The following is a 72,089-nucleotide window of genomic DNA, read 5'->3' on the forward strand; positions in this document are numbered from 1 at the left end:
TCAGTTACATCAGAGTTCAAAATCACAGGAAATATCTAAAACATTACACGACAGTCTCAACTAAATAAATAAAGCATCTAAGCTATACATTATTATATTCCTATCTGAATCTAAAAGAGTTACTATGCCCTAAAACATACAGCAAGGCAAGTGCAGAAGGTGATAAGTGGATGTTTCTAAGTCAGACAAGATACACAATGCACAGTCTCTCTCTGAGAGAGTTCTTTAACTAATATCAAATATTAGCTTGGATGTCATCACTTTTTGTCACCTGACTTTAGTTCTCCAAGCTAAACTCCCAGTGTAGCATTTGACATCTCCTTGTTTAAAATACATATCTCTCAGATGTTTGCAGATCCTGGAAGTCATAAAACAATCAAACACTTCTACGTCTCACACATAGTAATGACTTTTCTTTAAAGACAATACAAAAAATGCCTAGCTCTAGACATTGTGTCTGCTACTGCACTCAAACTGAGAGATAACACATAGCACAATCATAAAACAATTTAATTTCAACTATTTTGTTGAAGTTTTGCAAATTAACTCTGCATGTTCTAGTTTCTATTGTTAAAAGATATACATTTGCACAGGTATATAGTTTATATGCATTTCTCGTCTTTTCCAGTAGGGTACATTGTGGACACATCCTTTAAGCTACTGTGCAAGCCCTGTTCAACACACATGTCTATACCTGTAGTTTAATATACACATAACCTATAGTTCTAATACATTTGTAAGACAAGCATATGAATTATGTTGATATTCGCAAATGACATATGATTACTTACAAAATTCCAGATAGCTGGGCTTGCAGTATTGCCCTATGTCACACCATTAAGTACTAATTTGGAACAAACCAGAGTTTTGCCATAGAGGTTTCTGATGTAACAGAAGAAGGCTTTGAGTTTTCCCTTTGTTTTAGAGGCTAGTTGTGATTCATAATTGGATTTGGACATTTTCACTAGTGATTTAATTTGCTTGTTGAGGCTAAGAAGGGAGTTTTTCCCATTTGGAATTGATTCTTTTTTACCCTTGGACAACAGTTCCTTCCTTTTGTTGTAAAGCCTGTTGATAGAGAATGTCCACCAGACAGGTTTGTGTTTCCATGAGGAGCGGGTTTTAGTTCTGCTGTGTATGGCTGAGTCCATGCAGTTGTACAGGTGCTTGTATACTGCACTGGTGTACTGTTCAGCATAGTTGTCTACATCCTCTGAGGGGACAGTGGTGTGAAGCTACTAATACCCTCCTTTAGGTTGTAATCATCTTTTGAGAAGTTTTTTAGCCTGGTTACAGCTGGGGTGGGCTGGGTAGGACAGAAACTTTGAATGAGACAGACCTATTATCTGATCTCTCCAGGGAAGAACATACTATGGGAGTGGTGCAGCAGTCATGTTTATATCACGCTATTGAAAGATGAAAATAGCGAATGCTATTTCATCGTACCTAAAATATTTAAACCACATAATATTGAACATTCAGAACAGCAATTTTTTTCCTTGGGGAAAAATTCACTATTCCGAAACACATACCCACAACGCAAGCACACCTAAAAAACATCAATCCACACACATACACTTATAATCCTACAACTAACCCTACACTAAACTGTACATACACTACTATCTATCCACTTACCTTAACCCAGACCCTAACCCTAAGGTCCGTCACTATCCCACACTCACCTAACCCGCGCCCTAACCCTAACTCACATAACCCATGCCCTAACCCTAACTACCACACAATCGCACACTTACCTGAACCCAACCCGTAACTTTCCACCACAGTGCCAAAAATAGCAAAGCCACAGAACCGACCAACCAAATTCTTTCCCTAGGAAAGAATTCAGTGTTCTGCAGCTTTGCTATTTTTAGTGTTTGCTCAAAATGGGTCGATATTAGAAAATTCGAAGTTTTAAAACTTCGATGTTCTGATATAGACCCCAGCAGTCACCCATGTTGGTGAGAACCAAGTCCAGAAGGTATCTCCTCTTGTGGGGGATGAGATGAGCTAGTCTAGTGTGTTAAAACTGATGAAGTAAAGGAATCATTGGGTGATCACATTAGTGCAGGAATAGTTCACCTAGTCTATGGTGGGGTAGTTAAAGTCAGCAAGGATCAGGGTGTTAGGGGATACCTTGATGTAGTCAATTAATTTTAGGTAGGAAGAGTGGGTGTCCTGAGTCATGGAGGGGGTTCTATAGCTGGCTATAACTTGGATTGGTGTCTTGCCAACTGTCAGTTGCACCTGGAGTAGTTCCAGTGCTTCATGCTGGCAAACCAGTCTGGAGGTGTCCCTGTCCTTAATGAAGATAGAGACTTTACCACCCTTAGTCACCCCGACCTCATTTTGGGTTGGAATGTGTGGAATGAGGTATTGCCTAGTAAGTCAGGAATGCTCTCCGCAGCCCTGAACCAAGTTTCAATGACCGCACAGATGTTGGCATCTTCTAGTGTGAGGAAAGCCTCCAGTGAGTGCATTTTCAGGTTAAGACTTCTATCATTAAGCAGCATGACCAATAATTTGCTTTTTGACTGATATTTTATGTTGGAAGATTTGTCTTTGGGGCATTGCCTAAAAAAGCCACATGGGGAGGAAAGAGACAGGTGACAGGTGAAGGCCATCTCTGACAAAGCATCGAGACCTGTCAACCACATCATCCCAGGCAGACAGATACTGGATCCCCTTGGATTGACACCAGAAACTAAGCTTATTGTTGAAGTCAATTATTTTTTGTCCGTATTGTGGTATCATTCTTGGTGAAGGTAGGATGCTGCCTAGGGCTAGGGTCATACCTGTCTGGCACACATATTCTGAGAACTCAATGATGTCTCTCTTTATATACTCCAGGGAGGTACATCTCAAGTCATTCACACCAACATGGACAATGCAGAGTCATACTTGTACCTGTTGTGGAGAGAGTTAAGTACGTGCATGATGTGATGGATTCTGGCACCTGACACACAACTGACCATGACCTTCTCCTTGTCGAGCCTGGTGAGGAGGACATTGGTGTGTCTCACAATTGAGTCACCAATGACTAGTATGCTTGGTTTACTGTTATGCCTTATGGGCGGTGTTTGTGAGACACTGGTGTGTTGTCTGCTGTGTGTGTGTGATGTGTTTGGTGTTGTGTGTGGAATGCTTGTGAGTGTGTTTTGAAGGTCTCTGCTGTTCAGGTAATTTTTATTGAGGACCTCTACATAGGTGGGTGTGTGCCATGCTTGGCTATGTCATGTGAGTGGTGTGGTGTTTGTGCTGGCAATCTCCTTTTTGTCAGGAGTACTGATTGTAGTGTGAGAGAGCATGGATACCAGATTATTGATGTAGTTGCTTTTCTCACAAGTAGAAGAATTATCTGCTAGGAGAAGAGGGCTGTCAGTGAACATGAGGCAGTTGCTATACTATCTCAGTATGCCCATGTCAACCAGGCTGGTAGGAGAAAGTGATGGGGACTGTCCAGATATAGTGCTCTGAATAACTGGGCAGACATATGGAGGCAGGGTTTTGATAAGGGTTTGTCCACAAGACTGTTCACCACAAAAACCTTCTTAAATGTAAAGTAATTGGCCTGAAGAACAAGTGCTAAAACCAAAACTAAGATGCTTAGAATAACAGATGAATTTAATCAGGGTACTAACAAACAATAATAAATTCAGCAGAATTAAAGCACTTGAACACTTAAGAGCACACAACAAAGCAAGGTGGTGCTGTGGTAGCGTTGTCGCCTCATAGCAAGACATTGTCCCATTCGATTCTCAGTTAGAGCGTCTTCTGTGTGGAGGCATACGTGAATGGGGCGTGCCTTCTTTGAAGGTTGTGCATCAGGGCTGGTAACCTGGTACATAAAAATCCACTACCAATCATTAGCGGACCGGAGTTCCGCTGTGGCTACCCCGAACCGGGAAAAAAGCCGAAAGACACAAAGAGTAGGAAGAACACAATTACAGTAAAAGCAGTAGAGTAAAGTGTATTTTTTTAAGTGGAGAAGGAAGAAACAGAAAATAATTTAAGATTAAAAGACCAAGGGGAGGTTGCCTTCCTAAATGCTCTCTCTGTACTCAGCTGAGTGAGCAAATGAGATGGGACTGGGAGGAGTGTCCAAAATCAAATTTACAGCAGGGGCATGCAATTCCAAGTTACTAAGTTTAAGAATACAACACCAGGTCAGGAAGGTGGGACAAACAAACAAAATACAGACAGAGACAAGCAAAATTCAATGAAGCAAATAAAAAAGCAGTACTGTTTTGTTAACTATCGCTTAAATAGATCAAGTGCAAAAAAATATACTTATATCAGCTTAGTATATCCAGATGGTTATAGAATCAACCACAGCCAGATAATTAGATCTGCAACTGAGCACAATTTCACAGAAATGTAACTCTTTATTGCAGTAGTATAAAAGACAAGATAGACCCTCAGGCAATCAGATAAACAAAAAGAGATGTTGACCAGTAGCTTACACCTTAGATGGGCTGACTTCACAGAATGTACAGCAACCCACACTGTGAAACCAGTGGGGTTAGAGCTCAAGTGCTGTACTAACCCTGAGAAACAAAAATGCAGTTAGAGACCAGCAAAATTCGATGAAGCAAATAAAAAATTCAGTACAGTTTTGTTAACAAAATGCAGACAGAGACCAGCAAAGTTCAATGAAGCAAATAAAAAAATGCTGTACAGTTTTGTTAACTATCACTAAACCAGATCAAGTGCAAAAAAGTATACTTATATCAGCTTGGTATATCCAGATGGTTATAGAATCAACCACAGCCAGCTAATCAGCTGTGCAACTGAGCTTAACCTTGTACGACTAACTAATATGCAAAGCTATTGAACAAATTACCATGGAAATCATCAACAAGTACGTTGTCAGCCTACAGTCACTGGTCCCATCCCATTTTGGCTTTGTTAAGGGAAGATCTTACCTAGTCATCCTTGTAGACTTCTTTAAGAGTCACCAAGGCTATAGATGAGGGAAAAATGGTGCATACCTCCTAACTTAATCAGGCCAAGGCATTCAATACAATACCCCACTCAGGTATTGTTAACAAACTCTCAAAGCTAGGTATAAATCCATATATAATTCACTGAATTGCTGGCTGTCTCTCAGATATGACCCAAGAAGTCAGGAGACTGGAGACCTGTCACCAGTGGAGTACCCCAGGGCTCTGTGTTGGGCCCACTTTTGTTTGGCATCTATTTCTTGGAAGTCAAGGCTAATTTCAATGGCCTCTAGCTCACCATGTTCACAGATGACTGTAAATTGGGAGCTATCATAGATTACCCCATGACACCAACATCTTACAAGGCAGTCTAACACAAACAAATGACTAATGTAAAAGCCACGGATTTAAATTCAATGAGAAGAAATGTATTATGGTGACCTTTGGAAATTGCCCACCCAAGCTATTTACTCCACTGATAAAACAGCCCTAAGAGTTGACCCAATAGTTAGGAATCTGGTAACATATGTAGATAGTAATCTGGCCTTCAACCAACACATATCCAAGATAATAAGTAAATCATCCTATGTCACCCAACTCATAAGCAGAGGTATAGTGTCCAGGTCCAAGGAAGTTATAATAGCACTGTACTCAACCCTTATCAGACCCATCACTGAGTACAATGCCCCCTTAGGCATGTATCTAACCAGACACTTGCAACAATTAGCACATCTTCAAAGGTTCCTCACCAGGAGAAGCCAGGGAGTGAATACTCTGTCCTACACAGATCAGCTTAAGGCTCTATCTCTTTACTAAGTCTCCTGCGTGTTACTAGAAGAGATCTATGCCTGGCATATAAGATATCCTCAGGTCCAGCTCTGATAGAGCTCTTGCACATCAGCCAAACAAACACCAGAAATATTAGATCCAAGGACCTGGAATTTGCCTGCAACATAAATAGAACATGCTTGAGAGACCAATATGTGTCTCAAAGTATCCCTGCTCTATGGAATAAGGTTCATTATCTACATGAAGCAGAGTTCATCCCTGACCATATTTGAATGAAAACTTGATCAGTGGATGGGAAATCACAAATTCATCCCAAAGTCTGCCCCTATGTCTCTGATGGGCAGAGGTCGACAGTAGGTACCTTAATATCCAACTAACATATATCCCCCCACTACCACATATCACTTAGCTACCTCCTTACTAACAAACTTTACCATATAGCCATCCAAGGAACTCAGGGACAAAACTGGATTAGGTTGCACAGCTAGACTGGTAAATAACCTGGTGGTCATTACCCTAGTATAAACCTCTGAATCTATGAACATTATTCTTCTCTTTCTTTCTTTTCTGTCTCTTCCTGAGCAGTCTGTCCTCCTCCTTTCATACTTTCATATTCTAGGAGCAGTCACCTAGTCACTTGGGTAGATATTTCTTATGTATGTGCATTTAGGCCCTTCTTAACTCATCTGTACCTTTGTGTGACCTACAAAGCAAATTCTAAGCAAGTGTAAAGTTAATGTGTAATTAAGAGTAACAAATATTCATAAATTAATTTTCATGATCAACACAGAATGACAATGTGTACACCAGCAGTTCAAGCCTATGGTTAAGTCATAGGCTTTGAGAAAGCAACCCGTTTACATCTAATTCTGTTCAGTTACTACAAACAACACACAGAAAATAATATTTTTCCTTAAGTCTGTCACAATCTTAAGTAGGTCACAAGAAGTTTAAAAATTAATAAAAATGAGAGTGAGTTTAGTTAATTTAAAAGGAAAGATAAATGTAAATAGTCATTTTGACATTCCCAAGGTACGCCTAAAAGAATAGTGAGTTTAGTTTCCCACAGAAAAAGATGGTAGGCTTAGATAAGATAGGACTTTTGTTTTCAAATAATACACTAACTATAAATCAGAAAGTAAACCAACAAAACCTACAAATCTAAACCTTTTTTTAAAGAGAAGCAAAACACCAAAGATTTGAACTTTAAGTCAGCAGCTGTAAACAGCTAGATATTAGCAAACTGAAATCATGTTTTTAGACAGTTGTAAGCATCTGGAAGGCAAACTAAGTTTAAACTGGAAACCCATCAAGAACATTTGTGGATTATTTTTATGGTAATAAGTTCAAAATATAACAAACATAAATCAATAGCAACCCAATTTAACTTAAAAAGACCAAGAGCAAAAAAAACAAACAAAAAAAAAAAACAAATGAGTCTCATTGGACCTGAAGCCAGCCCATAGCTTTTTCACTTATCCGTTCTAACCATATTAACTCTAAATTAGAAAATAAATCCACATATTCTACATATCATTATACAGTGAATGATTAAGGGATACCTGGTATAAGAAGTGTAAACCAAAAGTTCCAAACAGCTGTAAATCAACAAATGGAAAACCACAAAGGTCTTTCATATCTGCCAGCTGCTGTAAAGTAAACCAACATTTAAACTGTAAACTACCAACACGACCCCACATACTGTCTTTTGGCTTTTCCCGGTTAGGAACTTCAGTCCGCTAATGATTGGCAGTGAATTTTTATCGTGTCAGTTTGCTAGCCCGGCACCCAATCTTCAAAGAAGGAACACCCAGTCATGCTCACACCCATCTGCATGTCTTTAAATTCACTTGACTGTGGGGAGGACATGCAGACTCAACACACAGAAGGCGCACAAGCCGAGAATCAAACTGGAGAGCCTCTTGCTGTGAGGTGACAACACCAACCGCTGCGCCACCATGGCCTACCAACACAACCCCATATAATTAATTAAAAGTTAGAAGACTTTGGGTGGTATTTATAGTCATCACAATCACATATAGGCAGTTGGCACTCTTTGCAAATATGCACAGCAAATGCACAATTCATAGAGGTCATTTATGGTAATCCTTTGTGGCTGCAAATAAACTGAAGCAGATTAGCTAATAATGAGATACTAATGAGAAATTATGTGAAACTTTGCATTTTTTGAGATTCATAATCATATTTTGATGCATTTCCTCACCATGTACAGATTCATTAAATAAGGAGGAATCCCAGCTTTTCTGCCTTGCAATTGGAGGAAATGCTTTCCCTTGCTGCTTGCTTTGCTATTTCCCAGTGTGGGCTGCTTGTCCTGGCCAAGCCAAAACCACTTATGCCCAACAGAGCTCTCTGACTAGAAGAGTTAGACAGAGAATTACACATTATAATTTTGATAATCAGGAAATTCTTGAACCATTTCAAGTGCACGGGGATATTGTAAGTGAGCGTGTATGGTCCGCACATGGATACTGGGGGTATGCTTTGTCTTCTTATACTTGTGGATACTAAAGTATGTATAGCCTTCACCATACTTGCCACAGAGACCATCCAGAGACAGACTGTGGCCACGCTGAGTATTTATCAGACTTCTGTCTCAAGGATTCTACAGCAGTTCCTACACATTCTCTTGGGATGTGTGGATCAGTGCATCTATTTCCTGGAGTCACCCAGGACTGAGCCAGGGCTATGTCTGCCTTTTATGGGCTGACACATTTCAATATATTGCAGCCATGTTTTAATTATCCACTGGAACAGCAGTACCACAATAGGGAGGGCTACTATTCCATCAGCTGCAAGGTGGTGGTTGATGCATGGGGGTGCATCACCAACATATTTGCCCAGTAACCTGGCAGTGTACATGATTCCTGTATCTGGCACACTAGCTCACTCTACCACCTCATTGTAGAATGCCCAGTGGTCATCTTGTTGGTAAGTGGATTTTTTTTTTTTTTTTTATCATTAAAGTTTTTAATCATAGTAAAATGTATTGCTTAATACTAAACCACTTTTTTTATTTGCTCTCCCCTTTTCTTTCTATCTTTTTTTCTTTTTCAGGTGATGATGTATATTCACTGGAGCCATGGCTCATGACACCAGTGAGAAATCCAAGTGAAGTTGTGGAACATAATTTTAATACAACCCTATCCCAGACTCTTACTGGGTATTCAGCATGCAGAAAAGCTATTTAAGATGCCTGGATGACTCTGAAGGTGCCTTTCTGTATGATCCAGCTACTGCATATAGGTCGTTTACTGTATGCTGCAATCTGCACAACATGGTCATGCACCATTCTGCTGGTGAAATGACCCATGATGTCAATGCAGTTCTAGTCCTATTATGACTAATGATGACAAGTCAGTGGTAGTAGTGAGAGACCCCATGCAGCAGGCTTATACGCACCATACAGCTGAATAGGCAAAGAGGAAAAATATGGTCCAGAAATATTGACCATGACATTCAGATTAGTGTTTAATTTCTTGTAGAAAGCATATAAGGCCTGACTCTTAAAGACTTGCTCTCAATGTATGTGACCTGCCATTAAACCTTTTTGTGCCGCTTTCCTTAGGCTGTCGTATACATATAACTGTACTATCATCATTAACATCAGCCATTCCACTTCTGCTATCCTCCAAATTTACTGATATAGTTGAACAGCTTGTTTCTGTTGCTGACCCCCTAAATAATTAATTCAATACATTACTTTTCAGGAAATGGAGTACAGTACTGTGTGCTGTGTAAAGAGTATGCTGCACACTCTCTTCAATGCCATTGTGTGCAGAAGCGGAGAGTTTGCCTGTTAACCATAATTTTCATGTGTTACATGTAATCATTCCTCTTAAGCACTCATTTCCACTACATAAATATGTTATAGCAGTTAAACCAACATTCTTGAGAAGATGTCTGTTGATACTGTAGGTGTAAGTTACAGCCAGCATGCACACCACCCCTGATTTTTATATTGCCATTGTCATCTGTTTCATACTCATCACCCTAAATAGAGAGGCACTATTCCTCATTAGGTGTTAAAGGAATTAGTGTCTGAGCCTCCCCGCCCCCCAGTAGTGCTAAGGCAATTGCTTTCTGCCTTTCCTTTGCTCTAACATGTCCAATTATATTCTTCTTCTTTCACTGTGTTAATGTGTGGTTCCTTATACCAACAGCATTAATATCCATAACCACTTGGTTCCAGGTCTCTGTCATCTTAGCTTGTTTGGATCCCTCTTTTCCAAAAAACACATTTGCCATATGCCCTAAGGGCAGCCATAAGGATGCAGTTCACCTTTTTCTTTCTGGATCCCCATTGCTGTATCATTTATTTTCCTTAAACAACATGCAAAAGTAATATACTGAAACTTGATCCACTCATCAGCCAAAGAACACAGCAACAAATGCCTGCTTTCATCACCTGTAAAGTAAATATTAGTACAAAACTATTTCTGGTGACACAACATCCATATCCATATTCATATATTACAAGTCCAACTTCAGTCAGTTTGTTGTATTAACCTGTACAGTATCATCTACAAATGCAGAACAGTACTTTAAGCACTTGAGTTTGATTATAGTGATGTCACATCCCAGAAAGTGTGGTTCCACACCTGTGAATCACAACCCTGCACTTACATACTTAACTGTGGTCCTGGTACTTTGAAATATGGCAGCACATGTGAAGGCATGAGGCCAAGCTCCAAGTTGGATTGATAAGGAAACCAAATCATGGCCTACCACTTAAGGTAGTCTTACCTGGAAAAACCTGAGTCATCTGTACATAGTACAGAATGGAAAAAATTGATATCTGGGAAACGTTGGGTAAGCACGTGTCATCCTTTACAGGGATCTACCTTACAAAAGCATAGGCCTAACCAGCTGGCTGAGAGGGTAAACCATGTGATGACAAAAAGGTCAGATGTCTATAGTGAGCATTTTTACATTTTATAAACCTTAACAAAAATATATATTTAAAGAACATGCTATATAAATATTACAAAAATGCATCCCTATGTAACCCAAAGGTATGAGTAAACATAAACATATCTGTAACCAGAACTACATCTGTATACAAATATGGCATGCTTATGTGCAGATATGTTTTTTTATAAATACAAATGTATATGTATGAGTAAGAAATATATGTAAGTATATATATATATATATATATATATATATATATATATATATATATATATTAAATTGTAAAATGCATATATAAAAGTGAAAGTTTACAGAAGTAGTCATATACCTATAAATATATATACATGTATATAAATATATGGGTCTACTTCAAAATGACAAAATACCATAAAACCAAATTCCATATAATTGAGATGACAACACTGACTTGTATTTTCATGACCATTCGCATCACCAACAATTTTACCAGGGAAAGAGGCAGTCAGCCAACATAAACAAAAAAAGACAAACCGGTGCAAATCAAACTCACCTGAGTGGGGGGTTTCATCCCCCACACTCCCCAATGTGGGGGCTGCGCCCCCCACATTACCCTAACTAAATATACCAGTTCCAAGATTGCACTATAATGGGGAAAAGATGAAACTCCCAAATGCTGGCCGACTGCCTTCTTTCCCTGGTGAAACTATCAGTGTAGTGTTTGTTTAAATGCAAGTTAGTTTTTTCATCTCAATCATGTAAAATTCAGTTAAGTGGCATTTTGATTATATGAAGTAGATCCATATATATTTGTATTTATATACAAAGAGAAAATAACATATTTGCTTTATCACATAATTTCATAATCTGTTGGTTTTAGCTTAATAATTAGTTGCACTACAGTCAGACAATTTAAAAAAATATTTAGCTTGTATAAGCCACAGAATATTTTAATATGATAATTTTACAAGACATTCATTTCTTACAAAATAATAAATGTATGTACAAGATGGCTGAACTCAGTTATCCCTCACATCCTAGGCAGAGTGGATGTAGGTTTGGGGTTTGGGTTAAAGTAGCTGGTGAGTACCCAGCACAAAGGATACTGAAAAGTGCACTGTTTGATTATTTTGCAGAAATTACTACTTAATCCAATTATATACTTATATTTATTAAGACAATTATTAAAGCACACATAGCCATGAAATATTTTTAGTACATCCATCTGGATATGTTTTTTGTAATGCATGTTGAGCTGGAAGGATGTCATAACATCCTCTCAACTGTTACATTTTTATATGTGTACGTGTGTGTGTGTGTGTGTGTGTGTGTGTGTGTGTGTGTGTGTGTGTGTGTGTGTGTGTGTGTGTGTGTGTGTGAGTGAGTGTCTGAGACGAAAGTAAAGTGTGTTGTTTGTAGCAAATTCACGTTACTGAAAACTGAAAGTAAAGTATGCAAGGCTTAAAAGAAAGCAAAAACTATAATGTTGCAAAAATTACAAAAAGTACTCATCCCCCAAAGAGTCAAAGCTGTACATAGACATAAAAATGTAACAACTAGAAGTCATGTTGTCCTTATACTTCAACATGAAGTGAAAAAGAAATAGTTATAGCACATATGAATTAGATGCAATGAATGTATGAAACTATGTGCTTTGTTGTTTTCCTACTTAATAAAGAATATAGCCAGATTCAGTAGAAATTTGTGCAGAAATTAGTATACAAATTAAGGAAGTACAGGAATAACGTCAGCAGCTCTCTGGTTAGTAAACATAATCATGTCAGAGAGATTTAAACACACATCTGATATAGTTAAGCAATCATGTTCTAGATGTTCTCCATGCAGCAGAAGCGGAGATATCTTGTCAGTATGTAAAAAAAATGATGAAGTTTAAATGCAGACATAATTTATGCCTAAAGATAATAAAAGAAGTAAAGTGCTTTCAGTACACAATTGCAACACAATCCATATCAGCCAGAAATGGCAAATGTATTACCATTTCTTCTGCTATACTAGCATATCTCATTAGTATCAGTAGACTGAAAATGCAAAACTCACCACCACTTCAGAGCAGTTTATTGCTTCCATGTTTATAGTTATCATTTCCCAAAATTGTTAATAAATTTTCAATGAAAAAAGGACTCACTGTTAATAAAATTCACAAATACATTATGAGTCTATTTACTGCATCAGTTTCTTATTTGTCTCTCTACCATCTGCCTTTCTTTTTCAGATTTTAATTTCTTTCCTATTTATGTTAATTTTTCTACAGGTCCAGTATCCCCAGGAGAAGCCCAACCATGTTCCTCCTAGGTCAAGGAGTGTTCACCCTTTGTTCATCCATGGACATCCTTACAGGGTCAGGGCAGAAGAATCAGTCCTGTAGGCACCTTGGCATGAGGCAGCCTGGCAAGCCTTACAGACTGCTGGATTCAGGACTTGGTTGAGACTGTGGTGCAGAAGGTAGTGGAGAGAAATCTTCAACCAGGCCAGGATGTTTTTCAGTGAGTTCAAGACTCATTGCCCTGGTCAGAACTGACCACTGTGTCATCACAGGTCTCTGTCTCCTCAACATCAGGGTCCTTCATTACACCATCGGGCAGTGAAAATGCTTGTTGTTCTCTGGACTGGGTGTTCTCCTGAGCTCAACTCCTCTTCACCCCCATCCTTTACTTTTTCAGGATGAATAACCTGCAATGACTGAATTTGCACATAGGTGTAAATAATGCTCTGCATGAATAACCATTATGAAAGTACGAACCTCAGGTCAATAATTGCTACTGCAGTATCCTTAGCCATATGAGTTATATCTTGCACAGAATATAACAATCAGATAGCTTCTAAACGCAAGTGTGTCCAACCCGCAGCCCGCGGGCCGCATGCGGCCCTCAGAGCTCTTCCATGCGGCCCGCGACCCGTTAAGTACCCGTTAAGTATAAATTAAACTTTTTTTCCGTGTGTTTTCATGTCCACGTCCTTTAGCCTTTATGCGCATGCGCCACATTACTTGTTTCCCTTTTTTTTGGATGCCAGCGTCTTTCAGCTGGTTACCGCACGCGCCAAAGTACCGTCATGTCGTTTTTTTACGTTGCTAGACACATTCGTGATTAACAGGTGAAGGAAGAGGTTTGCAATCACGGCGAGGGGGATTGTAATATTTATTTTACATACACTGACTATACTACACATCTCCTGCAGTAACAGGTAAGTCGTTAGATTAATTTAATTAAACGGTTGAGGCAATGTCAGTTACTTTTTTTTTTTTCTTACCTGTATGAGCTGGAAGAAGACAAGCCTCCACGGCAGGAGAGTAATTTTCTCATCCTGATGACTGCTGTGCTGTGTATGTACTGATCCTGTGTCCAGGTGTCCATCCTGATCCTCCTGGCATGGATCTGGGACAGCATGGGAATGGAATTCCTGAACTTCTTGGAGTTGCAGGCAGCAGACTCTGGGCAGTTGTGTACCAGTCCGGGATTCTTGACTCTGCACATAACTTGAACTTGCACTGCAGCAGCAGCCAGCAGCACTTCAGGCAGAAGGTAGTTAACTTACTTGTCTTTACTAATTATTATTAATTAGTAAAAGCAAACAGGCTCAGCTTTACAGCTTCTGCCCACTGTGCTTGCTAATGTTATGTGTGTGCTGCTGTGCTGATGCAAACGAATTTCGTTCAATCAAATGAATGTACAAGTGACTAGCAGTGAGTACAAATGAACACAAATACAAAAAAAAAGCTAAACAAACTTCACAGACAGTCTGAGCCCTATTCCGATGGCTGGCAGTGGCAGTCTCCTTTCTTAAACTGACATAATCTTGCACACGCTGCACATGATGATGTCAGTGAAATTGAAACTTTAAAAAAAAAATAAATAAAAAATATTCAGAAAAAAGAAACAGGAATTAAAGGGGCTACACGGAAATTCATGGCACCCCATTATTTGTACCTCAAAGCCAGTAAATACCGAGGAATTTGTTATAGTTAAGAGGTATGATCCAGAATTCTGGGTATTGAACTTAATAACAGCATGATATTAGGTGTTAACAAATATTCTTTTTCAGATGGTGCAGTGAATCTTGGTCCTAACCAATATTTTTTTCTTTTGTTGATATCACTGAAGCCTTTAGCAGGGATCTCTTCAACAAATACTGGGCACCCATTTCAGTAAGGGCTTTTAACTTACATTTTGTTTTTCAGTCAGTTCCTGTGAGATTCAGTAGTGTTAATGCAGCTTTGGATTGTATGTACATTATTTATTACACTGATACATGCATTCTATGTTCAGGTTTATATTCACAGTTGAGAGGTTTCATTGCTAGATCAGGGCTGTCTGGTCCCAATTACCTTTCAAGCACTTACCCAGCATTCTAGATTAGGTCATTTATGGCAATATATATTTTTTACCAAAGAAGTGGGTGAATAATTAAATATAGTAGTACTGTTGGCTGGCTTAGTGGCATAGAGTGGTAAAGCCCTGAGTATGATGAAGAAGAGCTCAGGTGCTGAGTAGTTGAAATGGAAGGGACTGGACTACATAGATATAGCTACTCAGTCCAGAATGGTATTTTTCTGCTGAGAGGGTGAATTCAGAGCTTGCTGTGGCATTTCATTGCAACTAGCTTCCTGGCTGAATGTTGACATCATATTTCTGTTTTGTTTATTAGACATTTTTTCTGTGCATGCTTTTTTTCTGTTCTCTGTCTACTCTACGGGACACTTACAATAGCAGATTTGCATCTGGTGGTCTAGTAGTGAATTTCTTTTAAAGATCAGCAATGCTGCAGTTTTTAAATTCAGATTTTCAGATGCTGGAGACAAAGCAAACATTGGTGATGTCTTGATTCCTGAAGACCAACCACAAAGTAGACAGAATTCTGATTATTTTGTGATTCTGTGACTCTGCTGTGACACTATATCTACTTTACTGTTTGTTCTGCGTGGGTAGCTGTGAATGCTTTGCATGAGTTATGTTAATCTTCATAGGCATTTTAAAGCAGAAAGATAGAGAAAGATAAAAATATATTGCAGTGATGAGACAGAAGTTTTAGTGACATATAAATAACTACATAAAATGTTAATAATGAATTTACATAGATTGAAGCTATTACTTTTTGTCGCATCAGTCAGCCAGTATACTCTTTTGTAACATGACTGAGGAATGAATGGCAGAACAGAAGTAGGAATAAGTCCTTTATAGGAGTAACGTGTATATAAGAACTGCTTTGTGTTACTCCACTAAGCAACATTTGTGGCTTGAGTTATGCAAGTTAATGAATGGCAGCTGGCAATAGGTGCTGAATATGTTGTTGTTGTGTCTTTAGGCTTATCCCGGTTAGGGGTCACCACAGCGGAACTCCGGTCCGCTAATATAACAATTTAAAAATGTTCATTCTTGCTGTATTTGTAGTTCTGATGGCTGCTAACTGTTAGCTATGGCAGCCAATTAGTTTTCAACTAGCTAACTAGCTGTTTTCAGAGGCACATATGCATGCCATTATGAAAAGGAGGAATATGTTGTACTTGTATCATTGTATTACTGCATACTTTTTTTTTTGCTCTTCAGTTTACGTGACAGACTTTTTTTTTTTTTTTTTTTTTTTTTTTGGTCCTCACTTGCCGTTTGCACCAGACCATTTCTGTTGACCCAATGTGGCCCTTGCAACTGAAAAGGTTGGACACCCCTAAAGCTTCAGAGCACTTTCCATGCCCCCAGATAGTCAGTCAGCTTGAACTGAGCTGACTTAAAGACAGATTTGGGTGCCAAGAACATCAGAAATTTCATGCCAGAGGAGAGAGGGAGGCTGAGCCCTGAAAGGTCAATGCTAAACGTAACAAAATGCAAATGTCCACATCTTGGCATAAACAACACACCAAAAAATAAACCAAGAGGGGATGGAAGAAGGGAGCAGCTACTGCAGCAGTTATCATTTAAGCACCTACTGTTATGGTAGGTATATTTACACAACTGTACTATGTTCATCATGTTGATCACTGCTGCAGTAGCCTTAGCTATATGGATAGATTACCCTAGCTTACTACATTTGGGATGTAGAAGGAGAAGAGTTCAGAACTCCGTGAAGAATGGTCCTAACAAAGCCTGTCTAGACCTAGAGAAGGAATTGATCTTATAGTGCTTTGTAAAAGTATATAGAGGTCCAAGTTGCAGCTACTAGAACACTTCTAGAATCCAACACTTTCCAAAAAGCCATAGATGAAGCCAAGGACTGGTATAGTTGACTTGACTCTACCTGGAATAGTTTTGTCATGATGAGTATAACAAAAAGTAATATCATTAGACAACCATTTGGAAAAAGTCTGTTTGACACAGGTCATCCTTTCTTCTTAGACTCACAAGAAATTAACACTTGATCTGAATATTTGAAAGATTTAGTCACAATAGTACCTGAGTTGTCTGTGGACATCCAAGGTATGGGCTATACTTTCTCCCTCATTATTAGGTTCAGGAAAGAAAAAAGGGAGGTGGATAGTTTGACTTAAATTAAACTTAGATATCACTTTAGGCATAAAAGAAGGATATGTTCTCAAAGAAACAATTTCTCTGTGGAAAATAAGATAGGATTGACTCATTGTAAGAGCTTGCAACTCAGATATTCTTCTTGCAGAGTTTAGAGCAATCAATCAGTTAGTTAAGCTGGTTCAAATGGAGCAGGTGTTAGCTTCTCTCACACAAAATTTAGATCTCAAGGAGATGCCACCAGTATTCTTGGAGGCCTCTTATGCAAAACCCCTTTCAAAAACATTTTGACATGAGATTGCATTGAAAGAGGAGGAACCATGGGCAGACATGTTAAAGTGGCCAATAAAAGAACATTGATGGAGTAGTAAGAAAGGTCATAAGATAATAACTCAGTATTGAAAAACTAGAGAACCCCTAGCCTTGCATTGTTAATGGTTATGGTATGTTACTGGCACCAACTAGAAAACCTTTTTTCAGTTATTAATATATGATTTTCTAGTAGCAGGCTTTCTTGCCTCAGTTAGTATCTGCTACAAATCCTCAGTAAACAGTAGTGGAAAACCTTAGAAATAGATCTACATCTATAGATCTATTTTTCCCGTGAAAGAAAAAGTCTTTGAACAGAGATGTCTAGCTGATATCCCAGGAATACTATCCCATGTGAAGGAGTCAAAAAAGACATAGGTTCATAGGTTCATAGGTAGGTACTAGGCTATTGGCCCTAGGGCCTATATAAGCCTAGCCAAACAGTACCCTGGCTTTTGCACCCAAGAAAATTATTTTCCTGTGCCCCTGTCAAGCAGAGCCACAGAAGTGATCTCCAGGGTGAATTTCCTATCTCCCATCCAATCATCAAGATTTTTCTTGAAGAGTGCTAATGAGGAGCTTTGTTTGATATATATTGGTAGTTTGTTCCAGAGTATGGGAAGTCTCTGGGACAGAACTCTATCCCTCCAGCATGTTCTGTTTATTGTGGTGACAAGGTTTAGGTCCCTAGACCATGTAGCTTGGAGGGATTGAGATTTCTTTACGTGGAGCATGTCCAACACCTCTGGGTTTGACATAGCTTTGTATGTTAGGAAGAGATCACCTCTGAGTAGGCGATATGTGACAGAGTAAAGCTGGAGTTTTTTGAGACGGTTTGTGTAGGGCATCTGTTTGAGGTTGGTAATCCTCTTTGTGAGGTATTTCTGTGGCCTTTCCAGTTGTTGTAGATGTCTTGTGAGGTACATACCAAAAGTGGCATTGTACTCTATAATGGGTCTAATGAGTGATGAGTAGACTAGAACAATGATCTCTTTTTTTCCTGGATGAGAAACCTTTTGTGATGAGGTGTGACATGTAGAAGGATTTCCTGACTACTGTGGTGATGTGATTATCAAAGGAGAGACTACTGTCTACCTGTATCCCAAGGTCTCTTATCACACCTTCGGTGTTAAGTAGACTACCGCCTATGTAGTAGTTCATGGGTACAGAGTTTTTACCAAAAGTGATGACAGTGCACTTTTTTGCATTGAGTTGAGGCCATGGCTTTGACACCAGGCACCTGTCTCAGTGAGGCCCTTTTGTAGGATGTCCACATCATTAGGAGTTTTGATTATGGCTCCTAGTTTGCAGTCATCTGTGAACTTTGTTAGCCAAAGACCTTCTGTGTTAGCCTGTACTTCAGAGAAGTAGATATCAAACAGGAGAGGAACTAGAATTGAACCCTGTGGTACTCCACTTGTCACTGGTCTGAAGATGGATTTAGAGTCTGCTACTTTCACAGTGTGAGTTCTGTCAGTGAGCCAGTTGGCAACCCATCTTGTGACATAGGGATTTATACCAAGTTTAGTGAGTTTGGCTATAATTCCAGAGTGGGGGATTGCGTTGAAAGCCTTGACGAGATCTAGATAGGCTGTGTGAACCACCTTACCCTCATCTATGGCTTTGGTGACTGCTTCAAAGAAGTCTATCAGGTTTAGGAGACATAATCTGCCTTTTACAAACCTGAACTAGGTAGGGTCCAGAGTTTGGAGATTACCAGTGTCATTGTTTATAAGTTCCATGATGATACGCTCCATAGTCTTGCAGACCAGGCTCATCAGGCTAATGGGGCGGAAGTTCTCGGGGTCCGTGGTGGCTCCCCCTTTGTGGAGTGGGATAACTGTTGCTGTGCACCATTCAGTGGGCACAGAGCCTGAGGTGAGGCTATGATTGAACATGGTACTTAGGTGGGGTGCCAGTTCATTTGTAGTTCATGTAGAACACAACCTGGGATGTTGTCAGGTCCCATGGATGCTGTGTTCTTGGCTTTGGAGAGTGTATTTTTTACCTGTGCAGCCGTGATTACAGGAACTTTGCATTCTTCCGGTATAGAGATGGGCCCTTTAGGGGATGAGAGAGGGGTAAAGTTAGCACTGAGCCTATCTGCCAGGATGTTGGCAATATCAGTTGGTTCTGTATATTTAGTGCCATTGTGCTGTACCTCAGAGCAGATCTGAGTGTTGCCATTGAGATTCTTAACATAGCTATAAAATTCTTTGTGGTTGTATTTAGAATCAGTGACGATCTTGTTTTCATAACTAGCTTTGGAGGATTTTATGAGGGATCTCAGTTTCTTACTGAGGCTGACCATGGAGTTCTTCCAATCATGGGGTTTTACTCTTTTTTGCAACAGTTTCTTTCTTCTGTTGTAGAGTTTGTTTTGTCTTAAGAAGCGTGAAGTTGCCTTTGGAGAACTTTTTTACTCTTTTTTGCAACAGTTTCTTTCTTCTGTTGTAGCGTTTGTTTATAGCAGGGGACCACCAGATTGGCTTCCTTTTTTTGGAGGATAGCATCTTGGTTCTGTTAAGGATTGCATGATCCATGCACTCCTGTAAGTGCTTATAAAGTGCAATTGTATAGGATTCATCAGTCATACCTCTATTGTCTGTAGAGCATGGGTATCATGAAGTTTGCCACTTCTGTCTTAAGAAGCGTGAAGTTGGCTTTGGAGAATTTTTTTTCCGTGGTTTCCCTAATGGGGGGTGGTGGTGGGATGTGGATGTCTAGGGTGATTTGCTTGTGGCCGGATCTGACCAATGAGGAATTGACCTCTGTTGTGGAACACCGGTTGCCCATATTGGTAATGACCAGGTCTAAGATATTGCTGCCTCTGGTGGGGGTGTGGATAAGTTGATCCAAGGCATTGGAATTTATGAATTCCAGAAAACGTTGAGCACAAGAGTTGGTACATGAGTAGTTTTCCTAGTTAATGGTGGGATAGTTGAAATTGCCCATTATTAGGGTGTTAGGTTGTACCCTAATATTTTCCAGTGTATCAAGAAATGAGGAGTGGGAATCCTGTGGCATGGTGGGGGCTCTGTAGCAAGCTACAATTGGCATTGCGGTCTTGCCCAGAGTTAGTTGCACTTGGATAATCTCAGATACATTATGCTGAGCAACTAGGTGTGGATATCCTTAATGAATATGGACACGCCTCCACCTTTAGTGCTTCAGTCCAGGTTAGGTGGCCAAAAGGTGTGGTATGAATTATAGCCTGGTAATGCAGGGGTGCTCTCTGGAGCCTTGAACCAGGTCTCTGTCACTGCACAGATGTCAATGTTCTCCATTTTAAGGAGTGCCTCGAGTGAGTGCATTTTGAGGTTTAGACTTCTAGCATTAAGTAGCATTATCCTCAAATTTTGCTTGCTTGTACCTGTTACGGTGGTGAATTTGTCATTTGAATCTTGCCTAAAAAAGGCACTATAGGGGTGGCAAGAGCCTTAGCCAGTATCCAGAATCCCAAGGGCGACAGCTGCAGGCCATCTCTGGCAAAGCATCATGGTTTGTCGATCATGTCATCCCAGTGTGACATATACTGGATCCTCTTAGAAAGACACCAGAAGCTTAGCCAATTGTTTAAGTCAATCATTTTGTCATTGTACTGTGGTATCATTCTGGGTGATAGCAGGATGCTACTCAAGGCTAGGGTCATACCTGCCTGGGCTACAAGATCAGAAAGCTCCTCCATGTCTCTTTTCATGTAGTCCAGGGAGGTACATCTCAGGTCATTCACACCAGCATAGACAATGACAGAGTCATATTTGTACTTGCTGTGGAGTGACCTGAGTGCATGCATTATGTGGTGGATCCTGGCACCTGACAGGCAGCTGACAGTAACTTTCTCCTTGTTTAGCCTGGTGAGTGGAACATCAGTGTGCCTGACTATAGAGTCACCTATGACTAGAGTGTTGGGTATGATGTTATGCCTTATCTGCTGTGGTTGAGTGGCACACTGAGTTTGTGGGGTATGTGTCATTTGGGTTGTGTTGAGGGGTGGAGGTTGCTTGCGCTTCTGCTTTGGAGATCCCTGTTGCATGGGTAGATTTTTTTGAGAGCCTCCGCGAATGTAGGTGTGTGTTTTGTGTTTCTTTGTGTGTGTTTTGGTGGTGTAGGTTTTGAGGGACTATGTGATGAGTGTGGTGTGATGCAAGTGTTTACCTTCTCCTCTTGACTGTCTAGTCCAGTCTTGGGTGAAGAGAGCTTTGCTTCCAGTTTGGTTGTATAAGTGCATCTCTCACAGGTTGTAGTGTTGGGTGGTAGGAGGAGAGGGTTGTCTGTGTACATGAGGCAATTGCTGCATTGCCCCCAAATGCCCAGATTCATCAGGTAGATAGGAGAAAACACTGGGAGCTGACCCTTAGACATGCCTGGATAGGTGCTTATTTATTAAGTACTAAAAAATGTTTTCCTCTAGACAAGTGAGGAAAGTTGAGTGCTGTAGTAATTTATAGCTTATTTAGTGATTACAATGAGTTCTGAACAAGTGCTGAGCTCAAAGAAACAGATTTGAGTGCTGAAACTAGAAAACTGGCTAGTTCTAAGAAACAAAATTAAGCTAGAAGGCTTCCTTCCAACACAGAAAGGCTTGGGGGCATAGAAGCTTACAAACAGTCCTGGATACAGCAAATCTGTATCTGGACTAGACAACTTATAGGAAAGGCAGGAAATAAGCTTAGTAATTTTTTTTTTTTTTTGAATGTTCTCTTGGAATCTCAGCTTGTGTAAGAGATCTCTCACCCAACAGAGAGAGATTCCTGACTCTTTGAAAAAGACTCTGCAAAGAAAAGCAAGTAATCTAAATATGGAGAAATGTGGATACCCTGTAGCATGCAATGAACTGTAACTTTGTGACCACTCTTGGTGCAGTGGATAGTCCAAAGTGTAAGGCACAGAACTAATAGTGTGATCCAGACACACAAAATGTTAAGTATCGCCTGAAGTCTAAATGAATAGAGATGCGATGATAAGCATTGTTGAAATCTAATGTATCCAGGAAACTTAAATAAGTAAGGAGATATAATAGGTTGTGAAGTGTCATTATTTTGAATTTGGGCACTATTGCAAACAGGTTTAGGAACGAAAGATCCAGAATTGGTCTCTAAGTATTTTCTTTCTTTGGCAATAAAACATCCTTGAATAAAACTTTTCCCACCTGGGAAGAAGAAGCTAGTTATATCACAATCTGGGACAACATGTGATGAAGGACAACTGAAAATAAAAGAGTCTGGTTGGTTGGGTGAGAGTTTACCTCCTGGAAAGGAGGAATTTCCTCCCACTGCTATTTGTAACCTTGATGAATGATCTTTAGAACCCATTTGTCTAAAACTATCTGTTGCCAAAGAGAAAAGTCTAATTTCAGATGTTTTGGAATGGAAATGGGCCTGCCAGGGAGCTATGTGGGGGCACAAGGTCTCTTAAATAGTCATTCCAACTTGTTGGAATGTCCTTGGTTTTGGGAGGCTCCAGAATTCTTTTTTTGGAACCCCTTACCATTTCTTCTTAAATGTCAGTTTATCTGAATTTTGTTAAGACTGTTTTCTTTTTTGCCAAAAGCTGGATGAGGGGTTACAGAATCCTTTAAAATTTTGGAAAAGGAGGGCTGAAAAATGTTACACATTTCCTGCATCAACTTCCCCATTTCATCACGTGTTTTGATCACTTCTGCCATAGAGGGTCCAAAAAACTAAATCTATATCAAAAGAAGACTTTAAAATCTCATTTTTACTATCATCTGAGAGGTTCTGAGAATGCAAGTGGTCAAACATTCTCAAAATAGGATCAGTGACCATATCCCTGGAAGAAGTATCAGCTGTGTCATGCACACTGTTTAAACAATGACTTATACAATACAAGTAACTAAGTTATTTAAAGCAGAGTTTTCCTCAGAAGAAACTGCCGACAAAACATTCCTCATCATTTCAAAATTAGTCGGAGCAAACTTCAACATATGAGCCTGACAAGTCAAAATTCTGAAAATCAAAGTTGCAGTAGCATACACTTTTTTGCATAGTTATCGATAATCTTTCCAACCTTATCAAAAAGATCAGGATTGCAATTAATGAAATGTTTAGCAGCAGTACGATTAACTAATGATATAGCTGCTGGGTGAGGTTTAAGAGCAGTATTTAAAAACTTAAAAGACTGAGGAACTTTATACATTGTATCTTCCTTTTTGGAGAAGCTGGCTGAATAAAAACTTAAAACACTGAAGATCTTCATACATATCTTCCTTTTAGGGGAAACTGTCTGACTATCGGGAAAATTGCTAGGAATAACACACACACACCCCCTCCAAAGCTGACAGAACTAGATGAATGGGTGAAGGCTTTGGAAATTCCCTCTGTAATAACTTATACTTTTTTTTCGAGGGACTGAGAAACCTCAGTGCTCTCCTACTAAAAGTAATGGCGCATTCTGGAAACAGCCTCAGAAAAGAGAAATCACCACAGGGAGGAGAAAACCTTGCATCTGTCCCTTCATCTTCCTGTCCAGATTCACAATCTTGAATCTCTTCAGAAAAACAGGTATCCCTCTTTATTTTGCCAGAAACTAATTTACAAGAATGATCAATAGCCTGAAATAAACCCTGAGCTAGACCCAGTAAACTACTCCTTCCTAAGGAAATTTGAGGAGGACTATATAAATATTTAGTTTTATGTTTCTTTTTAACAGGAAAATGGTGTCAATTGTATTATTAATGGCAGCAGCAACTTCTTCTCCAAGAAATGGGCACAACATTCTGATATAACAAGGAAATATTTTGTGTTCCCTCTCCTAGGACTGACAAGAGTGGCTCTTACCCACAGAGGGGATCACACAAGCCACAGTTGTTATGGCTAAACTGTGATCCAGAGTGGCTGTAGGTGATACACCAGAAGGATCCAGGGTAAAAGATTAATAGTTTGAGTTATAGCTAATGGCCACAGCAGAGTCACCCACCTGCAGGTGAGGCAATTTGCAACCCTGCAGTGGTGGTTAGGGCTGTTTGCTTAACTTATTATTATTTTTTTTCTGCTAGAGGAAGGACTGACCATGGAACTGACAATTTGTTCCATGGTCAAACCAAAAATGGTGCATCTTTCCCACAGAAAACAAATAGCAACATAGCAAAAGACAGTAACACTTTAAAGTCTTTTAAAGTTATTTTCAACATAAAACATTGTAAAAAGCACTTTAAAATACTTTGCCATCCCCAAAAAGAGAAATAAACATAATTTCTCCACAGAAAGAATTATTTTCAATTACGTTAAACAACTTTTAAACTGACAATAAGAAAGAACACTTTTGTTTTAAAGTACAATACAGTCTCATGACAGTCCATTAAAAGACAAACTCCTAGCTTTAAAATAACTTTTCTGAACAGGAAAGTGTTATTAGACAAATATTTTTTTAATGGAAGTTTTTCTTCCCAAAGAGATTTTATCTGTCCAGGAAAAGAAAGGAACAGCAAAAGCTGACCATTGATCCTAAAAGGCCTCAGAGGAGCATACTCTTCAGCAATAGGAAAGCTATGAAGGGCCTGGTACTCAAACCTGTCTTTTTAGCCAGCACAGCTCAAACTGACTGATGGTTTGGGCATGTGGATGGTGACCTGAAACTTTGGCTGCTGTCCAGCTGTTATATCCTATGCAAGATATAACCTATATAGCTAAGACTACTGCAGCAGTGGTTAATATTTTGAATGGCTTATAATCAAAATGTCAAGGTGGCTTACCTTGACAGTTAGAAGGATGAACACAAGCAGCAGAGAAGCAAAACTGCAAACACAATTCCTGTCAACTGTGAAATATCTATACGGACATTGTGTTCGCAGTTTGGAGCATTCCTGTTTTGAAGGCCATCGCACTACAGTGGGGATCGGGAGAATTATCCTTTTCCTCACTGTAGTGTGATATTGGAGTTAGAATATATAAGTAGCAGGGGGTAGGGGGTGCAGTGGGACTTGCCCCCTGCAAAACAGTAGGACATTTTCCACCTCGTAGCGGATATTTTTTTCAGGATGGTGAGTGGTTGAATGTTTATTCTTTCCTTCAAAGGAATTGACATTCTAAGCAATCATAGTTCTTTTTCATTAATCCGGGTAGGGGATGTGAATGGTCAAGGTAAGTCACCTCGACATTTTGATAGTAAGCCATTTTGAACATTACCTGTTGCGTTATAAGAACAAGAGCAAAACAATTCACTAACCAAACTGATTTCAGTTGTAACTGAAGCTTGCTGAAGATTTTCTCCTGTTCTGATTTCTTCTATTAAGTGGGAGCTAGCAGAAGAGGGTGGACTATCAAAAGGTCTGCTTTGACTTTCATACGGTAAAGTTTATTATACTTGCTTGCCGTCTATGCCATTATATGATATGATTAAGTAGTACATTTGTGACAATTGTATTACAGCTATGCTCACATATGGAAACCAATAAGTGCTCTATGTAGTTGAAATTGTTACTTATTCCTTTTTTTTAACTCCAGCAGCTGCCATGTATAACCACAGTAATTTGAATGAGCTATTCTATGCAAGTTAAAAGAGGTGACTGTTTTAGCCACTTTATATTGCTCTTCATGATCTCTCTCTCCACTTCTTTTTTTGTGATTCAGCAAATTGTTTTGTCATTCTGTCTGTCTGTTTTTTTGTCTCATTATCTCTTCTTCCCTCTCTTTCCCATTGTATCTAGCTCTCCCTCTCTGTCTCTCTGTCTCACACTCCGTCCCTCTACCCCACCCCCTATTATATTTCCTTCTTTTCATTTGTGCAGTCTGTCTCCATTTTATTCATCAAATGCATCATGTTCATATATTTATTCAAAATCCAAGGTGACATTTAAAGTGATTCATTGTTTTTTTTTTTTGTTTTGCTTTTTTTGGAGAAAGCTTACCCAGTGATGAAAGAAAGATGCGTGTGCACGTCCATACATACTCCATGACAATGTCACTCCTCTCGTCTTTGTCTGAACTTGGCAGTCATCTGTGCCTTCTGTCTCTTCCTGGTAGAAGTCACCTTCAGGCCACTGCTCAGCATGTAGGGAAAGAGACTTTTTATTGTAATGTATAATTTCCATCTAAGTTGTTCTAACCAAATGTTATTTTTCATTGACCCCACATCATCAGTGCTGGAGATATAACTTATCAACTTTCTTACAAGCTGACAATAAAGTTAAATCAGTTATTGTTCCTCAGTTCAATCATCTGTAAGCTTATAAACACAAAAAGTAGGTGCTAAGCTGAGAGACAAAAATAATATACTAATATGTTCTTCATATTGACCACTGCTGCAGTAACCTTAGCTATATGCCTTACATCCTGCCAAGGATACAACAACCAGCCAGCTTCCAAAGCATCAGGGCACCTTCCCCATGTCCAAACTGTCAAACAGTTTGAGCCGAGCTGAATGAAAGACAAGTTTGGATGCAAAGCCCTTCAGAGCTTTGATGCCACCAAAGAGTATGCTCCTCTAAAGTTTTGACAGTTGGCTTGTCCTATCTTACCTAGGCAGATAAGGTTCCTTCGAGAAAAAAAAAACTTTCACTTTCTTATTTTTAATGTTTTATTACTTTCCTCTGCAGGAAAGTTATTTTAAAGTTAGGAGTGTTGTGTTTTAATGGATTGCCTCAACACTGTAAAGTATTTTTAAACAAAGCACTCATTTCTGTCAGTTTAAAAGAAGTGTTATCTAACTGATACATTAACTATTTTCTGTGGAGAAATTGTGTTTATTTTAAGGCTGTGGGGCTGCCATAGTGTTTAAAAGTGTTTTTTTACTGTGTGTTTTCTTTCAAAAAAATGTAACTTTTGTGGACTGGTAGTTTTATAGGCATTGTCACTTAATTTTCCCAGTATAGAGACACCATTTTCAGATTGAACAGACTGTCACTCCCATGATTGGTCTTTCTCCCAGCCAGAAAAAGTAAAAGATAAACAAACAGCCTTTACCACCACAGTAAGCTAGTAATTTGCCTTGGATGCAGGTGGATAACTCTGCTGTGGTCATTTGCTGTACCTCAGACCACTTTTCTTTTACCCTGGATCCCCTCTGGTGTAGCACCTACAGCCACTATGGACCAGGGATTAGTTAAGTTCCCTGTGGCTCTTAGGGTCCCCTCAGTGGGTAAGACAGAACCACTTTTGTCAGTCCTGGGAGAAGGAACGGAGAAGGTTTCCCTGTTGTGTCAGAATGCTGTGCCTATCCATGAGGAAGCAGTGGCTGCCATTAGTAATATGGTTGTCCCCTTTTTTCTTGTCAAAATGAAACAGAAAAACAAGCCTGTATCTACTCCTCCTCAAATTTCTTTGGATAGGAGTAGTTTACTGTGACTGGCCCAGGGATTGATTTAGGCTATTGATCCTTCTTAAAGAGTAGTTTCCATTAAAGGAAAGAAAGAGGGATAGCTCCTCTCCTAAACAGATTCAAGATTCTGAATCTGAACAGGAAGATGCAGGACAGATTCGAGGTTTTGTCTTCAGATTTCTAATTCAGAGCTGTCTTTCTCTCTATGAGATTATTTTTCTCTAAGACTATTGCTACAATGTCACAGTGTTTTCATTGGGACAATACTGAGGTCTCTCACTCCCTCAAAAATACTATGAGTTGTTACAGAAGGATTTTCCAAAACCTACAACCATTCCTCCTGTCATGTGTGCATTGGAGGATGTGTGTCTTACTGCCTGCAATTTTCCTGATAGTTGGCCAGCTGTCCCTAAAAAGGCAGATAGCACGTATAAAGTTTCTCAGTCTTTTAATTTTTTATACACTATTCCCAAACCTAATCTGGCAGCTAAAGGCTTAATTAACTCCTCTGCTGCTAAGCATTTAGTTAATTCCAATCCTACTTATTCTAATAAGGATGGGAAAATTATTGAGAGGTATGGGAAAGAAATATATAATTCTGCAACTTTGAATATTAGAATTTTAAATTGTCATTTTCATATGTTAAAGTTTATTCTGACATATTGTGAAAGTATGAAGAATGTTTTATCTACAGTATTTCTTGTTCATAGGTTAGTACTGGGCTAACTTCCCTCTTGGGCCATTTTAAGCCTAGCCAATCTTTTAATTTGAAAATCAAGCGCTCAGTGTTTGCAAGGTAAACATCTTGACCATTATGCCAACCCTTTAACTTCTAAAATGAAGTTTACAGACTTGACTGTTATCTCTACACCCCCACCAAAGAAATCTGCTTTAAATAACTTGGTTTATTCTGTTACATAAGTCACAACTCATTGTTTGCTGTGTGTTATGATTCTGTTGATACTTCTTCTAGGGCTATGGCCACTAGTATGGTTTTAAGGAGGTTTGCTTGGCTGCTTTCTCAGAACCTTTCTGATTATGTTAAAAATTAGATTTTAAATTGACCCTTGGATAGAGATTTAGTGTTTGGTCCCTCTGCTGCTGAAGTGATCAAAAAGTGTGTTGAAAGGAGCAAGGTGATCCAGGTACTCTCTAATTATGTTCAGCCCTTGTTTTCCAAATTGCACAAGGGATGTTCTTTCTCCTTTTCCAATTTCAGCAAAGAAAAGAAACAGAATAAACAGTCTCAACAGAATTCAGGTAAACAGATATATAAGAAGTGTCAAGGGGATTCCAAAAAGAAGTCTCAAACCTCCCAAAACCAAGGACATTCAACAAGTCTGAATGACTATTCCAGAGGCCTTATGATCCCCTCCCACCCTAGACTCATTTCTCTTCTAGAAAGTCTGACTCTCCACTTTTTGCTTTAGCAACAAATTGTGTCAGACAAATGGGTTCTAAAAATCATTCATCTGGGTTTACAGTGGGAGGAAATTCTTCCTTTCCAGGATGTCAGCCCTCATCTTGCAGATCAGACCATTTTGTTTTCTCCAGTTCTTCATCACATGCTGCCCCAAAAAGTGATAGAACCAGTTCCTCATTCCCAGGTGGGGAAGGAGTTTTATTCAAAGATGTTTCTAGTCCCAAAGAAAGAAAACATGTGGAGACCAGTTCTGGATTTTTCTTTCCTAAACCTGATTGTGATAGTCCCCAAATCCAGAATCATGTCCCTTCACAACCTGTTGCCTCTTCTTCCTCTTTCAAGTTTCCTGATAACACTAGACTTAAAATATGCTGATCATCACGTTTCTATGCATCCAGACTTCAGGTGTTTCTTCAGGTTTTGTGTGTCTGGATCACATTAACAGTTCTCGGCTTTACCCTTTGGACTATCCACTGCACCAAGAGTGATCACAAGTGCCTAGCTCATTGCAGGCTACAAAATATCCACATCTTTGTGTATTTAGATGACTTGTTTATAATTGCAAAGTCTTTTTCAAAATGTCTGGAATCTATCTCTTGGGTGAGAGATCTCTTGCATAAGCTGGGATTCCAAGAGAGCATTTAAAAGTCTTTCTTGACTCTCTAACACAGGATTGTGTTCCTGAGATGTCTACTGTACAGGAAAAAATAGATCTTTAGTTAGATCTATTTATAAATATTTCAAGTCAGACTTCAGTCACTGCAAGGGAATTCCTCAGGATTTTGGATCTCATGGCATCTATGATTCTTATTATACCAATGGCAAGACTCCACATGAGAAAGATACAGTGGTATTTAAAAACTCTTTGGTCCCAGAATCAACACCCTTTATTTTTTCAGATCCCAGTACTGAAGTTTGTCAGAAGAGAAATAACTTGGTGGACACAACATATATCCTTAAATCAAGGTCTTCTCTTCTCCCTCCCTGATCCAAAGCAGTCAGTCACCACAGATGTTTCAGACTTTGCTTGGAGAGCAGTTTCAGGAGAGATAAAAGTGCAGGGGGTGTGGGACACCACAGATAGATGCAAGCACATAAATATCAAGGAGAAGCTTGCCCTGATCATGGCACTCTATTCTCTGAACCATCTTTAGTCCTCAGGAGCTCTTCAACTGGTTACAGACAATACCACAGTGATGTGGTACATCAACAAGCAAGAGGGTGGCAGGTTATTCTCCCTTTGCAGACTAGGCAGATTAGCATTTTAGCTTTTGCTATAGCTTCACAGCACAATTTCACTCTACCGGCATTCTGCATTCCATCAGAGCAAAATTGTGTGGCAAACTGAGCAGAAGTAGGGCAAACCCTCATAAATGGAAACTAGATCTGGGAGTCTTCCAAAATTTGATCCACCTGTGGGAAGTTCCTCGACTAGACCTCTTTGTCTTCTCTTTGAACAATCAACTGACAAATTCCTGTTCCAGGACTCTGTGCAAGAAGGCCTAGAAAACAGATGTCTTTTCTTTGGACAGGAATGTTCCTGTATGCCTTTCCACCATTTCCACTAAAATCCAGAGTTCTGATGATTCAGAAGGAATCCCCCAAGATCTTTGTGGTGACTCCCTTCTGTCCAGGTAACCACAGTTATCCATTCTTTTGGAAATAGCCAGAGGCAATTACCACAAGTTTCCTCACAGAATGGATCGTCTCACACAAGAACAGGGGTGTTTGATATTCCCTGACATCAATCATCTTCAGTTGGCTGCCTGGATGATGGGGTCTTAATTCCTTTTAGGCACCTGTTTTCTGATGATGTGCAGCAGGTACTAAATGAGGAAAGAGAGACTTGGTTCTAGAAAGTCATATATTAGCAAATGGCAAAGGTTTTCCAGTTAGAGTCAACAATATAACCAGCATCCATTCAGGGCTAGTTGTTCTCTGGTTTTACAATTTTTGTGTGAGTTACTATCTTATGGCCTTTCTCATTTTTCTATCAAGATTCATTTATCAGCCATTTCAGCATGTCTGGCCATAGATCCTCCTCTTCCAAAGCAGTCGCATGTCAATATGTTCTTGGAAGGGGTTTTGCATAAGAAGCCTTTAAGTAAAACCTGTGGCTCCTCCTTGGGATTTTAATTTTGTGCTAGAGAAACTAACACTTGCTCCATTTAAACCAGCTACTCTGGCTGACTTGAATTTCTTAACATGGAAAACAGTTTTATTGTTTGCTCTGACCTCCGCAAGAAGGGTGTCTGAGTTGCAGGTCTTATGGTGAGTCAGTTCTACCTCATTTTCAAAAAAGGACTGGGTCTCTTTGAGAACTAATCCTTCTTTTATGCCTAAAGTGGTATCTGAGTTTACTTTAAGTCAAACTATCCATCTCACAAAAATGGTTAGCTATGGTAATCTAGCCATATTGATAAGGTTACTGCAGCAGCGATCATTATGAAGAACATAGTACAGTTGTGTAAGCTGAACTTACCATAACAGCAGATGTTTGAATGATCACTGCTGCTGTAGCTGCTCCCTCCCTCCACACTCCTTGTTTTTTGGTGTTTTTTTTATTCAAGGTTGTTGGCATTTATTTTTGTTATAGTAACTTTGTCTTTTCAGGGCTTAGCCTCCCTCTCTCTGCTGATAGATGGGATTCATGCCCAACTTTGTGTTTAGTCATTTCAGCTCAAGCTGCTTGACAGTTTGGGTGTGCAGAAGGTGCCCCGAAGCTTTGGAAGCTGGCTGATAGTTATATCTTTGGCAGGATATAGCAGACATAGCTAAGGCTACTGCAGCAATGATCATTCAAATATCTACTGTTGTTGTTGTTGTGTCTTTCAGCTTTTCCCGGTTAGGGGTCGCCACAGCGGAACTCCGGTCCGCTAATGATTGGCAGTAGATTTTTACGTACTGGCTTGCCGGGCCTAACGCACAACCTTCAACGAAGGAAGGCCCATTCACACATGTTGCCACACAGAAGATGCTCTAACTGAGAATCGAACGGGCAACGTCTAACTGTGAGGCGACAATGCTACCACAGCACCACCACCGCAGTACTATCTACTGTTTTATTAAGCTTAACTTAAACAACTATACATTCTGTCTCCTTGCTTATAGTGTTGGAATTCAATCAACTGGAAACTTTCAAACCCTAAACAATGTTGCTGCCAAACTGCCAGACAAAAATAATGTGTTCGTTTCTATCTCCTGTATCACTGGAAAGTCACATGTATTTACATATTTTCTAATCCAAACATCATTTTGACATGTAAAACAATTGCTGAAAGAAACTAAAAGCTATTCTAGTATATCAAGTGCCCAACTCAATGAATGTGACTGCTAAAATATAAAAGTTATAATTTCTGGAAAATATTTGCTATCAAAGTATTGTGTTAAAATATAATAAGATGTGGAAGAATATTTTCACATAATTTTGGAATCAATCTATATTATTTTATTTTAGTAAGTGTTAGGCAGTCAGTTACTTAGTTAGTTAGGCAACCATACTACTGGACTAGTCTGCAGGCAATTTTAAGCCCTGACCTGGGCCAGTTAAGTAGTCACACTTTATAAAATATACAGTACACAGAAGATAATACAGTATATAAGCAAATAAGCAGTTACAATTATATATACTAGGTACCTGAAAGTCATAAAACTTATGCTACAGTGCAATTCCATTGCACATAAGTACAGTAGTAGCACTATTATACATTAGTTGCAATAAGTTTGTGTTGTGTACAATTGCATTAAAGTCTAGTTGTAGTGTTGGATCAGATTCATCCTGTAGAGAATATAGAAGATAACACATGATTATGTATGCTGTTATGCACTGTTCAACTAACCTGCTGTGTCATAGAAAGTGCACTTGATTATTTGCAGTCAGGTGTAACATTTTTTTTTTATTTTAGTTTTTAGGTTATTACACTTTTCAGTCTGTAGTGATATTGATTTTCATGTTGTTTGAGATAATTTAGAAAAGCTTTTTTTTCTCTATTACTTTTTTGAAGGGGAATTTTACCAGAATGATAGCATTATCTGAGTTTGATATCATAGAATGTAAATTATTTTTGCTTAAATTTGCTGCTAGTGTTGAGTAGGATGAGAAACTGACTGCTTTAACAGTCATGCAGTTTAATAGGAGAGCCTCTGTTTCAGTAACAGGTAACCATTTTGTTTACTTAAACGAATGCATTATTGTTGTCTGTGACATTTAGAAAACTGAAATGAGAGACTTTATTAGGTATTATTTGAAATGTGTGTGTTTGCTGCTGAGTGCAAGGTAAAGATAGGTTGGCAGTGTTCAATTTTTAGAATCAACATTTGAATAGCTAGAGCTTTTCCAATTTTAATGGACAGTAAATTACAACATTTGTTGCCTATGTTAAGTGGTGTAAGAGTCAGACTTGCAAAGCATTTATTTTGAGAGGTGAAATGTATATGTTGTTCTAATATAACACCCAAGTACCCCTGCTGTGTTATCACTGTGAATGGTGTTTCATGAGGCATCTGTAATGGTAGAGGTTGAATTATTTTTCAGCTCTTTTGAGATAACATTAATGTAGTCTTTTGCAGTTACAAATGCTTCTGAAGTCTTTTTGTATTTTTTCTTAGTGTAGGGTGACAGACTGATGCAAGACCAAAATAATGATAGTAGCACACGGAGAGCCATGATTGTACTCCAATATTAAGAAAAAGATAAATTGTTAAGAGCTTTTCTGTTGCAAGACCAGATTGTAAGAGCACTTAGTGGGGGAGTGTAACAATTGTTACACATCCCCTAACTGCTGTTATGATTGGGTATCACACTAGATATTATCAATATACAGGGCTGATCAGAAAAAAAATGGTAGAAGTTAAAACAGCCTTCTTTCTGCCTGCTATCTAATCCTCTCAACCACTTCCGACTTTGTCTCATATTTTAATGCTGCCCCTCGTAAATGTTTTTGATTTTCTGGTAAATCACTGAGGATTATGGTCACAAATGCCAGAATTAGAGTTTCATGCTTTTTATTGTTCAGAAAATGCATATCGAAGCAAATCTGTTCTTATATTACTGTTTTTTAAATGAATTATAACAATATTTAAAAATTGTCCCTGGTTTTGGTCCTTTGTCCCCAAATAAGCTAGAAGTTGTCCTGCTGTCTGTTTTCCATCACTTATTAAGTGTTTTACTGGTTTGAAATGCTAGCCAAACTCTTTTCTTTTTTTCCCATTTTTTTGTAACTGGTATTTCACGGGGCACATAAAACACTGGTGGTGGATTTCTTGGCATCCATGTGTCAAACACATAATAAGATGGTTATGACCAGAATCCTGATCATAATCCTTTGTGTTGTGTGCTGGCATACTGCAGTTCATATTGGGCAGGTTAGGTTGTAAATTATTTATAGACATAAGTAGATGCTGAAGGTGCCAGTTTCAGAAAAAGCATGAGCATTTTGCACAGTAACGTTTCTTTTAAGTACATAGCATTTGAACCATTTTAGTGCCAAATTGTAAGGATTTGAGAGATAGCTTATAATTAACTGATTCAAATAATTTAAGTCTATGACTACAGCACTTGTCAGTTTGTATTCCTCTATTACTCCACTAATACGATACCTTTTTAGATAGGTTACAGTTTAAAGGCAGTATCCAATTCTAACTCGTTGCTGCTAGTTTGAGAGCAAGCCATGTAAATATACATTCCATAAGATCTTAACAAGGGGGCATAATACAGTAATAGACCTAAAGTCTGAGTCATTAGGTATAAGGATTGGTAGATGCATGCTTCCAGCTATATGGCATTGTTCCTCAGATGAGAATAAAATTATAGATGTGGAAAAGAGGTTAGATTATGTGCTGAGATGACATTTTTAGGGTACAACACAGAGTACTTTACCAGCCTATGAATGTCAATATTTTTCACGACTCTTACTCTTGTATTACATTAATACACATAAATAGAAGGGGTTGCCATAAAAGCTGAACAAGCTTTCATTGTCTGGGCTGTTTATGGTATTGTCTGGATTTGTATTGTGGGGTTTCAGAGCATGTTGAAATAATCCTGGGGATTCAGAACGAACCCCAGTACTAGTGGAAAGAGCTATGGCAAAAAGAGGCTGTTTCTTTGATGCAGTAATTTATATTGAGAAAAATTAGTCACAATCAGGAAAGACCTCATTATAAGCTAATTTGCATGCCTCTGCATCGCCCTTAACTACTGTGTGTGTGCAAATCAGCACTTTCTTGAAGTAGATAAAACTGGCATCTCATGTATCTCATTGGTACAGGTACCCCCCCATTCACTCTCACACATACACACATTGAAACACAAGCACACACACACACACACACACACACACACACACACACACACACACACACACACTTACAGACTCCCACCTGATCACATTCACTGACACACTCCACAATTCACTCATACATTCACTCATATATACAGACACAAACCTTCACTATATGCTAACTAGCCCCTCTCAGCTACTGTGACTTCCCAGCAGACCTACACTCACACATACATTCACACATGCTGTTTCACACATACACAACCCCTAAGACTATCTATCTGCTAAACTCCTTGGTACTTACCTCCTCTGTGATAGGTGAACATGAGCTTTTGGCAATGTTTATAAGCATGAGTGGTCATGAGTGACTATGTTAGTTTACAGAACCAAGGAATTCTCTGAATTGTTCACGTGTGTAAATTCCTTACCACAGGCAGTTCCAGGGGAGATCACATGACTAATTAGCATATGCCTTTCCGCCAGGGTGCCTCATTAGTATTTAGCATGGTCATTGAGACAGCCAACCATGGTTCTGCATGTCTTCATGCTAAATTGTGTCATTTAAGACAGAAGTTAGTGACTGAGTGCAAGTTCTTGTTTGTTGATGCATGATTTCTGTCAGGATAAACTTGGACAGTGGGTTGTTTAAGTGTTTTGGGAGGCTGTGGCCAGTTTAGATTTGTGACAAAGAGGCAATATGGAGCTTGTGCAGCATAGGGAGGTAGGTAAAGAAGACAGATACTGAATTTTAATGCCTTATCTATAATTGCTTGTACTACTAACAAGTCAGAACTGTTTTCCACATTAATTGTGTCATTGTCTAATAAGTATGCCTAAAATGTAGTGTTGTTTTTGATCAGCAGTACAACAGCATCGGCTATTCTTGGCCTGGTCTATTGGTAAAGAAGTAAGTATAGTTTTATTTATACTACTAAGATGTGTAGGTATAATTTTATTTCTTTCATTTTGGTAAGTGTAGGTTGATGATTCCTACTGTTAGGTCTGAGGGGTAATTCAGGATTGCAAACTATGACAGGAAAATTAGTGAAAGTATACTATGTAGTATAAGTGTACTTGTGAGTAACAACTTGTGGGAGGTAGATGTTGCAACGTATTTACGGTTGATATATCATTCTGGTTTTGTAATTGTGTTTTGGCAAGTTATGTTGTGAGAATCATTTCTATAGGATTGTGTATGCTTAACGAAACAAGATTATCCTGTAACTATGTCAGGCGCTAGTGAAGTGGGTAGTAAGAGGGATAAAAAAAGTAGAGGAGATCTAACTTTTTAGTACAGTTGTTTGTTTTGATAAACCTACAAAGACTTTAACATGATGCCTATTGGTCAGCTTAGTATGTTATAAGCAGCATAAACCACTGACGGCCACAAAATCAGCTGCAAGCAGTGTCCAGATAATAATCTTGGGTCAACAAACATCAGCTGGAAGATCCGCAAGTTAATGTGAACAAAAGCACAATAGTTCAAGGAAATACTCAGGGCTCTAGTGCTCATGAAAAAGAAAAGAAGAAATAAGTAGATTTGAAGAAGAATGGCAACATCTCAAAACATCATGCATGGAGGCTATAGAACAGATATGCAGCCAAGACAGGTTATGGAAATAAGATACATAAGAAAAGCTGGTGGGGTGGAATTTAGATGTCTCCGAAGTTATCAAAAGAAAGAGAGAGCTCAGAAAAATGTGGGGGTAGAAACAACAGACCAAGTTAAGAATGAATATTGGTTGGTTAACAAAAAGGCTAAGAGACAAGCCACAGTAGCAAAGAAAAAAGAAATAAAGACACTCTACTAGCCTCTTGAAAGTGACTCATCTGATGCAAGCAGCAACCTGCTCACTTGTTCACAAGACATTAGATGCAGATGAAGGAATTACTTCCTGCAACTTTTGAAAGAAGAAAACCTCACAGAAGCTGTACTGGCCCAGACCCAACCTACAATGAGAGAAGAGGAGAAGCCCACTATAGAAGAAGTAAAAACAGCAGGATGGAAAATGAAATTAGAGAAAGTAGCAGGCTCAGATGAGGTCACAGCAGATAGAGATATTGGGTGAGATAGGGTGAAATCAATCCTGGGGGTACTCATAGCAGTATGTAGAGAAAGGCATATCTCAGATGACAGAGAATAAGCATGCTAATGCCAGTGCTAAATAACAAAGGGGTCTTTCGTAACTGCGGGTAGTACAGGGGTATCAAACTCCTGTCACATTGCATGAATGTTCTGGAGAGGGTAATTGATAAATGGATACGCAGAGTAGTAGAAAGTAAGATGGGAGATGAGCAGTTCAGATTCAGAGGATGCAACACAACTGACCCAATGACTGTATTGAGACAGTAAGTGGATAAGAAGTTACAGATGAGGAAAGAGTCCAAATGGACATTCATAGACTTGGTGAAAGCATATGACAAGGTCACAAGATAGGTGATTTGTGCAGTCCTGTGAGCATTCAAAGTCATGGAAACATTGGTAGAATTAGTGCAGGCTAAATACAAGGACACTATGGCAGAAGTAGGAACAGTATTCAGACTCACAGTGGGGTTCCCAGTGGAAATGGGAGGGAGAGTGAACCAGAGATCAGCTCTGAGCCCACTGTTGTTCATAATGGCAATGGGCTACATTAGTAAACAGGTTGGGAGGGACAGATCAACCAAGATGCTGCACTCAGGCAATGTGGCATTGCAAACAGACCCAGAACAGGAACGTCAGCCAATTATAGGGGATACGAATGCAATACTGAAGGCAAACAGGATGAAAGTGAGCACAGAGAAGACAGTTGTCATGGCAACAAATGGTAGTAAATGAGGGGATCAGATGAAGCTGAAAATTAAGATAGAAGTGAAATAGTAAAATAAGTTAACAGCTTCCAAGTGTCTGGGATGGGTGGTTGAGGAGAAGGGAACTCTGAATGAGGAGATCACAGCTAGAATCAGTAGGGCTGCACCCAGCTGGCACAGAGTGCTAGGGGTAGTGTGTAACACAAGAATGCTAAAAAAGCTGAAAAGTAAGGTGTACAAAGCAGTGGTTCAGCCAGTACTACTATATTGTAAAGAAACCTGGAAATGGAGATGAAGTGACTGAGATGGATAGTAAGATGTACATTATGGGACAGATGAAGAAATGATGACATCAGAGCTGAAGTCAAAGTAGTTCCAATTGCAGAGAATGTAATAGAGAAGAGATTATGGTGGTTCAGGCACATATGCAGGATACCAGAAAATTATTTGGTTAAAAAGCTTTTGGAGAGGCAGGAAGAAATCAAGAGGATGAGAGAATGTTCAGCAAAGAGATAGATGGATTGCATGACAGAAAACGTGACTGTTGATGAAGGTGGAAGAGTGACACTGAATCAAGAAAGGTGGCAGCGGTTGATACCAAAAGTTTATTTAATTTTGTATTTATGATTTACTGTTATAGTGACTTTAATCTTGTATTTATAATATGCAACTTCACTACAGCATATGTATTTTTCTTTTATGGCATGTACATCGTACTGTTACTTAAAAAGTTCTCTATCTTACTTACTCAAAACAATGTGCTCTTTATGTGAGTGACTTAACTTACAGTGAAAAGAGCTTTCAAAATAGGGAGTGTCATTTAAGCTACATGACATATATGGATGCTATTTACTAAGGATTTATCCAAATTCACTTGATGTCACATTCTACATATGAGAAGTATGACAATCCCATATAATCCCTACCCTCAAACAAAGTGAAGTGACTATATAATAGGCCTATTTTATGCTGCTTTGTTTCTCATTTCTCAAGTTACTTTTCTCAGGTACTGGTTAATCCACAGAAGGAAAGGTATTTACTCATAGCTGACAAGGTTTTGTCAAGAAGGTGAAGACCTAGGTACCAGACGCTTTCACCTGAAGGGAGTAAATTCCAGTTCAATCCAAACTGTACATGGATTGCTGATGTTAAACAACTGTTTGAGTTATTTGGTTTTAAACATAAAAAAATGCAGGGCCAATAAACAACAATCACACAATGGAGTAGCAAAATTTATCAATATTAGTCTCATACCTGCAGCACAACAGCAACAAATACTAGGAGACATACAGTGTCCTATTTGATACTTTTATTCAAATTGAAGAGGCTACTATGGGGTAAAAGGCAAGATCGAATTGCAGTTACAGTGCTGGGGGCTACCTGAGTTTCCAGGAAGTCCACAAGAAACGGTCTTCAGCATTTGTAGCTTGTTCCCTGTCACACCTGTGAGACGCCATACTGTCAGTCCTGACACTGTAAAACATAAAATGTAATGTCCAATTATAAACCAACTTACTAAGTCATTGGCATACCCCCAAAGCTTATGGGGATAGAGCAAGTCCCCTCACTACCTGATATCAGGACTATGCCCCCAAACTCCTGCTTATATATATTAACTGTTCTAGAAGGTGAACGGCAGTAATAAAACCAGCAATCTGCTCTGCTGTTTTGTGATATTTTAACTATGTGAGAGATTTAGATTGCTTTCAAAACCAGCCCTTATCTTAAAGTATTGCAGTAAGTGAAAATCAGGTTTATATAACTTGACTGGTTGATGAACAAAGAGATATCCTAGGATTTATTCCTGCTATTTAGCCATTCAGGAGTTAGGATTTATGCTCATTATGCAAGCCTCTCTTCCAGCATGGTATAATTAAAACTTGGTGTTGGCAATAAGTGCCGACATTCTAAACTGTATAGCATTTACCCATAAATGCTGGAGTTATCCCAGAAACCAAAAGTCTGAATGGTCTAACAAAAGTGTAAGCAGACATATACTGTATAAAACAAACCTCTGCATTGATTATACCTTATGCATGAGCTCATTTTTATATTTTCTACTTTCATGTCCTGCATTTTGCACTTTCTTGCAGCTGACATAACTTTTTAAAATAATGCCTTTTATTTCTTGTTCCAGTGAAATCCATACCTCTCAAGTGTACCTCATTACGAGGAACGTATCTCATTTGGTGTCTTAAAAAGTTCATGTTCCTCGAAGTTCCTCAAAGTTCCACATTGAAAGAATCTATCACACATTCAGTGTTAGGAATTTGTTTAAGTGAAATCCATGGTAAATAGAAATTAATCATTAATTCATTAAATGATCTTCTTTATAAGTAAAACCAGCATATTTTAACCATCCTATGACCTTCCTAGTTGAAGTTGTTAGTAAGCCTATTAGTATGTGCTCCACATTTTGTCCATTTGTTCCACATTATGAAGACAAGTGTTCCTCATTTTGGAGATGGAAGGTTGAGAGCTATGGTGAAATCAGATGTTTAAAGTGTGACAGTTAATATGATTAATAAAAAGGACTTCAGAGATTCAACAATGTTTACAGCTTCTTTGTGGATCTATAATAGTACTCTTATCAGTGTGATGGCTGCTGCAGATTTAATAGAGGTAGGTGTTGGTATAGGGGACTGCACTGTACTTTACAACAAGGAGGTACAAAAGCAATAATCCCAGAGCCTGGGGTTTCCAAGCTAACTGAACTCTGGCATAGTCTGGCAAAAAAAAAACGACTTCCACCTACCTCTCCACAAATACAGACGCATACACAAACACACACACAAACACACACACACACACACATATATATATATATATATATATATATATATATATATATATATATATACACACACATATATATATATATATATATATATATATATATATATATGTATATATAAACATAAATGTTTGGCATATCCTACTTTTACTTTTACACACACACACACACACACACACACACAACAACACACACACACACACACACACACACACACACACACACACACACACACACACACACACACACACACACACTTACCTACTTACCTATCTATCTATATACACACACACACACACACACACAGATATATATATATATATATATATATATATATATATATATATATATATATTTATATATATAAACTCCAAACAATGCCAAGAAATGGAACAAGGTGAAGACAGTCAGGAATAAATCAATCAAAATTACGCGTTTTGTTCACTTTTAATAACTGTGAACTTCTTCAGAAAATACAAACATGTAAAAACTGTTAGTTTAAATACTACAAAGTTAAATTGGAATGTAGGGTAGCTCTGAGGCAAATTATGCTAAGAGCAGATGAATTTCCAGGCTTAAATGAAGCTATCAACATTAAATGTTTCCTGCAAGCACAAAGGCTTTAGTAATGGAAAATATTACACACATATATATATATTTTTTAATACTATTACTCTTCTTTTTGTGTTTGATGAATGAAATTTGTAACTTTAAGTGATGGTCAATAAGGGACATTTATTTGATTTTAAACTAAACTAACAGTTTAGTTTATTAGTTTAATTAAGCATTTACTTAATTGCTTTGTGATTGGGTTATTTTTTCATGTGACTTTTACTATTAAGTATTTAAACTAACAGTTTTTACATGTTTGTATTTCTGAAGAAGTTCACAGTTATTAAAAGTGAACGAAACGCGTAATTTTGACTGATTTATTCCTGACTGTCTTCACCTTGTTCCATTTCTTGGCATTGTGTGGAGTTTATTAAGTTTTTGGTCGTTATTTCTCATTTTGATATTTATATATATATTGATTTTTGTACGGAATGTGGGTTGCTTAAAAAGATGTTCATTGAGATAGGGTATCCAACAAGTATGTTGGAAGATATACATAATCAAGTGTGAATAAAAAGGGAGAATGGATATTTTAACCCCATTCTTAGTTACCATGGAGAGAACCATCAGATAAGGACTGAACAAATGCAATATGACTGCTCAGTTGCATTTATAACAACATTTACTACACATTTTTATGAAGTAAAAGCTATCATGATAAAGAATTGGGCAGTCATTAATGATGATGTAAAATCAGAGAAAAGGTAGGGGAAGGATTAAATATGGTGGCAAGAACAAGTAAAAATCTAAAGAACTTAATAGAGCATTGTAAAAAAAATCTACTAATAACTTGCACATGGGCATGAGTAGGTGTAGAATGTGTAACTACTGCAGTTTTATATCCCAAGGTCAATGGATTGAGATCAAAAATAGGAACTATAGAATTACTGGAAAATTTAATTGTAGTACAAAAATGGTAGTTTATATTGTCATATGCCAATTCATATTATATGGGAAAAACAACTAGAAATTTGAAAGACAGAATATATGAGCATATTTTTGCAAACAGAAAAGGTATTTTAACAAATGCATTAGCAAAGCATATATATGAATTTAAAGATCATCTGTTCAAGTGTTGTGTAATACAGAAGATTAAAGAAAAGGATAGGGGCGGACCTTGGACTATTCAGCTGGAAAAGGCGGAATTGGTTTGGCAACTGCAACTACATCCATGTATATGTCCAGGCTTAAATGATTACTGCACTATTAATAGAAACTTCAACTACATTTGTGTGTATGGCTATGATTAAATGATTACTGCATTATTAATGGTATACTTAAGTTAAAGGCATTGGCTAGGTAGTAAGTAAAAAACTAAAAAGAGAAAAAAAAAGTAAAAAATGAAAAAGTAGGAAAGTGAATAAGTAAGGAATTATTAATAATACTAATAAATAATTATAAAAATATAACATTACTCATAAGATTTTCAGTTTGGGTATTGCTCAGCATGTTTATATTCATATTGTGTATTTTCAAGAGTATATAGCAATCACTATTTTATTAATCATTGAGTCTAATAGAAAATGCATTGCTAGTATGATGGATGTAGTAAGTTTTTCATTTAATCTATGAATATTTGTGTTTATATATAAAAAAAGTATTTATTGTCTGCAATATAATTATTCATGGAGCATATTGGCTTAGATGATTAGATATTGTATCAGGATTTTAGTGACAAGTTTTTATATGAGTCATATAAGCACTGAATATGTCACTTCCTGTTTGTAAAGGAAATGATGCCATTTTATGTATATAAGAAGGAAGGTTTTAGTTGTTATTTGTTGTCTGATGAAGTTTGCTATTTGAGACAAATGAAAAGTGCTTAACAGTAAATAAAGAAGCCGTTCTATATCCAACACCATTATTTATTTAGTTTTAGTTATGTAGTTTGTGCACTTTTTGGTTCGTTTATATAGTTTTTTGTTATATAGTGGCGTTTATGGAGCCATGGAAAATAAAACTGTTTTTTATATTAATAATAATCGTAGTAGACCATCTAATATCACCACTGATGAAAGCTCCTTTTTAAAGTTATTTGAAAATTTAAATATTAGAGCCATAAAACCTGATAAAGGTGGAGGGATGGCTTTATTTGATCAATATGATTATACTGAAAGAGTTTCTACTATTCTAAATAATGACACTTACAAAAGAGTTAGTGTCAATGAAGTTAATTTAGCTTACAGGCTTATTAACAGTTACTTCAGTGATTTGTTTATAGAAGGTTACATCGACATTGACATGTATAATTACATTAAAATGGAATGGCCTAAAATTCCAGTTCTTTTTGCCATACCAAAATTGCATAAAAATTTAGAAAATCCCCCATTTAGACCATTAATAGATGGTAGGAACTCGATAACATATGCTAGTGCTAAGTTAGTTGATAATATCTTGAAGAAATATTTATCTATGGAAACCAGGATAAGTAAAGATTCTTGGGCTTTTTTAAGCAAGATTAACGAAATTGAATTTAATAATGATTTCAACTTTCTTACAGTGGATGTCGTTGATTTATACACATCGATACCATACGATATAGGCCTTGAATGGGTCAACATTCATTTGGTGAAAAAAGGAGCTGCACCCTCAGAAGTATATTTAGTAACATCATTATTAGACATTATTTTGACTAATAATTTTTTCCTATTTAACAACGAGTTCTACCTGCAAAAATGCGGAGTAGCAATGGGGTCTCCAGTAGGTGCAAGTTTCGCAAACACTGTAATGGCTTATTGGGAGGAGAATTATATCACAAAGTCTGTTTACTTTTCGAATTATGTTAAGTACTATACACGGTTCCTAGACGATATCTTTATTTGTTTGGAGGGTAATGAGATTCTAGCCTCGGACCTGGTTAATTACTTTAACAATACTACCAGTTTTTTGAAATTTACATTTAACTTCCAGACGAATGCTATAAATTATCTGGATGTTTGTTTATTTAAGGATAATGATAAAAAACAGTTTCTCGCAAAGATTTTTAGGAAAGAAACTTACAGTAATTCATTCCTTCATTTCACTAGCTTACATCCCCATTTCCAGAAAAAAACAATCGTGAAGGGCCAGGCTATAAGAGCAGCCAGGATGATATCTAGATACGAAGACTTTATTGAAGAATGTAAACTATTGGAAGATATGTTCAGGCACAGGGGATATCCTAATGACTTCCTTAATGACATACTTGATGAAGTTAGAATTAAGAGGGAAAATGGAGTTATTAATCCAATATTGAACAAAATAAATAATTTGAATGATGATACTCTAGTCGATCAATTGACACTAATTTCACAATCTAACATATGTGAAAATACAAGTCAAGAGATTGGTATAAATTTTGATGAAAAAAGTACTTTTACTGAGAATTCTGGGACAACTTTTATTACGACATTTAATCTTGAAAGTAAGATAATAAGAGAAATTCTTTATAAAAACTGGTTAATTTTATGTTATGACAAAAAATGTTCTGAACAATTCTCCCTTTTCCCAAAAATTGTATATAGGAAGGGTAAAAACCTTAAAATGTTATTAATGAATAAGAAAGCTTCAGTAATAGGTAAATCAAAAGGAACGTTTACCTGTGGAACCTGCAAATATTGTAAATATATAAAAACTGGTAGTACTCATGTTATTAATAACAGGACTTATAATTTCAATCATAGGTTTGATTGTAATTCAAGAATGGTGGTGTACGGAGCATTGTGCATGAATTGCCCATGTTTCTACATAGGTAAAACAGAAAGGAGAATGCGTGATAGGATATATGAGCATACAAATGCAATTTCTAAATTAAAAACTGAAAATGCTCTAGCTAAGCACATTTTCTCCTATCCTAGCCATTCATTCAAGTTTATAGGAATAGACCAAATAATATCTGATAACAGAAGGGGCCCTTCTAGTTTACTTCTCGAAGAGCATGAACTAACTTGGCAAATTAGGACTGATGCATTTTTAGAACCAGGTCTTAATGACCAATGCAACATATCATGCCTTCTTAAATTGAGAAGTTTGGAAAGATAATTGTATATTTATACATCTTTCTAGGATTATGTGTTTAAATTCATATATGTTTTCATGTTGAATTACATTCGGTTTTACATATAGAGATTATCATTAATAATAATATTAAGAACATTTTTCCTTATGGACTTAAGTATTCCTTTTAGGCTAGCCTGATATTTACTGAATGTAAATGTTCTTTTAATAATAGGTTTCTTTTTAAGAAAAGATTAAGCATTTTAATCTAGTTTTTATGAAAGTTAGATAAGATGTGTGGTTAAATTAATTATAATTAATTGTACATTATAATACGTTCAGTAATTTAATATTCTTACAACATACATATATATATTTTTTTTTCATGCACATATATATATATATATATATATTTTTATATTCATACATAGTGTTACATTCTTATTGTTTGTTAGAATTGTATTTTACAAGTGAAGGAAATAGCATAGTGATAAGTTAGTTATAGTAATTTATTTATTTATTATACATACACTTTTTTTACTTATAGATTGCTTATGAGTTTGTACTTCTATTAAATGTAAATTTGTTGCTTAATTAGATAATTGATTAATTACTTAGCCAAAGGATGATATAAAAGCTGAGTGTTTGTTTTAGTAATCTGTCTGAAGAAGTCATTCTATGAGGAATGACAAAAAGCGCTTAACAAAATAAACCTGTGTGCAGCAGTTTTCCTTGCCTGAGTTTTTCGTTTTTTGGGCGTTTATGGAGCTAGACGGCTGTTCTCAAAGTTTATTTACCCAAGAAGAGTAAGAACATTCAGTCTGAGACCTTATAGCTTTAATTCAAGGGCTTACTCAAAGAGTTGAAGGTCTTGATTCTATTGTGGATGATTTAAGAAGTAGAGAGAGTTCAGCATTGAATGAACGAAACACTGCAGCTTCTCATGGGTGTCAACAGCCACATGTTTCAAAAGGTCAGGGTGGGCAATTACAGCAACAAAAGGCAGTAGTTACCTTGTTGCAAGGGCAACAACAAGTGGATAATTTGGCATGTGAAATTATGGAAGATGATAGGAGCCAGCAGTGAATACTGGGTTCATCGGCCTCACAGATTATTCCGCCTGGACAGTGAACTATAACCTCTTTGAATGCAGTAATTGGTGAAATTAATGGTCCTGCTTTGAATCCCACCAACATAGCAGGTATGGCTTCAAATATCCCTTATAATAATGTACAAATGCATAATATTTTTAGTACACAAAATGAAAATGTGACTGATGTAAGGCATAACTCTATACATAATTGCAGTGCTATTAATGTTTGGAAACCACCACCATTAAATGAATAGTTGATTAATGAAGAACAGGCAGCACATAATGTGCACAATGTAGCACAAGGTGGAGATGTTATTAGAACATTACTTAATCAGTTTGACAACAAGCTTTCTCAGCTTAAGAAATTACAATTGGAGAATATTTATCTCATGGACTGTATAAAAAGTAAGGTAGTGCCAAAAGGCTTACGGGTATGGTGCTATCCTGCTGGATTGATAAACAATTCTGCTTTACACAATGAACTAATAATAATGTTTGACCAATATGGGTTTGAATTTCTAGAACTACTCATAAAATATAACCAGAGGGAAACTGATGCACTGCTTGATGAATGCAACAAGCTTGAAGTCAAATTGCAAGCAAATAATGAGTATGAGAGATATAAATATGAACATCAGCGTATATACACAAGTATAGAAAAAATGTCAATTGAATTAAAGCAAAGGAAAGTGAAGAAGTTAGATTGTGATAAAAAGCAATATAATAGTGGTCAAGCTTATCCCAAACCACCAAGGGTTGGCTATGCAACAGGAAGTGGCACATACATCAAGAAAGAGGAACAGCAAGCAGGACAATTAGTTCAAAGTAATAATCAATCACAACTTGATTTGCAAGAGGAGAATTTGATTGTTAATGACCAACATTATCCTCCTTTAAGAAGATTAGAAAGGATTTGCAACAGGAGCAATAATAACAACTCTAATTGGTCTAACAATGAAAATTTTTATACTCCATCCAGAAGGAATCAAAGAGGCAAGGGTGGTTACCAGGGGTGAGCCAGGTTCAGTGGTTACAATTGGTAACCATGAATATTGAACATAATGAAAGTTATGTCACCATGGTGGACAATTTTTTGGACAATAATTATATGACTGATGTTTTTCATAATACTATCAGCAATAATGATGAATTTTTAGTCATTGACAAAGCAGATGGTGGTATGCACACTAATTGCTGTAATAATGATGGATTAAATGTACAGGTATAAGGCAATATTATTTTTAATGAGAAGCCCAATATAGTATTTAATATGGCCCCCAAGACTTCAAGGTGTATAATTTTTCTGATACTACTATTGATGAGACCATGGTTAATTTGTTGAGAAAGGTTTAACCTTTGTTCTAACACAAAAAACAAAGATGGCTGATGTCTTAATTGATTTAAAAATGTTTTTACGAAAATTGAATTTTAGAATACTTTTTTATAATGACGGTAATAATTTCCAGCAAGATGTGCTAAGGATTAGTAGCATGTTCAACCCCTCCCTGCAACCGGTTTTGGCGTTATATGAAAAAATATGTGAATTGGATATTAGGAATGTATTGACTAAAAGGAATAGCCAGTATAAAAACAAGAACAATTTAACTAAGGAAGAAGAGCAGATAATGTTATTCCTAAAACAACAGAATATTAGAAAAATGAAACCGGATATGGGAGGGGGTTTAGTAGTGATGGATGTATTTGATTATAATGCAAGAATCAATGCCATACGTAATACTGATAATTATGTAGAAGTAAGCAACAATGAGCTAAATATAGCATATAGAAGAATCGATGTTATGCTCAATTATATGTTTTTAGAAGGTAGGATAGATATTGACCTATTCAACTATTTGAATATGATTTCCCCTACTATTCTTACCATTTTTGGAGTACTGAAAATACATAAGACATTTAAAATCCTCCCCTTTGTCCTATTGTCGATGGACATAACTCAGTCACTTTTGTGTGTGCCAAATTCTTGGATTATAAGCTAAAGAATATTTTAGAAAAACAAGCACAAATTTGTAAGGGCTCATGGCACTTTTTGGAGTTAATAAGTAATACTGTATATTCAGATGACTGTGGACATAAAAGACCTTTTAAAAGTCATCCCCCATCAGGAGGATACTCAGGCTATAGAAGAATACCTTTATGAACAAGGTGTACCACATAATGAAGTTAAGCTGTATATTGATTTATTTGATATTGTTTTGAAATACAGTTATATTAAATTTGGTGATGAATATTACCTCCAAAAAGTGAGGGTTGCCATGGGTTCCCCATGTGGCATCATCTTTGCAAATCTAGTAGTAGTAGTATGGGAAAAAAAGTTTGTGCTTAATGACAACTATAGTGAGTATATCAGTCTATATTTGTGATCTCTGGATGATATTTTTATATTATGGAAAGGGACAGAAGAGATGCTTGGTAATTTTTTGTCCTATATTAATAATACCACTGATTATTAAAAATTTACTCATGATCTTGGTTAGCAAAAAATTCATTTTTTGGATGTGAATTCAAGTAAGGACAAGGTGAGAAAAGCATTCAAAGCAAATATTCATAGAAAATTGACTTATTCGAATTCCTTTTTGCATTTTACCAGTTCACATCCTATAGGAAATAAAAAGGCAGTGGTAAAAGGACAATTTGTACAGGATGCAAGAATGGTAACTCTCAATGTTGATTTTGGTAAGGAATGTGGGTTGCTTAAAAAGATGTTCATTGAGAGAGGGTATCCAGCAAGTATGTTGGAAGATATACATAATGAAGTGCAAATAAAAAGGGAGAATAGACATTTTAACCCCATTCTTAGTTACCATTGAGACAACCATCAGATAAGGACTAAACAAGTGCAGTATGACTGCTCAGTTGCATTTTTAACAACATTTAGTATGCATTTTTATGAAGTAAAAGCTATCATGATAAAAAATTGGAAATCATTAATGATGATGTAAAAATCAGAGAAAAAGTAGGGGAAGGATTAAAAATGGTGGCAAAAAGAGGTAAAAATCTTAAGAACTTAATAGAGCATTAAAAAAAATTACTAATAATTTGCACATGGGTATGAGTAGGTGTGGAATGTGCAACTACTGCAATTCTAATACCCAAGGTAAATGGGTTGAAATCAAAAATAGAAAATATAGAATTACTGGAAAATTTAATTGTAATACAAAAATGGTAGTTTATGTTGCCATATGCCAATTATGTCAGGCATATTATATAGGAAAAACAACTAGAAGTTTGAAAGAGAGAATATATGAGCATATTTATGCCATCAGAAAAGGTATTTTAAGAAATGCATTACTAAAGCATATATATGAATTTAAAGATCATCTGTTCAAGTTTTGTGTAACACCGAAGATTAAAGAACAGGATGGGGCAGACCTTGGACTATTCAGCTGGAAAAGGCGGAATTGGTTTGGCAACTGCAACTACATTCATGTATATGGCCAGGCTTAAATGATTACTGCACTATTAATAGTATACTTAAGTTAAAGGCATTGGTTAGGTAGTAAGTAAAAAAAGTAAAAAAAAAAGTAGGAAAGTGAATAAGTAAGGAATTATTAATAAAAATAATAATAAATAATAATAAAAATATAACATTATTCATAAGATTTTCAGTTTAGGTATTGCTTAGCATGTTTACAGTCATATTGTATCTTTTCAAGAGTACATAGCAATCACTATTTTATTAATCATTGGGTCTCAGAAAATGCATTGTTATTATGATGGATGTAGTATGTTTTTCATTTAATCTATGAATATTTGTGTTTATATATAAAAAAAGATTTATTGTCTGCAATATAATTATTCATGGAGCATGTTGGCCTAGATGATTAGATATTGCATCAGGATTTTAGCAACAAGTTTTTATATGAGTCATATGTTTTAAAAAAAAAAACACTGAATATGTCACTTCCTGTTTGTAAAGGCAATGATACCATTTTAAGTATATAAGAAGGAAGGTTTTAGTTGTTGTTTGTTGTGTGATGAAGTTTGCTATTTGAGACAAATGAAAAGCACTTAACAGTAAATAAAGAAGCCATTCTGTATCCAACACTGTTATTCATTTATATATATATATATATATATATATATATATATATATATATATATATATACTCATATATATATATATATATATGTGTGTGTGTGTGTGTGTGTGTGTGTGTGTGTGTGTATATATATATATATATATATATATATATATATATATATATATGCTCCATTTATTTGGTTGACTGTTGCATTGGTTGATAAGAAGTGAAGAGGAAATGATCAATCAACTGTTGTTAGTCCAACTGCACCCAATATCAGCATGCAGTTGGTCAACTGTACGTTAGTTGGTGGTATGAAAGGAATGTGTTGTAGTGGGTGATGTGCAGTGGTACAAGGCAGTTACCCAGATATCACAGCAGTGAGCAGGTTTGTGTTGTAATGCTGCATGTGCTGTGAATGGGTAGCATTGATTCTCCTGTAAGCATGATGTCTGCCTTCTTCTATGGAAGTCTTATTAAGAATGGGGAAACACTGGCTACTGTGGAAGCTGCTATTACCTTCCTAATATACACTATTTGTCAGTAATGGCGCATGACCATGTTATCATGAATGACTCAGAAGTGGAATGTTGCTGCTGCTGGTTCCAGTCTCTTGGGCTCAGTAGATCAGTGAGTGAAATCAAGGTGTGGGAAAGACCTGCTGCCTGTGGATAGATATCTCCATCCTTTGGAGAGTAAACGTCAGGACAAACATTACTGTTGCTGTCAGTGGAAGTCTACCAAGAAGTATCATGGAGAAAGGTGACATTATCCACAAGTTCAGGAGGATGTTTTACAGATGAGTAATAGTCACCATCATTTACCATCATTTACCAATTGTTTGGGCATAGAAAGGTATTGTGTACCAAGTGGTATGAGTGAAGAGAAAGCTGTTTCAATGCCTTCAAGAAAGGCTCTATGTCAAACTGGGCAGCATGCTAGGAAGAAGGTCAGTCTGAGTAGTAGAGTGTGCCCTGCTGCTACTGGGGAAATAGATCCAATGTTGTGCAGTTTATGTGAAAGTATTTTGTCTATAAGCATGTGTATGATGGCAAAAGCACTTGTTTGATGTTGGTAGTGAACACTCTTGAGAATATTAGGGATTTGTCCATGTGTTTTATGTAGATTATGGCTGGTATATATCTTCTCCATAACAATGTGCTTTGCCAGCTGTATTCAGTTTATTGTTGTTTATCTTTAAATGCGATGTGCAAGAGCTTTCTCTTCATCACCATAATCATCCTGAACAAATCTTACAGGTGTTACAGTATGATGTGGAATGCTATATTTAATGTTTTCAGAACTGGAATACAGTGCTTTTCGAGTGATTTGATTTTCAACCTGCTGCACTGAAAAGTTTATGCCTTCATTTTCATAGGTTCATAGGTTGGTACTAGGCTATTGGCCCTAGGGCCTATACAAGCCTAGCCATAACAATTCCCTGGCTATTTCTTCCCACAATATTTACTTCCCTGGACCCCTGTCTAGCAGGGTGACTAACGTGATAACTGGGATGAATTTCCTATATCCCATCCAATCGTCAAGGTTCCTTTTGAAGAGGGCCAAAGAGACACTCTGCTTGACATGCATGGGCAGTCTATTCCAGAGGCTGGGGAGTCTCTGAGTCAGGAACCTATGCCTCCAGCATGTTTTGTTCATTGTGATAACAAGGTTTAGATCCCTGGAGCATGTGGCTCTGAGGGATTGGGATTTCTTTAAGTGTAGCATGTCCAACAGCTCTGGGTTTGACATGGCCTTGTATGTTAAGCAGAGATCACCTCTGAGTAGACAATATGTGACAGAGTATAGCTGGAGATTTTTTAGATGGTCAGCATAGGGTATCTGCTTTAGGCCTGTGATTCTTTTAGTGAGGCATTTCTGCGGTCTTTCCAGTTGTTGCAGATGTCTTTTGAGGTACATACCAAATGATGCAATGCTCATTTAATTTTGGCCATTAATTTACTGAACAGTCAATCAATTATCAATAATCAATTATTATATAATCACATATATACACACACATGCATGCATATATATATATATATATATATATATATATATATATATATATATATATGCAGATCACTGCTTTTGCTTTCACTTCACTCAAAATGTTTTGCATAAGGTGCATTTATTGGGATTATCTTATTACATAGAGACAGCCTATTGTTTAGCTGTTAATCAAATGCTGTGCTTAGCTTTTTCACCACACAAAGACATTCTTACTGCATTTAAAGCAACTGCGAGGACATTCCCATCATCTGCAATGGAATTAATTAACTGCTACGAACAGTATTACGTACTTGGGAGGAGGACATTTCACAGTCACTTTACTCCTGCTCCCCCTATTACCTCTGACTTCCTCACAATGTCTATGGTCGGTATTTAAAGTTATTGCAGCTGTACTGCCACAGACTCAAAATTTAGTTGAAGGGAGGCATAAAAGATTGAAATGCTTGTTAGGACTACACATATTGAACTTAGGCTGTGTGATAGATGGCTTAGTGAAAGAGCAATCTTTTATGGAGGAGATGCACTTGCATTTAGTGTCTGGTGTGACATTTAGCCCTCCTTCTAGGTTTCATCTTAATAAAGAAAGGGATATAACGTGTTTGATTGCCAAATGTGAATGTTACAGCATATTGGTGTACCTACATTTGCTTTCCCTTCACTTTGTTGGGCAGATATAGTGAAATGGGAAGAATATGGCTGGATTACTTTGCTGTTATATCATGTAAGTTTGTGATGATAATAAAGCATTTTAAAGTTTGCCAACATAGTAGGTGTCATTTAAGTGTGGTTTTGGAGTAGTCAGTTAATGATGCAATGCTCATTTAGTTTTGGCCTTAATTTACTGAGCAGTCAATCAGTTATTATATAATTACACACACATGCATGTATATATATATAGCTATATATCTATATCTGTCTATCTATATATCTATATATATATATATATATATATATATATATATATATATATATATACTACACACACACACACACACACACACACACACACACACACATGCACACACACATGCACACACACACACACACACACACACACACACACACACACACACACACACACACACACACACACATATATATGTATATATATAGATATAGATGTATAGATATATAGATATATATAGATATATATATCATGTTTCCTATTATTATATAATATGTTGGCATTTTGCAAAATGTATCTCTGTAACTCAAAGTGATAATGTATACAGTGGCATCAATTAGTTATACTATAAATCTAGGATCAAAGTCAAAGTAAACTTTATTGTCATTCAGAAATCACACAAGTGCAAAAACTGAATAAAATTAATTGTCTCCGGACTCAATATGCAGACAACATATAGGCTATTTTCAGAGACATTTACACATATAACACCTAGCTATTACATCATGCACATGCAGGTAGACAGACTAATACTGCACATAATTAGAAATGCATTGTAACACTTTTCTCAGTGAACACTTACTTGCATGAGACTTTAGTACTGCACAGGTACTTTGTCAAGACATTGCATTGATCCTTGCACAGAAAGAGACTTGAGTATTGCACTGTGAACATTAGAGTATTGCACTATGGTTAATTTACAAATTTACAACATGCATTGCACTGAAAGAAGACATATTTTACTGCATTGTTACTGCCCTAGATGGACTATAAGTTAACAGTTATGGTAAATATTGCATTAAGTATTAGATGAGACTGGTAGCCAGGTTAATGCACAGTTTGATACAAGCTACTACAGTTTCTACTGACCCATATGACCATCATGGAGCATAGTTGTTACTAGAGTTCAGTAGCCTGATGACACTAGGGAAGAAGCCATTCCTGAATTTTGTAGTTTTGTAACTTATGCTTCGGAAGCACTTTCTGGATGACAGATGTAGAAACAGTCTGTAAGCAAGGTGAGTGCAGTCTTTAATTATTCCTCTGGCCCTGCCAAGACATCTGAATAATTACAAGTAGTGGATAGGCAGTAAGGTGGTCTTGATGATCCTCTTCGCTTTCTTCACCACTCTCTGGTGGGATTTGCGCTCACAGGTAGAGCAGCTTCCATATCATACTACAAGGTTGTTCATCAGGATGCTTTCTATAGTACCTCTGTAAAAGGTAGTGAGAATATGAGTTTATACAGGGAAAACGGAAAGGCATTTGAACAGAAGAATTTATGAACATCTTTATGATGTTAAAAAAAGAAAAGAAACTAATGCCTTTTTTAAACATTCTCTTTCATGTCCCAATATGGTTCTTAAGTTTTTTGTATTGGAGCAAGTAGATGTGGACCCCAGGGGTGGAAGTTGGGAGATGAAATTAGAATATAGGGAGTTGCTATGGCAACTGAAGTTGGACACAGGAAAGACCCCGGGGTTAAATGACAACATCAACATTAGTAGTGTTCTCAAATTAAGGTCTGCTAGGTTGTAGGAAACAGGACAAGTCTATTTTTATTTTATTTCAATTTTCAATATTTTGTTGTCTTTTAAAATTATTACATGACTAATTGTTTTGGTAAGGATAGGTTAACCATTATTTTATTGCTGGTTTTGAGATGTTTTACAAGAAGCAATGTACATCAAGCATTTTTATTAATCTTATAAATATAAATATTTTTAAATGAGAAAACCAGGTCGTTTCCAGGTCTCTTATATTTAGCATTCATTTTATGTTTTTTAACACATTTAACATGGTATTGGAATAAATTTAAACATTTGTATTTCATTGTAACTATTTTAACAGTGGGGTTGGGGTGGTTTTGTGGTTTGGAAGCTTTGTAACTTATTTTATTTATATGAATTACTGTGAGGAACGAGGTGGGGGTCACCTGATGTTACGAGTGATTATTTAAGCTCATTTTAAAATGTTCTGAAGAAGCCTGGGATTGTTTCCAGGGGAAAGCACTTAACTGTTTTATTGCTGTGACTTCCACTTTTGGTTCTTGGTTGTGACATTTCAATTTCTACTTTGGAATAAACCTGTTTGTATTCACCGTATTTCGTCTGTTGGAATTAATACAGTCCAGTGGACATTGCACGATACTGTTTATTGGTCACCCTGCTGTGTCGTCTTGGTTGTTACAGGTAGTGAGAACTGTCAATGGGAGATTTGCTGTCCTCAGCCTTCTCAAAAAAGTGCAATCTCTGGTGCTCTTTCTTGACTATGGCATTTATACTGGTGTTCCATGACAAGCCCTCATCAATTTGCACTCCCAGAAACTTTATGCTTCTCACTCACTCCACTGTTTCCCCATTGATGGTGAGGGGCGAATGTTCCTTGTGATTTTTCCTGTAGTCCACAATTATCTCTTTTGTCTTTTTCATGTTTAGTGCTAAGTTGTTATTTCCACACTTGGTAATCGGTTGTTCCAACTCATCTCTATACTCTGTTTCATCATCATTACTAATGAGGCCCACCAGCATTGTGTCATCAGCAAACTTAATGATGTGATTTGTATTGTACCTGGCTGTACAATCATGTGTTAACAGGGTGAACAGCAAGGGGCTTAGAACACATCTTTGTGGGACTCCAGTGTTAAGATGAATGTTATCCGAGGAGTTATTTCCTGCACACACTTTCTGAGGTCTGTCAGTGAGAAAGTCAAGAACCCAGTTAAAAGTGGAGCATTGATGCCTAGTTGGAGTAGCTTCATTACTAGATGAAAAGGGATGACCATGTTAAAAGCAGAGCTGAAGTCAGTGAATAGTAACCTCACAAAAGTGTTTTTATTCTCAAGGTGTTTCTGCAATAGATGGAGTACTAGAGAGATGACATCTGCAGTAGACCAGTTTGCTCGGTAAGCAAACTGCAGAGGATCAATATCAGCAGGCAGCCCAGACGTTATGGCATCCTTGACCAGCCTTTCAAAGAATTTCATCACTATGGAGGTGAGGGCTACAGGGCAGTAGTCATTAAGGTAAGATGGTGGAGACTTCTTTGGTAATGGAATGATTGTCGGTTCTTGAAGCATTTCGGAACTATTTGCTGACTTAGAGAGTTATTGAAGATTTCCATAAGGGCATTTGTTAGTTGGACTGCACAGCCCCTGAGCACTCACACTAGGATGTTGTCAGGCCTAGCTGCTTTTCTTGTGTCAACTCTGCGCAGTCTCCTTTGGACATCAGCTGGGTTGAGGGTGAGCATCTTCTCGTTATGGCCGATGGGCATTTTCTTTACTGTTGTTCTGTTACCTTCCTCAAATCTGCTGAAGTAGACATTCAGCTTATTTAGTAATTCCTTGTTGTCCTCCTATTGCGAAGTTAGGGGTCTGTAGTCAGTTATAGAGTGGATATCCCGCCATAGGCACCTGGGGTCTTTTAGGTCAGAGAAGTAGCTCTGGATCTTTCTGCCATAGGCGCATTTTGCTTCCCTCACTCCCTTGTTCAGATTTGCTCTGGCTATTCTGAGGGCTTCCCTGTCTCCAGACCTGAAGGCTTTCAGTAGCTCGTACACCTCTCTTGTCCACCAGGGTTTCTAGTTGGCTCATGTGATGATGGATTTGGTGACTGTCACATCACCCACACATTTTGAGATGTAGCCCATCACTGCCTCGGTGTACTCCTCCAGGGTTCTCAGTAGCCACCTCCTTGAATATGCTCCAGTCTGTGCTCTCAAAATAGTCCTGGAGTGCTGAGACTGCACCCTCTGGCCACACTCTAATGTGTTTCACTGCCTGTTGGTCTACCTCTAGTTAACAATAATTTGTATACTTGTAGTAACAACATGGAGAGGTGGTCAGAGTTTAACTGGTATGGGTGAGGCACTGCCTTAAATGCCAGCTTAACATTGCTGTATAATAATCCACAACCAACCACAGTAAAAAAAAGTTTAATATAAAACAGCACCTAAGACACTCTAGCGCCTCGGCTCAAAGCCTTCCAGGAGTAATATACATACTACAAAAATCACACAGCTTATATAATGCATTAATTAAAACCAATAAATCAATTACATAGTAATTGTTTCCAATTAATTTCCAAATTTAAACCCACAGGTAACATTGTATCAAATTTCAAAATGTAAATGGATTCTTTATAAAGCAGTTTGTCCTTAATATTACACATTTCCCCAATCTGCACAGAAACTTGTTCCAAAACACAACCCTGCAGTAGGGAATAATCACCATTATGTCTTGCTTTAAAATGCATGTCATTATTACTTATTATTTTTATGTCCCTAATGTGTTCTTGTATTCTTACTTAAAATTTTCTATTACTTTCCCCTATGTAATATAAATCACAGGGGCATTTTAAGGTATATATGACGCCTTCACTATCACAAGAAAATCTACTAATAGGTGAAAAATGAACACCATTTATTTTAGCAAAACTTGTAATAATATAAAGACATATACTGCAACCCTCAGAAGGGTATGTACCCACCAAAGGAGGACTCACATATAACCTATCACTAGGGGAAATAAAATAACTAGAAGTTAAAAATTCTTTTAAAATTTTTTTCCCCTTTTATACGAAAAAGATGGATGATATGGAATTAAATTCCTCAGTTCATCATCCTGCACCAAGAATTCCCAACAAGTATGTAATATACTACTTATTTCCTTACTAAGACTATTATACACTGAAACAAAAAATACCTGCTCTTCTGACTTAACCAAACTTTCATTAACACTTACCCCCTCATTACCTATTCTACCACAAATTGGGTTTACACCCAACCTTTGTGAAATAACTTTATACAAAGACCTTTTAACTATATTATAACTACACCATCTACTAATAAACATCTGAAAAGTTTGCTTACATTCTTTCACAAAATCATCCCAATCACTACAAATTATATGTATATGGAGAAATTCTCCGTAAGGAAGAGATTCCAGTAAATGTTGGGATGGAAGCTGGCCTCATGTAAAAATGGGCATTATCTACAAATTTCCTATGGACAGAGGTTTGAATGCCTCCATAATCCACTCCTTCTAACATTAAATCCAAAAAATATGTAGAGGGGGAAGAAAGAGTGTTGAAGGCTTCCGTTGTGATTTGGAACAGATCAGGGAACTGTTATGGCTACGCTTGTATAGGCCCTAGGGCCAATAGCCTAGTACCAACCTATGAACCTATTTATGGTTTAAGTTTTGATGGCATACAATGTGGTACTAAGATGAATTTTTTGGATTTAATGTTGGAAGAAATGGATTGAATCTCATAGCTTCAGGAAGACTAAACAGTATTTTAAGTGCAAGTATACATTATGCAGCAAATTAGCCTTTTGCATGCATGTGGCACATCCACACACGATGTGTCTCTCAAGTGTAGTCATAGCTTTACAGTTCTTTCAGTATAAGATATGCAGCAAGAAAAGGTGTCTGTCATCTGTAAAACACTATTTCTTTTTTCTTTTTCTAACAAATGAGGTTATCTTTTTTCATTTATGAAAATATATGTAGCTTAAGGTCATGTTATCCTTTATGCTATTATTAATTTTACAATTATCTGATTTGTTACTGAGAAACTCAAAACCAACATGAAACATATATGGTAATTAAGATGAGAAGATGAATATATATAACTGTAATTCGAATTAAAAGTAAGGTGAATTTTTACCATGGTGGTAAGAAGCTTGAGAAATCCATATGACTGATATAGTCATATCTAAGGGTGTTTGTGTGTGTGTGTGTGTGTGTGTGTGTGTGTGTGTGTGTGTGTGTGTGTGTGTGTGTGTGTTCATGTCCTTATATCTCCCACTAAAGCTGTATGACAGTTTGTTGATGAGATTCAGTAACTAATAATTGTTAGATACATGCACTGTAGCAAATTTTACAATATTTTTATGCTTGTATCAGAAATTCTTCTGAATATAAGGTTAGAAACAAATGTCGTGAACTGGATAGCTACAGCAATAAGCCAATCTTCAAGTCCTTAGATCAGCTGTTATGCTAGCATGACATGAATAGGCCATAAGAAGATGTGTAGCTTATCCTAATAAACATCTGTACTTTTTAATAAATAAAAGGAAAGCAGGTAATCTTGTGACTTTTTCCCCAAAATGACATCCATCAGCTAGATACAGGCTTCTATTTCATATAGGTCTATTCAGCATTAACGCACAACTTCATTAATGCCTAACTCTCCATTGCTGAAGACCTAGTCTCCTGTCCTACTTAATGCACACTCATTGACATACACACACACACACACACACACACACACACACACACACACACACACACACACACACTTTCTCATCCGGCAGCATAAGAAATACCTCTGCTCTGTCCATTCATTCCTCCATCAGCGTAGGCAACAGCCAGCAGTCTATTCCTGTAACAGCCTCACAGCTTGTTAGTTTTCCTGGACCACCATTCATTCCTCCATCAATGTAGGCAGCAGTCTATTCTTGTAACAGCCTTGTGGCTTGTTTGTTCCATTCCCAGACCACCATTCCCTTATGCCCTTATGGCTGGAGATGGAAACGCACACACGTTGAGCTCTTGAGCTCAATTCTGAATGGCTGGCAGGCTGTTTCACGGAACTCATGTCGTCACGCATGTAATAACGTCAGCTCAAAAAAGCCAGAAAAAAATTTTAAAATACAAAGCCAGGAAATTTGGAAATTAAGAGGTGCCACTCGGGAATTGTGGCACCCCATTATTTGGATCCCAAAACTCAGTACAAACCGAGTAATCCGGTATGGTTGGGAGGTATGGTTATATGTCTTTGCTGAACTGACACTTGACATGACTTAAAAACAGGAGCTCCACAGAAAAGTGTTCCACTGTTTATCTCTATCAGTGGATTAGGTTAAAGCAGTGACGATGTCCTTGCATTCACTGTTGCACTATTCCTAACATATGGGATTCCCTGCTGTTGGTAGCTCAACACTGGCCAGTATGCCAAAGGCTACTGTTGCTTTAAGGTACACCAAACATCACACTTATGCTCCTCACATAGCATAGGGCATAAAGTTGATGTCTGGATGTACCATCTTCAGAACTTATTTACCACTAATCTGAATGCATCTCCAGATCATTGGTCTAAACTCCTACATCATTTCCTCCAGTTTGAATGCATCTTTGGTCAGCATTTTCAATGCCTATGTCTTTTTGATGGTAGCAAGCCACTGCAGACAAACAGGGAGGAACAAGATCTTACCTTCTTTGCTAGTTGGCTCACCTGGTATGGGAACTTGCTGTCAAATATCAAATGACTCCAGGCAGCTTACCTCCCTTCAGATAAAAACATTGCAGCAGACACTCTGAGCAGGTCCTTAACTCAATCCCATGAATGGCTGCTTCACAGGGATGTGTTTCTGGACATCGTCCACCAGTGGGGTACTCCTCAAGTAGATTTATTTGCCTCTCCTCTGAACAGACAACTTCCTCTATTTTGTGCCAGAGTCACAGGTCCTCTAATGTGGAAGGTGAACACCCTCTCTTTTTCTTGGAAGGGGATGTTTCTTTACACATTTCCTCCCCTCTTTTTCATTCCAGACGTTATGTTCAAAATTCAACAGAATGTTCCCAAAATCTTGTTGGTTACTCCCTTTTGGCTATGCAGGGCCGGCCTTAGCCGAAATGGCACCCTAGGCGAAGTAGTGCTCCGGCGCCCCTTAAGCCCCACCTACACCACTCATGAAACACCCCTATTTGAGCCACACCCACTGGTCATTCCCCAAAAAAGCCACTCCAGTCATTTCCTTAAATTATTTAAATGCATAGGAAGAAAAAGATACCTTGTAATGTAGTTAAACTGCAACTACCTTTACATAAGTATTTTCTACTTGAAATACCAGAGCCAGATCATGGTCAAATAGGGTTCTAGGAAGGGTAATAGACCGCCACCCCAGACCAGCCCCTCCTACAGCAACCTCCAGCAGCAGCAGCCCCTCCTCAGCCATTCCAGTGTTCCATTATTTAGTTATCTCACCAGTTACCACCCTTATGTTCTATTATTTGCTTCTACAATGATTACAGATATTGAAATAGCACAAACACAGATAGCCATTTGCTAAACAAACAATACAGTCTCACAGTGAAAACAGACTTACACGAGCAGTAAACTTCTCTGCCCTTGAAACTCATTCATTGAAATGGCAAAACTCACATTCATTGAAACAGCATGAAAACCCACATTTATAGAAATGCATCTGGTTGGTGGAGAATTAAGTTTACCTTTGGGCCGTTTTCAAAACGGACTCCTTGCACACATTTGTTTAAGGCCATGCACACCATGTATTTATTTTTTAATTCACTTTCTTGATTGTATCGAATTATATTCCTTGTATTATATTCCTTGTATAATACAGCACCACTTGTTAGAATATGTTTTAAATTTGTAGTTTTAAACATTCTTTTAATAAACAATGAAACAAAATTTATGAACTAAACACTACCCATTTCAGAAAATTTAAAGAATAAAGGGCCACTCAAGACTTCTGTCATTACAATCCACCAATATTACCCCACACGCACAATCTCTGCAGAAGTAAAATCATCTAAATTCCACATTAAAGAAATATTTTTTTTTATTTATTTTTTTTTATTTATTATTTGTTGACCGGGAAAGTCCGACTAGGTTCCACAGAGCCTGTTTTCAGCGGAGGCCCGGGGAGAAATGATCCAGATGCATATCTTTGGAATATGTAACTAATGAAGAGGTTGCTACTAGCAAACAACTTTACATATCAATGCTATCTACAAATTCAGTGCCTGCTGTCCTTGAAAAATTAATTGCCTATATTACATTAAAAAATTGGTAAGTTGGTAATATTGCAATAGGAAATGACTAACAAGTTCACAGTCACTAGGTATCTCATACAAAAGGTCATATTCAGGAGTGTAGAACCCCTATCCCCCCTTATAATGCACCAAATAATCAACAATCATATAGGCACTGCATATCAACACTCCATCTACATGGTGTGAGTGTGGAATCCACAGCCTTCAGCACCAAAGGCAATTATACTACTAACGCTGCTTTCACATTCTACAACACAGTGTGCCATTTGATAAACAAAAAACAGCTAGTTGCACACTGAAAACATTTACACTTGTTACACCGTGTTAAATTTGTAGTTTTGAACATTTTTCCAGTAAGTAATGAAACAAAATGTATGACCCAATAATGACAAACCTGCCCATTTCAGAACATTTTAACCGTAAAAGGCTTCTCAAACAGTATCAGTGAATAAGCACAATCTCTGCAGAAGTAAATATCATCTGAATAATTATACATTAGAAAGATTTGTAACTAATGAAGATGCTATTACTGGCAAAGAACTTTACATTACACGTTTCCATCTACAAATTCAGTGTTTGCTGCCCTTGAATTAATTGCCTAGGCTGCATTAAAGAAAAAGTGGTACACTGATAATATTGCAACAGAGAATGACTGAGAAACAGAGAAATTCATAGTAACTAGGCATCTTAAACAAAGGATGGCACACTAAGGAATGCAGAACCCCTATCCCCTCTCAAAATGCAACCAATAAATCAGCAACTAGGACAATACATACCATGCCTCCTTAACTCTCAACATCTTAGCACAAGAAATCTGAACGAAGCCTAAAATAAAGGGGGGGTCAAAGGTCCCCAAACAGGGACAGATTTTATAAATATTGCTCTTATAGACTTAGAAAGTTGCTAGAATAACAGCATGTGTCTTAGCATGCATTTTCTGAAGGAAATGAGGGCTGAAAATCAAATGCATTATTGACTGACATTTCACCTCAGTGATTTATCAGATGAAATATTTTAGATGGACAAGACAAAAAATGTGAGGCAAAATCTGGGAACTGTATAACATTATGGACAATGGAGATCTATGTCTCAGCACTCTATCAATGGATACATGGGCTTCGGGGAGAAGGAAATTGACCAGGGGTGTTAGCTGTAAGAAAAAAGTGATAGCTGTTGGCGGGTAAAGTGTGTGTGTGTGTGTGGGGGGGCAAATAATAGGTTGAGAGCTCTGATCTTCAATAATACAATGCCCCACTCATTGTAAGATTCATCAAAAAAGGAAATCTTAAATCACAGCCATTTTTTCACCTGCAGCAATCCATGATGAAATAGGCAACCGAAAAAGCAATTATTTTATAAGCTAAATCTTATCCAAATCTTTAAAAAAAACAGCAGAAGACATAATTTATTCACATTTCTTTTAGCTAAGCTTTATAGGGAAATTTTGTTTGACAAGATTCTTCAGTGAATTAGTCAGCAGAAAAATAAGCAATTATTTTATAAGCTAAACCCTATCCAAGTCTTAAGAAAAACAATAGTAGCAGATGTAATTCAATCAACATTATTATCCTGATTTCTTATAGTAAAACTTTCTTTCATCTATATTACCTGTTAACTGCTTACATCATAATCAATGCACAGAGCAGTACAAAGCTGTTCTGCATCTCAGTGAGAAAACTATATGGTGATTATGTACTTTAATCAATCTTATACAGTGTTTCCTTTCTTTACTCATCTAAAACCTAAGAGTTGAAGTCATTAGAATTCACTGCAAATAGACCCTGTTTAAGATATATAAGTAACTTTTTGAGGCAAAAATTACATATCCATTTTTCCCAGAAGGACTTCTGAGGTAGTGGGGTTCCCTGAGTCTATAGTCCCTGCCACATTTTGAAAGTTTATACAACCTGATCATAAGGGACTATCCTTTTAGACAAACCTTATTAATTTCACCAGCACATCACCAGCAATTCTTTATTCAAAACAGTGATCTGGATCCTTGAAGGTGAATTGTCGAGGTACCAGATCGCTGTTTTGAATAAAGAATTGCTGGTGATGTGCTGGTGAAATTGTGTTTTCTAATTTTCTTTGCTGTTGGTGTTTTTTTTTTAAACCTTATTAATAGCTGCTATTTCCAAACATACAAACTCAGAAATACACACACACACACACTTTCTCTCGCACACAGAAGCCCAGCAGTGTAAACTACACAGACACACTCATGCACTTACCTTCTTTTTAATCTGAATAGCCCACACGCGTACACATGGCGTTAACCCTTCTGCTTGTTTATTGCTGTTGCAACTGTAGAACGTGTTTGCAGCCATGTTGGCGTGCATGGACGTGAGTCACATGACGCACGTATGTTCCTTCTTAAAGGAGAAGACTCCACTACCGATTCCACTACCGTGGAGTGAAGATTTTTTTTTGTTAGTTCTTAAAGTCCTGGCCAACCTGGAAAGTATATAAGTGGGAGGGGCGCTCTCTGCCCCCTCCTCTCCCTATGATTCCGGCGCCCTATTTATTTTAATTAATTTACTTTCTTATTATGCGTTTGCATAATAAGAAGAGTAAATTAATTAAAATAAATAAACACAAATTGCGCCCTTTACGAGGCCTTCTTGTACAGTGCCCTAGGCGATCGCCTAGTTCGCCTATGCCTAAGGCCGGCTGTGTGGCTATGACAGCACTGATTCCCTCTTCTTCTGCATTTGGCTAAGGGCACTCATCACAAGTTACCTCACAAGGTGCATCTACTCACACAAGACAAGGGATCTCTCATCTATCTCCATGAGCTTTGGCACTCTCCTATATGTTAGGAATACTGCAAGAGTGAATGTACATAGTACATTTGCATAAAATCTTACCATAACAGTAGATGTCCTTCTGTTCACTGCTGCAGTATTCATTCCCTCCCTCCCTCCCTCCTTCCCCTTGTCCTTTTCCTTACTGGATATACTGGTCATGCCACGGGTTTCCTTAGACTGATGTTCCTACTGGGGCAATCATTTCTGAGGGTGGTATATCCAGACATCACCTTTATGCCCTATGTTATATGAGAAGCATATGTGTGACATTCAGTGTACCTTAAAGCAACAGTAGGCTTTGGTATACTGCCCGAAGTCTGGTTACCTATGGCAGGGAATTCCATATGTTAGGAATACTGCAACAGTGAAGGAAAGCACATCTACTTCTATGGTAAGGTTTTACACAACTGTAGTATCTGTCTAAAAAATAAAGAAGTTAATGGTCTTAAAGCTTTATAAGTTAACTATCTGTAAGATGGTTTATGGTGGCAACATGCAAGTAGAAGGTTGGTTTAGGATGGGAAGAGAAGTAAAAATTATTATAGGTCCATAAGTTCATAGGTGTTTACTAGGCTTACAACTACAATGGCTTTTTTAAGCCCAACCATGTATCCCAAATCTCTGACAAGTTCTAGTACCCTTGATAAGTGTAAGCATGGGAGATGAAACATTTACAAGCAGGGGCCTGTATGATAAGCCATTTACAGGCTGCTCACATCCATTAGAGACATAGGTGCCAAGCCAATGGTACATTTTCCATTTCCCATTCAATTGTCCAAGTCAAACTTGAATTTGGTTAGGGAGGAACTCTGCTTCACATAGATGGGGAGCCTGTCCTAGAGAAGGGGTAGTCTCTGGGATACATACTTGTCTCTCCAGCAGGTCCTATTTATATCACAGGCAAGGTTTAAATCTTTAGAATGGGTAATTCTGCTGCTGTTTGTATTGCAGCTATGTAGGAGATCCACCAGGGTAGGGTCTGATAGAGCCTTTTATGCCAGGCATAGATCTCCCCTGAACAGCTTGTAGGAGGCAGAATACAGGGATAGAGCCTTGAGGCAGTCTGCATAGGACATGCTACTTATGCCCTGTAATTTTTCAGTGAGGAACCTCTATAGACGTTCCAATTGTTGGATATGCCTGGTTAGGTACATACCAAAGGGGTCACTGTACTCAATGACATGCCTATATTAGAAGACCGAATGTTTAGGTGATCGAACACCTAAACATCGATCTTCTAATATTGAAATAAAAAAATGGCCGATTTAATGCAGGGAAAGAATTCCCTTGGCTGTTCACCAGAGTTTGCTATTTCCCTATTGTTGAGCGATCTCAGAGTTAGTATATTTAGTTAGGGGGGTGTGGGGGGCACAGCCCCTCACGTAGGGGGATGGGGTCTGAAGCCTCCCACTTAATTTAGATGTAAAGTAATGTTTTTTGTGTTGTGGCAAAGGGACGTGTTTTCCTGGGACGTTCGACATTGTGCATGTCGATATTAGAAGATCGATGTTTAGGTGTTAGAGCACCTTAACATTCGGTCTTCTAATAAAGACCCCTCAATGACAGGTCTGATGAATGCCAAATACAGTGGAACAATGACTTAATTGGATCTAGATGCCATACCTTTGTTTATAAGTTGCACAATATAGAATGATTTCTTCACTACTGTAGTTATGTGATGATCAAAAGCTAGATTGCTGTCTATGTGTGTCCCCAAGTCTCTGACAGCTATCTGGGAGGACAATGTTTTAGCTAATATATGAAGGCTGAGAGAAGAGAGGTACAGACCATCCCTGGCAAAACAGCATGGTCTGTTGACCATCTCCTTCCATGCTGACAAATATTGCACCCTTTTAGAATGACACAAGAAGCTGAGTCAGTTCTGTCAGTCATCATCTGTTCATCACCCTTGGAGAAGACAAAACGCTGCTCAGTGCTAGCTCATACCAGCCTGGGACACACATTCTGAGAGCTTCATGATGTCTGTCTGCATGTAGTCTAGGGAGGTATGTCTCAGGTCATTTACACCCACATAGACTATGGTTAGAGGGACATCAGTCTGTCTCCCAATGGAATCTCACAATAACTAGAATGGTGGATTGTGTGGTGGCTTGCCCTATGGACTCAGAAGTAGAGGCTCCATGAGATGTGTCTGTATATGTTGATCTGGTTGTTGTTTTGAAAGAATGCATTGGGGCTGCTCAGGGTATTTATAGTTCATAGTTCATAGTTTAGTACTAAGCTAACTGCCCTTGCGAGCCATTTCAAGCCTAGCCAATTATCCCTTGTGAGACTCAAACCCTGCATCTTGTGTTTCTAGGCAAACACCTTAGCCATTAAGCCACCCTCCCAACCATTTGTTACAAGTACTTTATCAAGGAGGCCTTTGGGGTTTAGGAAGGTTACTTTTATGTGCCTCAGCATATGTGAGTCTATGTGCCTGCTTTGAATTGTGTGTGATAGGTGCAGCATGTGTACTGCTGACAATCTGATTAACATTAGGTGTGCTTTTATGTGAGAGCTTTGTCTCCAGTGACATTGTGTAAATACATCTCCCATATACCATATCAGGTTGTTTGAGAATTAACTGGTTGTCAATAAACATGAGGCAATTTTTTGTGTTAGCACAGGATGTCCATATTCACTGGTAATGGAAATAGTGGGAAAGTTCATAGCCATGGCAACAGACCCTTTATTGATTAGACAGGTAGAGTGAAAATATAAAGCAATGTTAAGAGCATCTGGTTTGCAACTCTGGGGACAGTGCTTGTCACTGCAAACTATTTGTCTTGTATGCAACTAGGTATTGCTGAAATTTCATGGAATATTTTACAAGAAAAATGTTATCTCAAGGGCTGTATCTATATAGAACACTGCCAAACACTTGAGGGGAAACTAATAAGTAGACCATAATGATTTATGGATGAAATATTTAGGAAGATATTCTGAATTTAGGTTACAGAGCAGTACTCAAGTATTACTTACTGAAACAAAAAAATCAGCTTGTAAAGAATGATGAAAAGATGGGAATTGCCTGAATGACTATTGTCTTGTTACTAATAGTGCTGGTCTCACCACAGCTTCACACTGCTGGAATACAATGCTCCTTTGCTTCTTCTCACACCAGAAGCACAGCAGTAGCACCAATCCCAAGGAGAGAAGCAGGCCACAGGCTCCTTGTCAATGAACAGTCTTGCTCCAGATGATACAAGAGTCTGTAGACTTCTTGTAGCCTTTTCCTGGTAGATGCCTTAAAATAGCAATCAGACCAATCAGGAAGGTCAAATGCAGGCACTCACTGCCCAATCACCAACAGTCAAAAATCAATGCACTCTGTTCCTTCTCTCACCAGGAGCAAAATATAAGCACAAATTCCATCCATCTATGAAAGAGTTTTCAGCTTTTCAAGTGAACAGTAGTCTCTAGGAAATAATGTCTTTATCTTCCTTCTCTCACCAGTAGCAAAACAGATCCATTCATCTCAAGATGACTACTGAGAGGCAGAATGTGGGCTCTCCAATAATTGGTGGTCTTGGAGTAGAAGTTGCAGATTTTAAAAGTAAAATGGAAACATTGGTTAATATCCTAAGAGCTATAGTGTGCACTAAGTAGCTAGGAATAAGATATGAAAGAAGCAGTAACTTAAGCTTTAGCTGTTTAAGTGGAGAGCCACTAATTTTAAAAGAGCAATATAGATAGGTTTACCATCAAATGGTCGACAGTAACATGCTCGACAGTCACCTCCTCAACCATGGTAGGAGCGACTGTTAGAATGTCAACGTTCATTTGTACGTCCGTTTAAAAGGACATAAAGGGGCAGGGAGTTTCAGCATGTATTTCATTAGGAGATTTCCACCTTAGGATCGACAGAATTTGTCGACATTGCTGCGTCAATCATACAACTCTGTCATTGCCCATGTTGGTGTGAATGACCTGAGACGTACCTCCCTGGACTACATGAAAAGAGACATGGAGGAGCTTTCTGATCTTTTAGCCCAGGCAGGTATGACCCTAGCCCTGAGTAGCATCTTGCCATCACCCAGAATGATACCACAGTACAAGTCAAAATGATTGACTTCAACAATTGGCTAAGCTTCTGGTGTCATTCTAAGGGGATACAGTATCTGTCTGCCTGGGATGACATGATCAACAAACCACGATGCTTTGCCAGAGATGGCCTGCACCTGTCGCCTTTGGGATTCCAGATACTGGCTAAGGCTCTTGCCACCTCTATAGTGCCTTTTTTAGGCAAGATTCAAATGACAAATTCACTACTGTAACAGGTACAAGCAAGCAAAATCTGAGGGTAATGCTACTCAATGCTAGAAGTCTAAACCTCAAAATGCACTCACTCGAGGCACTCCTTAAAATGGAGAACATCGACATCTGTGCAGTGACAGAGACCTGGTTCAAGGCTCCAAAGAGCACCCCTGCATTACCAGGCTATAATTCATACCATACCTTTCGGCAACCTAACTTGGACCAAAGCACTAAAGGTGGAGGCATGTCCATATTCATTAAGGATATCCACACCTCCAGGCTAGTTGCTCAGCATAATGCATCTGAGATTATCCAAGTGCAACTAACTCTGGGCAAGACCACAATGCAAATTGTAGCTTGCTACAGATCCCCCACCATGCCCCAGGATGCCCACTCCTCATATCTTGATACACTGAAAAATATTAGGGTACAACCTAACACCCTAATAATGGGAGATGTCAACTACCCCACCATTAACTGGGAAAGCTACTCATTTACCAACTCTTGTGCTCAACGTTTTCTGGAATTCATAAATTCCAATGCCTTGGATCAGCTTATCCACACCCCCATCAGGGGCAGCAATATCCTAGACCTGGTCATTACCAACATGGGCAACTGGTGTTCCACACCAGAGGTAATTTCCTCGTTGGTCAGATCCGACCATAAGCAAATCACCCTAGACATCCACATCCCAGCCCCACCCCCATTAGGGAAAACACTGTAAAAAATTTCTCCAAAGTCAACTTCACGCCTCTTAAGACAGAAGTGGCAAACTTCACGACACCTATGCTGATGGACAATAGAGATACGACTACTGAATCCTATACAATTGCACTGTATAAGCACTTACACAAGTGCATGGATCGTGCAATCCCTAACAGAACCAAGATGCTATCCTCCAAATAAAGGAAGCCAATCTGGTGGTCCCCTGCTATAAACAAACTCTACAACAGAAGAAAGAAACTGTTGCAAAAAAAGAGTAAAATCCCATGATTGGAGGAACTCCATGGTCAGCCTCAGTAAGAAGCTGAGATCCCTCATAAAATCCTCCAAAGGTAGTTACGAAAACAAAATCACCACTGATTCTAAAGACAACCACAAAGCATTCTATAGCTATGTCAAGAATCTCAATGGCAACACTCAGATCTGCTCTGAGTTACAGCACAATGGCACTAAATATACAGAACCAACTGATACTGCCAACATCCTGGCAGATAGGTTCAGTGCTAACTTTGCTCCTTTCTCATCCCCTAAAGGGCCCATCTCTATACCGGAAGAATGCAAAGTACCAGTAATCATGACTGCACAGGTAAAAAACACACTCTCCAAAGCCAAGAACACAGCATCCATGGGACCTGACAACATTCCAGGCTGCATTCTACATGAACTACAGAACAAACTGGCACCCCACCTAAGTACCATGTTCAATCATAGCCTCACCTCAGGCTTTGTGCCCACTGAATGGCGCACAGCAACGGTTAGCCCACTCCACAAAGGGGGAGCCATCACGGACCCCATAAACTACCGTCCCATTAGCCTGATGAGCCTTGTCTCCAACTCAGTCATTGTCCATGCCGGTGTGAACGACCTGAGACGTACCTCCCTGGACTACATGAAAAGAGACATAGAGGAGCTCTCAGATTATGTAGCCCAGGCCGGTATGACCCTGACCCTGAGCAGTACCCTACCCTCACCAAGAATGATGCCACAATACAGAGACAAAATGATCAGTTTTAATAATTGGCTTAATTATTGGTGTCATTCTAAGGGGATCCAATGTCTGTCTGCCTGGGATGACATGCTTGACAAGCCACGCTGCTTTGCAAGGGACGGCTTGCACCTGTCACCCCTGGGCTTCCGGATATTGGCAAAGGCTCTTGCCACCCCCATAGTGCCTTTTTTAGGCAAGGCTCAAATGATAAACCTACCGCCCTAGAAAACAAAAATGGAGAAAAACTAAGGGTAATACTGCTCAACGCCAGAGGTCTAAACCTCAAGATGCACGCCCTCAAAGCCCTCCTCAGTATGGAGAACATCGATGTCTGTGCTGTGACTGAAACCTGGTTCAAGGCTCCTGAGAGCACCCCAGTGCTATCAGGTTATACCTCATATCATGCGTTCCGGCCCCAAAATCCGGACCGAACCACAAAAGGAGGGGGAGTATCCATATTCATAAAGGATACCCACACCTCCAGGTTAGTGGCAATGCACGAAGCATCGGAGACCATCCAGGTGCAATTAACCACAGGTAAAACTGCCCTACAGTTTGTAACATGCTACAGACCACCTTCTCAAACTCAGGAAACCCACACAGCCTTCCTGAAGACACTGGAGAGTATGAATGTCTCTCCAAACACCATCATATTGGGTGACTTCAACTACCCAAACATAGACTGGGAACATTACTTAAGCCCCAACACCATAGCCCAAAGGTTCCTTGAGTTCATAAACTCAAATGCTATGGAACAACTAGTCACCATTCCCACAAGAGGAGAAAATATACTAGACCTGATCATCACAAACATGGGGACAAAATGCTCCACACCGGAAGTATATCCCTCATTGGTGAGATCAGACCATAA

Source organism: Protopterus annectens, chromosome 5.part0, assembly GCF_019279795.1.
Source record: "Protopterus annectens isolate FY-2018-M chromosome 5.part0, PAN1.0, whole genome shotgun sequence".
Lineage (NCBI taxonomy): Eukaryota > Metazoa > Chordata > Ceratodontiformes > Protopteridae > Protopterus > Protopterus annectens.